The 57750-nt window shown below is 49.8% G+C and overlaps 2 protein-coding genes across 4 annotated transcripts; one reads left to right on the top strand and one right to left on the bottom strand.

The window, feature by feature from the left end:
* Positions 1-17451: 17451 nt before the first annotated feature.
* On the bottom strand, positions 17452-21225 carry TRAPPC5 (trafficking protein particle complex 5). Of its 2 annotated transcripts, none has more exons than XM_034792659.1 (2): positions 21074-21225; positions 17452-20329 (listed from the first exon to the last, which is right to left on the bottom strand). In XM_034792659.1, the coding sequence occupies exon 2, from the start codon at positions 20323-20325 to the stop codon at positions 19759-19761; it is 567 nt and encodes a 188-aa protein (XP_034648550.1). In that variant the 5' UTR covers positions 20326-20329; positions 21074-21225; the 3' UTR covers positions 17452-19758. The 2 variants fall into 2 exon arrangements, with proteins under 2 accessions (XP_034648550.1, XP_034648552.1); XM_034792661.1 differs by having other exon boundaries at positions 21032-21089.
* An 18458-nt stretch (positions 21226-39683) lies between these two features.
* Positions 39684-53339, top strand: LOC117889231 (C-type lectin domain family 4 member F-like). Of its 2 annotated transcripts, none has more exons than XM_034793153.1 (6): positions 39684-39788; positions 43184-43297; positions 46331-46456; positions 48043-48188; positions 49109-49215; positions 53109-53339. In XM_034793153.1, the coding sequence occupies exons 2-6, from the start codon at positions 43189-43191 to the stop codon at positions 53251-53253; spliced, it is 633 nt and encodes a 210-aa protein (XP_034649044.1). In that variant the 5' UTR covers positions 39684-39788; positions 43184-43188; the 3' UTR covers positions 53254-53339. The 2 variants fall into 2 exon arrangements, with proteins under 2 accessions (XP_034649044.1, XP_034649043.1); XM_034793152.1 differs by having other exon boundaries at positions 39701-39853.
* The last annotated feature ends 4411 nt before the right edge of the window (positions 53340-57750 follow it).

The raw sequence follows: 57750 nt of genomic DNA, 5'->3' as shown, positions 1-57750 counted from the left end.
CGGGTAGAGACCCGAGCCGCGCCGCGGGGGCCGAGCTGAGCCGGAGCCGGGCCGCGCCGCGGGGGCCGAGCTGAGCCGGAGCCGGGCCGCGCCGCGGGGGTTGAGCCGAGCCGGAGCCGGGCCGCGCCGCGGGGGCCGGGCTGGAGCCAAGCCAGGCCAGAGCCGCTGGGGCCTGCGGGAACGGGCCGCACCTCCCCGGAGCCCTTCTCGCGCCCCCACCACCCCAGCTTACCTTGTGCTGCCGGCCTGCCCCTGCTTCTTTTCAGACTTCCCGCGAATCTCTGATTCGCGGGAAGCAGGGGAGGGGGCAGAGAGTTCAGGGGAGGGCAGGAGGGGGAAGTGAGCTGGGGGCGGGGTGGACAGCTGCAGCGCGGGGCCCTCTTGGCGCAGGGCCCAATTCAGCCGAATCGGCTGAATCGGCCTAAAGCCGGCCCTGTCTGAGTCTTCAGTCTTCTTGGTGTCCTTGTTGCTTGCAGCATGGGGGGTCGGAGGGGAGGAGAAAAGGCCAAGCATGGGGCCCCTGTATTCTGTTTTATACCCTTAGTCCATGTACTTGGGGAACACAAGTCCAGGCATGTCTGGTGGGCATTGCTGAGTCACCAGGCAAGGTTGAGCAATTCCCCTGTTGTGGCCTTGTGCGAGTCACTGCATTGCAGCTCTCTTGCTGGACAATGACTGTTAATGGTTGTTTGACACCCACCCGGGAGTTGGTTAGTTCCCTTGTCTTTGTCTCTGGTGTGGAAGCAAAAAAAAGAACTGACAGAAAGGAACTGCAATGCATGACAGTTCGTTAGCCAGAGTCAGGCTTCGTTAGCAAGAGTCAGGCTAACTGTAACCCTGATAACCCTAATAACGTAAAATTTATAGAAGCAAAGAATGTGTAAGGCGGGTAAAAAAGAACTGTGTAATAAGTCATTATAACCTGGTATGTATAGATAAGGTGTAAGAGACCTTGTGTAAATAAAGTATAGAAAATATTGTATGTTGACAAAAGTCAAAACAATTTAGAAATAAAATATCAAGAAGACAAAAGGCAGCTGTCCCTCATTATTTTTGTGAATGAAAGGTATAAATGCTTGCTGTAATTAGTTACCAGATAGAGATCTGCTTAGCTCTCTCCTCTGCACAATTGTGAGAGTTAATAAAGCATCTGACTTGCTGTACCTAAACAAAAAAGTAAGAACTCAGTTTTTCTCCGACAATTTGGGGGCTCGTCCGGAATGGCAACGCCCACTGAGGCACCGGCAGCTGCTACGAATCGTTCCCCTTCGAACCCCATGGTGCCACAATAAAAGTAAAAAACCTTTTGAAATCTCTATTAGGGTGTCGAAGAAGGACTGTCCGTGGGGCCGTCTGCCCCTGTTGGGCTCACGCCATCTGAACTTATTGACTGTGTAGCAAAGTCAAATGCTGAGCGGCGTAGTAAAAAAATTGTTTGCCGCCCCCTGTATGCATATGCTAGGTGCATAAGTTTGCACCTGTGTTAAAAAGTTGTTACCGCCTCAAAAAAAGTTTTTACCGCCTCAAGTAATGCATCAAAGTACTTAAAAATAGTACCTAGAAGTACTTAAAAGTAGTACCTAGTATAAAGCCTTAGTGTGTGTGTGTGTGTGTGTGTGTGTGTGCACGCGCACCAGTGTAAATTAAGTGTTACCAAAAGACGCCCAAAGTACTCTGCGAAGTCTTTTGGCTCGTAACCAAAACTACTCTAACGCAAGCCTGGTAACTAGAGGATCTTTTAAAAGATCCGACCCATGGTAAGTTGACTCGGCCTGGCGTTGTCCAGCAAAAAAGCTACCTGAGTCTAAAAGTGTGTAAACCCATCTTCCCTCCCCTTTTCCTCTCCGTGTGAGCCACTAACAGTCTAATCATCTCACTAAATGCAACAAAGTAAGCAGCGCCGTCTCTCTAAAATTAGCCAACGCTCTTTGTTAAAAAAACGTGTAGAAAAGTCATAGCTATCCTTGTTAGTCTCTCCTGTGTAAATACTCTGTAAAAAAAAATCCTTAGTTTATAAGCCGCTAGTGTGGACAAGGCATCCTTCTCCCTTTAAGTGTGTAATTAAAAAATAAGTAAAAAACAATCTAAGCAATCCCTTTCACCCCCTAAAGGTACCCCAGCTTATTTCATGTACGTACATTATAGTCCGAAAACCTGCAAATATTTAAATAGTTAAAATCTTTACACACGTGCAAATCCATCTAAACAACGTCCACTAAAAAGTACCTTCAATTTAAATAAACTTAAATACCTCAAAAAAAAACCTGGCTTCGCCAAAAGCCTCTAATACACAGTGAGAGCAATTTGTCTATTAGTAAAAAAAAGCAACAAAGAGACTCCCGAGTCTCGAGTGCAAAGTCTAAAAAACTCCCCCAAAAAATTAAAAAGCCCAAGTACACCATTTACAGCTTAAATGTAAAGCATCCAGCTGTCTTCCCCCTAAAGTAATTCCTTCTGCTCCCCTGTATCCTCTTCCCCCTCGAGCAATTCCTTCTGCTCCCCTTTATCCCCAGTTAGTTAAGTCTAAAAGTAAAAAAAAAAAACTGCTAAAGACATTTTAGATTTCTTCAGTAACATTCAGCAGCAGCAGCATGTGTTGCCTCCTCCCCCTGCACTGCCTGGGTCTGCTAACGAATCTCACCCGGCAGTGCCAGCTTCACCACTGCATGTATCAGCTGCACACATTGTCCTCTCTTCCCCTGGGAGAGAAGCCTCCTCTTCACCACAAAAAAGTAATTCTAATCCCCCCAGTAGCTCTCCCAAGTCTAATCCTTCTAAGAAAAGTACCCGTTATCTTACTAAAAGTGTGACACATGCACTCCAAGTTCCTTTAAAAGAACTGCCTAAAACTACAAAACAGTTAGTTACAGTACATGCCCTGTAGTCACCAAAAAATTTAAAAAACTTAGTAAAAAAAATTTCCTAATGTCAAAAAAAAACCCCAAAAAATTTAAAAACAAACTCCAGACAGTAGTTCAGTGTTATAATCCATCTTGGGCAGACATTAATCAACTCTTACGAATAATTATGCCAGCCGAAGTTCGACAACGGCTTACCAAACAAGCAGCTTGGCCAAGTGCCAACCCTAGAATTGACCGTAATTTAAAAAAAGCTAAAGACCGTCTCTTAAATTCTATTACAAAAGTCTGCCCTAAAAAAACAAATTAAACAAAAATCACCTACTATAAACAAAATAAAAAAAGTCCCCTACTAATTATCTAAATAGACTGACTAAGGTTTTTGAACAACATTCAAAAATTACTCAGCCAACTAAAAATGCCAAAAAAGCCGTAAAAACTGCTTTTGTTCAAGAACTCTTACCAAAAATTCAGCAGCAGTTAAAAACTATCTGCATTGGCTAGCAAACTAAACCCCTTTCTAAATTAGTAACAGTCGCCAATCATTGTGCAGCTTGCATAAAGCAAAAAAATAGGGTTACCATATTTTGTGCCTCCAAAAGGAGGACACTCCATGGGGCCCCGGCCCCGCCCCCAGCCCCGCCCACGCCCACGCCCCAACTCCGCCGGCCCGGCCCCCGACCCGGCCCGGCACCGCTCCGCCGGCCCGGCCCCCGAGCCTCCGGCACCGCTCTGCTGGCCCGGCCCCCGAGCCCCCGGGCTGGCCCGGCACTGCTCCGCCGGCCCGGCCCAGCACCGCTCCACCGGCCCGGCCCCCAAGCCCCCGGTCCGGCACCGCACTGCCGGCCCATCCCGATTTTCCCGGACATGTCTGGCTTTTTGGGATTTCCCCCCGGACGGGGATTTGGAGCCCAAAAAGCCGGACATGTCCGGGAAAATCCGGACGTATGGTAACCCTAAAAAAAAAAAAAACTACTAAAACAAAACTGTTGACCCTGCACTTAAAAACTTATCAAAACCAAAACCGTAAAAAAATTAAAAAAAAACAAAAACAAAATCGTGAGCAAAAAAAAAAAAAAAGTCCCTCGTATCCTGCCCACCCCAAGTACACTGCATGCTACATTTGTAGCCAAAAAAAGACACTAAAAAAATGCATGCCCAACCCAATTATCTCAAAACCCTCCACCTCCTTTTCCAAATCCTAAAGCATTTACTTTTACCCCACCAACTACCTCTTACTAAAACAACCTAAAAAAACGTAACTGCATCATAAATCCTTTAATTCCCATTAATCAAAAAAGTCCCTATGTAAACTGTAAAATTGCAAGACAATCTGTTACTTGTCTTGTAAATACTAAAGCTAGTAAATCTGCTCTAAAATCCGCGAAGTTTCCCTCTGTTCCTTTGTCAACTTTGTCTGTAAATGCCGCTGGCATTTCAAATCAACCTGTTTCACATCCTGTCACAAAACCCCTTGCGGTTTCACTAGGGCCCCTTGCTAACAAGTATGCATTCTTGCTCAGCCCCTCCTCTCCTGTAAATCTGCTAAAAAAGAATCTTTTGTGTAAATTAAGTTGTACTATCTATTGCACACCAGATAGCGTATTCTTACAAGTTCCTGATAAGAATACCAATCTAGTGTTGGCTACACTCCACATAAAAAAGCCAGCTAAATTACCAACAACTCGGAGCCCTGACCTTGTGCATTTGTTATCACAAGTTCCTCCTCATCTCTAGTCTCGGCATGCCAATAAAGTAAAACAAATTCAAACTGCTAAACCAGTTAAAATTTTTGTTAATCCTTCTAAAGCTTTGCCAAAAGTTCCCCAGTATCCTCTGCGTCCTGAAGCAAAAAAAAGTATAGCCCCAGTAATAAAGTCTTTATTACAGCAGAGTATTATTGTTGCCACCACCAGTTCTTGTAAAACTCCTATCTTTCCTGTAAAAAAGCCAGGAAAGAACACCTATCGGTTTGTTCAAAATCTCCGCGCAATTAATGCTGTTGTTTTACCTTCTTTCCCTGTGGTTCCAAATCCAGCTACAATTCTTTCTTTTATTCCACCTTCAGCTACCCACTTTACTGTTGTAGACCTTTGTTCAGCTTTCTTTTCTATCCCCATTCACCCTAAAAGTCAGTATCTGTTTGCCTTTACCTATAAAGAATGCCAGTACACCTGAACTCGGTTACCCCAAGAGTATACTGAGTCCCCATCCTTGTTTTCCCAGATCCTAAAAAAGGATCTGAATAATGTAGTTTTTCCAAGTAAATCAGTGCTTATACAGTATGTGAATAATCTCTTGCTAGCATCCCATTTTTTTTAAATCTTGTAAAGCTAATACTTTAATTCTTTTAACTGCTTTAGCTGCTAAAAGTCATAAAACATCCCAAAAAAAAACTACAGCTGTGTCAACCCAGAGTTCATTACCTTAGTCATAATATTTCTCCTAGTACTCGTCATTTATCAAATTCTCGAATTTCAGCTATTCTAAATATGCCTAGGCCTAGTACTATTTCTCAAATGCGTACTTTTCTTAGCATAACTAAGTACCGTAAACAGTAAATTTTAAGCTATGCAACAATAATTAAACCCTTACAAGATCTGACTAAGTCAAGTACTCCTAAGCCTCTTCCTTAGTCTCCAAAAGCTAAACAAACTTTTGTTGCTATTAAGCAAAGTCTGTCCAGTGCACCAGCCCTGAAACTTCCTAATTATGCTAAACCATTCACTCTTTTCTGTCATAAGCGTAACGGGTTTGCTTTGGCTGTATTAACGCAAAAGCACAAAAATAAACACCGTCCCATTGCTTATTACAGTACTGCCCTAAACGCTGTGGCAGCTGGATTTCCCCCTTGCCTGCGTGCTGTGGCTGCAGCGGCCCTTGCTGTTCAAGTATCTAAATCTATTGTCTTAGGATCTCCTTTAATTGTTGCTGTTCCTCATGCTGTGGCCGCACTCTTGTTAAAATCTAAGACGCAGCATTTATCCACTTCTCGTCTCTCAAAATATGAGCTTGTCTTGTTGTCTTCATCTCATATTACTTTGGCTCGTTGCCCCGTTCTAAATCCTGCCTCCTTGTTGCCTGGGCCAGAGGACGGAAAACCACATGACTGTGTGTCTGTAACATCAGTTCTCTCCCGTCCAAAAAATAATTTGCTAAATGTGCCTTTGCAAAATCCTAATCTTATTTACATTGTGAATGGTTCGTGCTTGCAAAATTCTAAAAGTAAATTGGTTGCTGGTTATGCTGTGTGTTCTGCACATGCTATTATTAAAAGTGCTTTTCTTCCTTCTGTGTTTTCTGCTCAAGTAGCCGAACTTGTAGCTTTAACTCGAGCCTGCATTCTAGCTCAAAATCAAACAGTTACTATCTATACAGACTCTCGTTATGCTTTTAAAGTAGTACATAATTATAGTTTGCTCTAAAAGTATAAAAGTTTTCTTACATCCACTAGTTCTCCTATTAAGAACAGTCTGTATGTCTCTGCTCTTTTAAATGCCCTTTTATTGCCCAAAGCTATAGCTGTCGTAAAATGTACAGCTCACCAAACCCCTCATAATGAAGTTACCCGTAAAAATGCTTTGGCAGACTCTGCAGCCAAAGCAGCGGCCCTTTCTGCACCTCAGGCTAAATATACTTCTTGTGCTTTAATTGAGCAGCCTCCACTAGCCTCCCTTAAAGATCTGTCCAAAATCCAAAAAGCAGCACCAGCAGCTAAAAAACGTTTTTGGAGTGCTAATGGCTGTATTCTACACCCTGACCATCTTTGGCGTGCACCAGCTGGTCGCCTGGTTGCACCGAAGATGCTAATGCCCTATCTTGCTCGTGTATACCACGGAATGGCTCACGTGAGCAAAGGGGGGATGGTTGCTGCAGTTAACCGAGATTGGTGTGCGTTCGGGTTCCCAGTCATTGCACATCACTACTGTCAACAAGGTGTGATTTGTCAGCAGCATAACATTGGTAAAGCTGTTAAAGTTAGGCAGGCAGCTCACCCTCCCCCTTGGGGACCTTTTGTAAATATTCAGATTGATTTTATTCAACTGTCTAAATGTTGTAGTTATGAATATGTATTAGTTTTAGTGGATGTAGTTTTTCTCCGACACTGGAGAGCTAGTATCTGGGCGCTTCCCAAACCCACCGCATATTTTAGTGAAAACCATACAGCACAATTCTTATAGTTGTATATGCGTTAATGACACACATATTCAGATGGAACAGTGGGTTTCAGCAGATCATAACCTTTGCCCGATACCTCATATGGCCTGCTTTATATGAACTATCACAATTATATACAAATGATGAACATGGGGGTTACAGGGTGCTCCCCTGGGGTGTAGAGTGTCACAGTGTAAATAGGGGATTGTGGGGTGCAGGTGTGTAGATCAGAGAGTGAGTGTATACATGCATGTACGTGTGAGTGGATGTGCATGGTTATGAGTGTGCATGGGCCTATGTGTGAAGAGGGAGTTGTGTGTGTGTGTGTGTAAATGACTGTGTGGCTGTGTATGGTTGTGGTAGTGTAAGGGATAGTGGTTGCAGTTATGTTATCACTGAGCCCATGTGCGTGTGTGTGCACAGCTGTAGGAGGCTGTGCTCCAGCAGACGTGTGCCAGGGGATGGGTCCAGGGGCAGAGAGGAGACTCGTGCCAGATGAACCGGCGAGGGCCGGGGGAAAGCCTGAGCCCTCAAGGGCCAAGTCCAGCAACTAATGGGTAGCTAGAGGAGGAGCTGGGGGTGGGGACTCAGAAGGGGTGTGGCCTGTGAAACCTGGAGCGGATCTCAGGAGTGATAGGGTTTCTTTCTCCAATCAGAGCTTTACTACACCAATCCTCTTATGCCCATTGGTCAGATTTCCCATCACTCATTCATTGAGCAGGGTCAATGCCTAGAACCAAGGGGGCAGGGCAAACTTGTTCTGTGAGATCCTATTGGTTGCTGATACTTGATTGGCTGAGCATGGCTTGGGGCAGGGTTGCCCTGGTAACGGCGCCTGCACTGGGAGCTGGAGGCCAAAGGGGTCAGAGCTGGAAGGGGCCGGGGAACAGAGGGCATGGGGGGAATGAGGTGCCAAGTGCTATGGGGGGCACTGGGAGTAGAGTAGACAGAGGGGAGGGGGTGGGGGCACCAGGCACTATGGGGAAGCGTTGGGAGTGGAGGGGGAGGGGGCACCAGGCACTATGGGGATGTGCTGGGAGAGAAGGGGGGGGGATCACCAAGCACTATGGGGATATGGGGATGCGCTGGGCGCGGAGGGGGAGGGGGCACCAGGCACTATGGGGATGCACTGGGAGTGGAGGGGGTGGGGACACCAGGCGCTATGGGGATGCACTGGGAGTGGAGGGGGTGGGGGCGCCAGGCGCTATGGGGATGCACTGGGAGTGGAGGGGGTGGGAGCACCAGGCGCTATGGGGATGTGCTGGGAATGGAGGGGGTGGGAGCACCAGGCACTATGGGGATGTGCTGGGAGTGGAGGGGGTGGGGACACCAGGCACTATGGGGATGCGCTGGGAGTGGAGGGGGAGGGGGCACCAGGCACTATGGGGATGTGCTGGGAGTGAAGGGGGTGGGATCACCAAGCACTATGGGGATGCGCTGGGAGTGGAGGGGGAGGGGGCACCAGGCACTATGGGGATGTGCTGGGAGTGGAGGGGGTGGGATCACCAGGCACTATGGGGATGTGCTGGGAGTGGAGGGGGCACCAAGAGCTATAGGGATGCACTGGGAGGGGGCAGGGACACCAGGAGCTATGGGCTTCTGCAGAGAGCAAACAGCCCTTTTCCACCCCCTGGGACAGTGCTGCAAGGGGGAAACTGAGGCACACAATGCTCATAGAAAATATTTACAGAAAATTCCCACTCTGCCAGAATTGATAACTCATTTCACGCAGGGCAGCAACGCTCCAGTGAGTTACTATGGCTACTGGTCACTGCTGACTTCAGCCAGCTTCCAGCTGAGGAGCCCAGGGATTACTGCGTTGGCCTAGAGACCCATTGGGTCCATTGCCCGTCCTCTGACAGTGGCCGGTGCCAGATGCTGCAAAAACCCCCGTAGTGGGAAATTACTTAGAGGAAGAATCTCTGTGCCTCAGTCCCCAGCCCAGCCTGGGCTATTGCTTCAGTGGTTTCTTGAAGTTGACACAGATCAGAGCTGAGCCAGCAGCTCCTGTTCCCTGAACAGCAAGTTAGGAGCCTCTGGGGCACCTGTGCCAATCGGTCCCTCCCCTGCCTCCCTACGCTGCTTCTCAGAGGTGCTAAGGGAGGGTTGCTTTGTGTTTAGGAAAGTCGCCCCCCCCCACACCCCTTGCTCCTGTTCCTCCTGGGAAGTCTCCTCTTGCAGCAGGAAGCACGTCACACTGGACAACCCACCCCCACTGTCCCGGTGAGAAGAGACCATGGTAGCTCTGCCATTAGACCTCGTACCAGCCCCAGGAGCACCAGACTGTCCAGGGCAAAATGAGGTACCCCTCCTGCCCCAGCCAGGCTCTAACACAGATCACGCCGATGCCGCCCCCTCCCTCCCCATGTCCTGCTCCGAGGAGGACCACTCCTCCCCGCAGTCCTCGTCTTCCAGCCCTGCTGGGATGCCCGCTCTCAGGAGTGATCACTCCAGCCTCAGCCAAAGCGAGACAACAGATCAAGGCTCCCTGAGCGAGGACAGCATGAGTCTGGAAGCAGCAGAAAGCCCCAGGCCAGTGGGCTTGAGTCAGAGCCCCCCATCACAGGAGGCAGCCAGAGAGCCCTGGCATCTTCTGTCACAAGCCTCCAAGGGCAGAGATGGGAGCCGTGTCCTACCTCACGTCTCTGAGGCGGCTTCTCTCACCCCCGGGCTGGAGTGTGCCTGGTCCACTCCCAGTTTCTCTCTGACACCGGAGGTCGGGTGTCTCCGGTCAGCCTCACACCTCCAAGACGGGGAGCTAGGATGTGCCTCCCGGCATGTCCAGGCCTCTGGCTCTATCCACCTGAAGCAGGAGAAGCAGAAGAGAGAGGGCAGCAGCAGTGAGTGCATTGGGAGGCAGCTGTCTCGCATGGAGGACAGGCTGAGAGCCATGCAGCAGCTGCAGGGGCGTGTGCAGTGGGACCTGGTGCAGGCTGTACGGCTCGTGCATTCGGAACTGGCCACTGTCAACTGGCACCTGAGCAGGCTGGTGCAGCTCTATGAACATCAGGCTGCAGCTACTCAGGCACTGCAAGGGCAGGGGGCCACTGTGCCAGAGCGGAGACACCCTTGGAAAGCAGCCAAGCAGCCCCAGAGTCCCCCCTCTTCACAGGGCCCTTTCCAAAGCACCCCAGCTGGGAGAGGTGGGGTGTGAAGTGGGAGCGTGCATCCAGGCCCTGGGAGTGCTCTGGAGGCAGTGCTGGCACCTTTGGACAGGATTATTCAACAATAAAGGATTCAGTTCCAGCAACTGATACCCACAGGGCACTGTCTGCTGCTCACTCGTATAAGGAGATACATCAGCCACAAATGTCGGGGCAAAGCGACCGTTCTTGGAACACCGCTCACTCGGTCACATTGCCTAGGGAGAGTGGGGCTGGGACTCTGGGGAGCACCATCAGTACCTGGTTCTGTCACCGCCTGCCCTGTAACCTTGGGGGCCTGTGCTGCTGTGGCTCAGAGCCCTGACGCCCGTAACCAGCCCACAAGCAAAAAGGTCTCGCTCTGGCTTCCACCAGCCTGGTTGCTTCTTGCAGGCTGACCCCAGCAGCCCTCCAGCCGCACGTCTTCCCAAATCCATCCACTCCGAGTCTCACCTACCAGACACTCCGACTGTTCCCTCTGGCTCATCACCCCCGGCGGCGGGAAACCAGCCCCCCATACCGGCTCGCTTTGGCACACACACTCCACACAGTTTGCCCAACAGAGACCGACCTGGGGTAAAAATAAACAAAAAATGTATTTGATGGAAAAATCACAGACTCAAAGATGAGTTAGCAGGGGAAGCAACGTATACAAGTCACACTGAAAAGAAACAGAACAGTGCAACCGCAAGATTTCCCTTTTCAGGTTCGATAAACCCCTTTTCCGTTACAAGTTCCCTGTTGCCTTTGGACTGTTTCCCAGTATATGCCCTGTCCCAGAAGGGATCCAGTGTGTGACAGACAGCTCCCACCAAGTGACCATCCCTCAGTCTCTGGATAAAAATGTCAGTTTTAAACTTCCTTTTAAAAAGGCTTTCTCCTGGCATGGTGACCCTCAGTTATTAGGGGGGACAGGGGGAAGGTCTCTTGAGTTGGTGTCAAGTATCGGGGTAGCCGTGTTAGTCTGTATCTACAAAAATAACAAGGAGTCTGGTGGTTAGTCTTTAAGGTGCCACCAGACTCCTTGTTGTTCTTGAGTTGGTGTTACTGTGCCTCTGTACAACTGAGAATATCAGATTCAGAACAAAGTGCTGAGAAACGGGGCAAACACACCCCAAAATTGGTGATTATTCTTCCATAAGATATACCAAATCTGCAACAGAAGTAAACTGTCTCACCACACTGGCTAACAAGAAGTCAGAAATGCAGCCCCCTTAGATATTCCAGTCTTAGATTCAACACCCCGACACTAGACTTAATGATGAGTAATTATTTAAAACCGATTTCATCCTTCTGATCCCAAAGGAGCAGCCACATACCCAGGTCAATACATAACTCAGATCTTAGCCAGTAATCATGCAGTTGCCAATCCTTTAGTATCTAACATTTAAAAGTTTATAAGAGAAAAGAAAGAGGTGAGAGTTAAAGTTAGTTAAAGGAATCAAATACATATAATAATTGCAAAGTTCTTGAATGAGACTTGAAGCAGGGATGGCATAAACTGCTGGCTTGTTAAATCTCTGATTGCTTCCAAATCATTGGAAGGACCTCAGTCCCTTGGTTAGAATGCTCCCATTAGTATAATTCCATAGTCCAGAGATCAGAGCAGGAAAAAGGCAAAATGGAGATGTTTCCAGGGCCTTTTATAGCTTCTGCCATGTGGAGGGAAACTCAATGTTCCAAGCAAAGCCCTCAGCAGTTTGTGGAAAAGTACAGGCACAAGATGGAGTTCAGTACCACATGATCTAGTCACATGCCCTTGCATGCTTCCATGAGTCATGTGTGTAGGAGTCATAACTTGGAGCAGAAAGCTGTGTATATTCCTCTCCACACTGAGGGAGGGGGCGAATTTCAGGAGCTTATGCTGTACAGGTCTCTTTGCAGCACAAGACTGTATAATTTGGGGTTCATGCTCCAGAGGGAGGTGCATGCTTTAGGAACTGGGAAGTGCCTTAGCTGAGCCTTCCCATCAGGGCCGGCTCCAGGGTATTGGCCGCCCCAAGCAGCCAAAAAAAAAAAAAAAAAAAAAAAGCCGCGATCGCGATCTGCGGCAGAAGGTCCTTCGCTCCGAGCCAGAGTGAGGGACCATCCGCCGAATTGCCGCTGAATAGCTGGACGTGCCGCCCCTCTCCGGAGTGGCCGCCCCAAGCACCTGCTTGACAAGCTGGTGCCTGGAGCCGGCCCTGCTTCCGATGCAGATCTGATCTCAGCATCCGTGTGTAGCTGCAGCTGGGTGTGTCCTTACATGTGTGTGTGATGGAGGGGGCTTAAGAGCCTGTCACAGCAGTATAATGTAAAGGGAGCCCAGGTTGTTGGGTCAGGTGGGCTCAGTGGTACCCCAGTTCCAGGTGGCACCCCAAGGGGAACCCGTCACATACAGCACCACTGTTTTGTTGACTACACCTGACTTTTGTTGACAAAACTGTGTAGTGTAGGCAAGGCCTTAGATGGGCCTGAATGTTAATCCTGGAGCTACCACTAATTTGCTATATTGGAGTAAATCCTAGGAGCCCCAGTCATGGACCAGGCCCCCCATTGTGCTAGGTGCTGTACATTATTAATTAGGTGTATTACAGTAGTGCCCAGGAACCCAGTCATGGACCAGGCCCACATTGTGCTAGGTGCTGTACATTATTAATTACGTGTATTACGGTAGTGCCCAGGAAACCCAGTTATGGACCAGGCCCAATTGTGCTAGGTGCTGTACAGCCACAGACCAAAGATACAGTCCCTGCTCCAAAGAGCATCCAGGCTAACTGTAAAAACAGCTGCATGAGGCAGCAATGAGAACATGATGGCCAGTGGTGGGGACTCAGCACACAAGACCTCACACCAAAGGTATTTGAAGGAGGACAAGGCGTTGGCTGTGCTGAGATTTTACAGCACAAAGGTGTAAATTTGAAACTCTCGCAGTGGCCAAGGAAAGTTGGCAGCATTAAGAAAATGGGTTGTGGGGAGGGTAGGTGGAGTGTAAAGATCTGTGTGAATAATTTTTTCACCCAAGTGCCAACCTCAGCTTCCTTTGTGGTTGGTGCCCTTGCAGAGCTTCGGTCGGCACTTCAGCCCAACTCCACAAAGGGACTCAGGCCCTGTGCCACTGAGCAGCATGGTGCTTAGCAAATCACAGGAAATCCCCTGCGATCCACAAGGCCTGAGTTAGGCAATGAGGGGCAGGACTTGGGGGTGGGGGGTGTTGCCTTAGCATGCAATCCACAAAGCCAGGCCAGAAGGCGGGGAGCCACCTACGCTAGCCAATAAGAGAGGGAGATCTTGACGACAGGATGGGTCCTACGCTCGACCTCTCTCAGAGATAGGCACTCAAGTCCAGGCTGCAGGACTCTGCTTCATGAGCCACAACCAGGAACCCGCTGTCTGCAATCAGCCGACTTGGTACCTAAGTCAGTTCTTGTGGGAACGAGTTTGGCACCTACCTCGCTACACCCAAAACCGGCCAGAGGAGATGGTGCTGCTGCTCACCATACAACTTTTATCCCAGTGGTTAGAGCACTCCCCTGGGATGAGGGAACCCCCAGTTCAATTTACTCCTCCTTCTGGTGCAGGGGAGAAAGGATGTGGACACCCCACAGGTACATGCTCCTCACAGATACATGCTTCACCCTTCTGAGGGACAATGAAGCCATCAATTCTAGCTGGAAAGAACATTTTGAAGATCTCCTTAACCGTAATTCTATGGTTGCAGATGAAGTCCTCGAGCAAATCCCTCAACAACCATTTAGGGATGAGCTCAGAGACACTCTCAATTTGTATGAAGTACACAATGCCACCAAGCAGATGAAGAAGAACAAGGCAGCACATCTAGAGGAGATCCCCGCTGAAGTCTTTAAAGATGGTGGACCAGAGCTAATTTGGCAGCTTTACCTGCTTATCCTTAAAATCTGGATAAAGAAGGAGATACCCAGTGAAATGAGGGATGCCCTGATTGTCACTCTCTTCAAGAAAGGGGATAAAGTGGATTGTGGAAATTATCATGGGATCTCCCTCTTAGCCATTGCAGGCAAAGTTCTGGTACAGATCCTTGCAACCTGCCTTCTGCGCCTGTCAGAAGAAATCTTACCAGAGTCACAGTGGTTTCCGACCATGTCGTGGAACTGCGGATAAGATCTTCATAGCAGGGCAGCTGCAAGAAAAGTGTCGGGAGCAAAACCGACCACTGTACATGGCTTTTATTGATCTAATTAAAGCCTTTGATTCAGTGAATCGCTGTGCCCTCTGGACTGTACTTTCTAAGATTGGATGTCCTGATAAATACATCAATTTCCCAAAATTGCTTCATGATACCATGAAAGTGACTGTTCTGAGCAGCACTGGCTCCCAGAGTGAACCTTTCAAAGTACAAACAGGAGTCAAACAGGGCTGTATCATCGCTCCAACTATGTTTGAGGTTTTTATTGCCATCATTCTTTAATTAATTGCTGGGCAGTTTACAGCTGGCGTTGAAATCATTTACAGAATGGACAGAAAGCTGTTCCGGCGTAGCAGGCTGAAAGCCAAGAGTAAGATTTCCACAACATCTATTGTGGAACTTCAATCTGCTGATGACAACGCAATCTTCGCCCACTCTGAGAAAGATCTTGACTGTGTTTGCTGATGCTTATGCATGTCTTGGTTTCACTCTTAATATCAAGAAGACTAAAATGCGCTATCAGCCCTCTCCAAATGAGGTATTACATGCCCCATCTGTCAAAATTAATGGAGTGGCACTGGAGAATGTCAATAATTTCCTCTACCTTGGAAGTCATTTTTCATCGAAGGCAGATATTGATGCAGAAATTCAACATTGCCTGAGCTGTGCCTGTGTAGCTTTTTCTCATTTACAGCACAGGGTTTTTGAAGATCACAACATTCGACAGACACCAAGCTTCTTGTTTACCAAGCCGTTATTCTCCCAACACTGTTGTATGGGTCCGAAACTTGGACAACCTATAGACACCACTTGAAAGTCCGTGAGAGGTACCATAAACGCTGCCTTTGTAAGATTCTGAAGATCAAATGGGAAGACAGGCGCACAAATATTAGTGTTCTGGAAGAGGCAAAGACCACCAGTATGGAGGCAATGATCATCCATTAGCAATTCCGCTGGACTGGTCACGTTGTCCGGATGCTAGACCATCGCCTCCCAAAACAGGTCCTGTTCTCTCAGCTGAAAGAAGGGCACCGTAACGTGAGTGGACAACGGAAGCGGTATAAGGACTTGCTGGAAGACAATCTAAAAAAGTGTAATATTGACATTGACACTTGCCCAGGATCACTAAAATGGAATGAAGTCCTACGTGATGGTCCCCTGCATTTTGAACTTGTTCGCCGACAAGCCGAAGAGGACAAGAGGCACAGGAGGAAGGAGAGACTGGCTCCCAGTCATGGTTGTCAGCCTCCTGCTGAGCCTGAAAATATCTGCCCTTATTGTAATAGAACTTGTGGTTCAAGGACTGGCCTCATTAGCCACCTGAGGACCCATAACTCCCATGGAAGTTGATCATACCCAGTAACGACTGATCGCCCATCATCATCACATGCTCTAACCACTGAGCTGCTCTGATGTGGGTGTCTCTCAGTCTCTCCTGTTGAAGCTGTTCCACTCTGGCTAACTAACCAAAGAGCTTCAACAGGAGACCGAGGAAGCCCCACATTATATTATCCCGTTGCTCAGTGGTCAGAGCACACTCCTGAGAGGTAGGAGACCCTTGTTCAAATCTCCCCCTGGAACAGGAAGGAATTGAAACGGGGTCTCCCATAGCCCAGGTGAGTGCTCTAACCCCTGGGCTAAAAATGGTTAGGTGGACAGCACTACCTCTTCCAGCAGCTGGATTTTGTGTGGGACTTGATCCAGCAGGCAGCCTCTGAGCACCTTACCAGATCAGGCCCCACCTGCAACTTAGCTGGAATCCCATCTTCCCCAGGTTTGTGAATGGGGACTAGGGGGGAAGAGAGGCAGCCAGAAGGCTAGACGCTGCCATGCACATGCCCAGAGATAGAAACACAGCTGTTGAGGGAACCTTTACGTTTAAAAATTAGATGCCAAATGAATTTAGGTGCCTACAGGGATTGGAAGATTTGTGGATCACAGCAAAGCCTAAAACTAGAACTTAGGTATGTAAACATGAGCCATAAGCGCCTAAGCACCTTTATGGATCTGGGCCTTTGTCCTCTTTAGCTTAAAGAAAGCTGCCCAATTGGCCACGCTCTGAGCAGGTGGAACCTATAGTAATCAAGCTGCCTTGATTTGCACCTGTACCTTATGGACCTGTGGGGGTGTGGAAGGGGATGTGATGGTTTCGACCACCCCTTCCCTCTCCTTGGTTGAAAGGAACACCTTGGGGAAGGTGATAACTGGAGCATGCAGATGGTGCATTGGGGCTAGGAGTCACGAGACCAGTATCCTCCCCCAGGCCCTGCCACCAACCTGCTGTGTGACCTTGGACAAGTCAATTCCCCTCATCTTTTGCCTATCTGTTTCCACAGTGATCTCTTTGGTGCAGGGGCTGTGCCTCCCTGTGGCTTTGTCTACACTACCGTTTAAGTTGACATAAGTTAAGTTGCTCAGGGGTGTAAAAAGACCACTCCCCTGAGCGACGTAACTTACATCAACTTAATGCAATGTCTAGAAGGAGACGCTCTCCCATCAACATAGCTTCCACCTCTCGTTGAGGCAGATTAATTACATCAACTGGAGAGTGCTCTCCCGTAGACTTAGCACATCTTCACCAGACCCGCTAAATCGCCACCGCTGCATTGATCATAGTGGTACCAATTTAGCACGATAGTGAAGACAAGCCGTGTGTGTCTGTGCATCACCCAACCCAATGCAGCCCCAATCTGGGTTGGGGCCTCTCAGCGCTACAGTCATACCAATGGCAACAGGCAACGGACTCTGGGGTGTCCCTTGGGCTGCCTACACACCAGCAGTACATCCACTCCACGCAGACTCTGCACATCAATAACTGGCACTGTGTAACAGAACCTCCCATTGTACTAAAGACAGCTAAAATACCCTAACATTAATTTTCCATGTAAACAATTTACGGGGTGGCATGTATGCTTAAAGAGAAGGAAGATGACAGTGCCTTAACTGTCAGAATGCAAGCAATCATGAACAAAAGGGTGCTCACATAAGAACTAGAATAGAGGGGAAATGTCTATGTGACACTTTCACTTTCAAGAGATGACCCACACAATCCGCAACTGTGAGAACCTGTTGCTTATTGTTCTTTAATGGTGCCTGGAACAAAACCTTGCTTTGAGACTCAAGCGTTGAGGACACACGCACATGCAGGCTGGGTATAAACTGATTTTATTTGTAGAGTTAGACAGGTCCTGCTAGGCTTTCCCAAGATTATCTACAGCACTCATTCCCCAAAGAGCAAGTACAATAGAAAAGTGATCAATAAAACCAGCACCACACAGAATGCAAAACAATCCGTTTTTTTGTGAACCAGGGAATGAGCGATGAACTTGAAATGGGGATGGGGAAGGGTTACAACCTGACAGAGAGAAATGAAAAAAGGCCATTTCACTAAACTGAATTTTAGTTTGTTAGCTAGGAAAAAATTATCAGCTTGGTAAAGATCCAAAGGATCCGAGTCTCTGGTTGAAAGGGGCTCACTGTCAACATGAGGATTTGAAAATTCCAGTTTGACAGAACCTCCCTTTATATAACAACATGCTGAATATTTCCATTTTAACGCGAGCTCCTTTTAAAAAAAAGCTGTGTGAGGGGGAGGGGAAGCTTGCGCCTCTTTTGATGCTTTTAATGCTCTTTTCAGCCAGGAAGAAACTGACAACAGAGGAATAGTGAAACTGACGGCATGGAATTGCTGCACAAAGGAAAGGAGCAGAAAAGAGCACTCTCTTTTCTTTGCTAACTGCTTCCCGTCAAAGTGATATTAGGAGTTACTCGCAACTGGCACAGATGCAGAGTTTTCAGTGAGATTTGTTTTCAAGCCAGTCGTGTCCCTTTCATTAAGCTTTCACTGTGGGGGTGGAATAAGGTAATCACAACTCATTGCCTACTGAATGTTTAGGGGCAGCAACTCCTCTAGCAAGAGCAGAGGCTGCCAGACATCACATCTCAGCTGTTTCAAAGGTTAAACGAAACATGAAGTTTTTGAAGAAAACCCCCACTGCTCCCACATTCAGATCTCCTTCGTACACTATAAAGCAACAGCAACAGAGACCATGTTCCCTGTGGCAGGTCACCTTTCAGGCAGGAAGCATGTTAAATCTTGTCTGGGGACAGCTTGGCTGTTGGCATGGTAAAGAGCCCTTGTGCCGTCTAGTTTTGTGTTTCCATCCTCACCAGGCACTGAGCGTACATGCCATGGTTTGAAAGCGCGAGCGTGCTATGCTTTGAAAGGAAAAGCTGGATTTGGGCCCCACAAAAAGCTTCATTTTAACCCTCAGACTAACTGACCCATTCAGAACCTGCTTCATGGGCAGCAGAAGAGGAAGCTTCTGACACAAACTCTGTCCCTATCCCTCCCCACCAATGTGTCTCAAACCTGCCTTGGAGGGATCCGCTCTAGAAGGCAGGAGTGTTCAGTGCTGGGCTTTGCTAGGACTGCCAGTCAGGGCAGCTAGTTGGAGCTGGCTGAGCGAGTGGTTCCGGGGCGTGGCTGTCTGTCCCACTAAGAACCACGCTGAGTCCCACGCACTCAAGCAGTCAGAAAGCAGAAGTCAGAACTGCTGAAATAGGCCAGAGCAGAAGCAGCAGCCTAGGTGTAAAGACGCTGCAGCCCAGGAACCAGCACTTCTTGACTCTATTTTATTAAATGGGGGGAAATTTCAGTTTTCTCCAATCTTGAAGTCACACACCCACCTCCTGTGGGGTAACTTGCTCTCCGCTCAGCTCTGGAGGTGGGGGGTTAGGCACATGGGAAAAAAACCTCCTGATGCTGCCCCACCAACATATCTCAGCTCTGCATGCGGGAGAGACCATCTCTTGGGCAAGAGCAGAGTTCAGAATCTGAATACGTTTACACACAACAGGGAGGTGTAATTCCCACTCAGGTGGCGATGCACACGCTAGCTCTGTTCAAGCTGGCACAATAAAAACAGCAGCAGCAAGGGCTAGCCACCAGAGTACGTACCTAGGATCTCAGACTGGATCATGTTCTGGCAGGGGCTGCGGCTCAAGCTAGCTGCCTGAGCACAATCCTGTCTGAGACCCTAGGTACGTACAGGGTGGTCAGCCCCAGCCACGCGCCTGTGCCACCACTGCTACACTGGTATTTTTAGCATGTTAGCTCAGTCAGAACCAGCCTGCATATCCCTACCCGAGCTAGGAATGACATCTGCCAGCTTCAGCGTAGATGCATCTTTGATTGCCAGTTGGCATCCTTGGCAGAAGCCAAGAATTGAACAGAGGGGTCGGGGAGGGGAAGAGGAGCAATTGATATGATGGAGAGATGTGTTCCACTGGAACTGAGCTGAGGCCCCCTCTGCTTCATGCAGGTCCATTCTGATCTACACACATCCTGCCCCAGACAAGCCAGGGCACCTCTTTGAGGACATCCTAGCACAGTCCTTTTAGTTACACAGTGCATATGTACAAGAGCAGCACGTCAGCTCCCCCCGCAGTGCGCTCAGCGGCCGTCCAGGGCTTTGTCTCGCGCGATGACGGACTCATCGAATTTGATCATGAGGGTGGTGCCCTTGTGCCAGTGGGCTGTCACCTTGGCGGGGAAGCCGCTGTAGGTGAGGATGGCTTCCACAATGCCAGCTGTGAAGGAGGCACAGTTGAGCGTGCTGTTCTCCTTGGGCACTGAGATGTACGTGTTGATAAGTGGCTCTTTCTCGATGATGTAGTAGGTCTTGTCATCGTCGTTGGCCTGCTCCAGCTTGTCTGCCTCCTTTCCGAACAAGGCTTTCCACACCGTCACCTTGATGAAGAGGAGAATGTTGATGACCTTGGTCTCCCGCTTGCCGTTTTTCTCCCGCATGACCAGCACATCCAGGATGCGAGCTCCCACCTGCTGGCCCAGCTCAGAGAGCTTGTTCTGCAGCTCTGAGACAGAGTAAACCCGGTTCTGACAGTACTGGACTATCTCGGAGAAGAGCAGAGAGAACGCGCTCAGGCTGACCTCCGTCTTTGGCCGGGTCAGAGACCGCTCCAGGATGGCAGATTTCCCACGAGTGAAGCGTGAATCCATTGTCCTAAAGGAGAAGAAAATATTCAGTTCTGTGGGACAGGGACCATATCTTATGAGGTCTCTTTGTACCACCTGGCACTATGGGGTCCTGACCGCAGCTGAGGTTGCAAAGTGTTACTGCGATACACATAATAAAAATAAAAGAAATCTGATGAACAAATCTCTATAGCTCCTTTCATTCCCAACCACTTTACAAACAATACCTCTGCAGGGATCCTTTACCCCATGCTGAGAGGCAGCCACCTTTGGGTGAGGTGGTTGCTTATACGGGGCTCCCTGGCCCAGCGTGGAGATGCAGCCAGGCTTAGGGTGGGGCACAGAAGCAGTTGGGCAGCACAAGAAGCGAAGAAGGAGCCATCCAACTGAAACCTCCCGGGGAGGGGTGGGGGGGGACTTGAATTTGGGGAGCTAAAAATTGACACCAGATTGGGATTCGGCTGAGATGCTGGGGTAACTCCCCAGGATTTATACAACTGCCCGGGTCCTTGGAGGGACCCCGGGGACCCCACATTACACATGGTGATTAGACACATACGTCCCTGTGACCCCGCCCCATCACCCTGTCCCTACCCACCCCGGGGTCTGCCTCCAACCCCACTGACGCCAGCGCCACGAACGGGCCCCTACCCCACCGCCCCCGTGACCGCCCCCCGCCGGGCCCAGGGATGCCGCCCCGCCCCCACCGTGACCCCTAACCCGCCCCCACCTCTCCCAGCCCTGCGGGCGGGGGGCCCGGCCGGGCACTCACGCGCGGCGGGGGCGGGGCGCTTCTCTCCAGGAGGGGGAAGAGGGACCTAAAGCCAAAGAGCCGCCGCCGCTCCCAGCCCCCTCTGCGCTTTACGGCCGCCGCTGCTGCAAAAGGGCCGTACTGCAAATGCGGGCAGCCGGAAGAGGCAGCGGGGAGGCCGGGTTTGGTCACCATAGCAACCGGGATTCGGTGTGGGAGGGGCAGGGGACATGTGGTAACGGGCTCAGCCGGCAGAAGGGATGGGTGGTGCCGGGGGCGTGGTCTAGAGGGTGGGTGTGGCTCGTTATCAGCCGCCAGGCTGTAGGAAGCGGGCGAGATTTCCCTCGGGAGGTGTGGCCTAAGGGAAGGGGGTGTGGCTTGTTGCGAAGGGGCGTGGAGTCTCAGCCCCGCTGGGCGCAGGGTGGGACGCTCTGCCCCTCCTTGCAGGGAAGCCGTCACCTCACCAGGCTTTGCCAAGTCACTTACATTGTGTGTCAGCTACACTATGTCAGTTACACCCTGTGTGTCCCCTACACTGTGTGTCAGCTACATTATGTCAGTTACACCCTGTGTGTCAGTTATATCCTGTGTGTCAGCTACACTGTGTTAGCTACACTATGTCAGTTACACCCTGTGTGTCACCTACACTGTGTGTCAGCTACACTATGTCAGTTACACCCTGTGTGTCAGTTATACCCTGTGTGTCAGCTACACTGTGTCAGCTACACTATGTCAGTTACACCCTGTGTGTCAGTTATACCCTGTGTGTCACCTACACTGTGTCAGCTACACTATGTCAGTTACACCCTGTGCGTCAGTTATATCGTGTGCCCCCTACACTGACCCTACACTGTGTGTCAGCTACACTGTGTCAGTTACACCCAGTGTGTCAGTTATATCATGTGTCCCCTACACTGTGTATCAGCAACATTATGTCAGTTACACCCCGTGTGTCAGTTATACCCTGTGTCACCTACACTATGTGTCAGCTACACTATGTCAGTTACACCCTGTGTGTCAGTTATACCTTGTGTCACCTACACTGTGTCAGCTACACTATGTCAGTTACACCCTGTGTGTTAGTAATACCTCGTCACCTACACTGTATGTCAGCTACAATATGTGAGGGTATGTCTACACTGGAAATTTCAAAGCGCTGCCAAGAGGATTAGCTCCAAGTGCTGGGAGAGTGGCTCCCAGCACTCGGAGCCTGTCTACACTAGTGCTTTAAAGTGCTCAGACTTGCTGCGCTCAGGGGGGTGAAAAATCACCCCCCTGAGCCAGCAAGTTAGAGCGCTATAAAATGTAAGTGTAGAAAAGCCCTGAGTTACACAGTGTGTCAGTTATACTGTGTGTCACCTACATTGTGTCAGCTACATTATGTCAGTTACACCCTGTGTGTCAGTTATATCGTGTGTCACCTCCANTGTCAGCTACATTATGTCAGTTACACCCTGTGTGTCAGTTATATCGTGTGTCACCTCCACTGTGTTTCAGCTACACTATGTCAGTTACACCCTGTGTGTCAGTTATATCGTGTGTCACCTCCACTGTGTTTCAGCTACCCTATGTCAGTTATACTGTGTGTCAATTATACTGTGTGTCACCTACGCTGTGCGTCAGCTACACTATGTCAGTACTTCCAGTTCTATGAGATAGGTATATCTCCATATTTTGGGACAGGGATAGCTCAGTGGTTTGAGCATTGGCCTGCTAAATCCAGCGTTGTGAGTTTCATCCTTGAGGGGGGCCACTTAGGGATCTGGGGCAAAATCAGTACTTGGTCCTGCTAGTGAAGGCAGGGGACTGGATTTGACTCAATTACCTTTCAGGGTCCCTTCCAGTTCTATGAGATAGGTATATCTCCATATATTATACACCCTTTGTGTTTGTTATACCATGTATCACCTACACTGTGTGTCAGCTATACTATTTCAGTTACACCATGTGTCAGTTATATCTAGGGTGATCAGATGTCCCGATTTTATAGGGACAGTCCTGATATTTGGGGCTTTGTCTTATATAGGCGCCTATAGCCCCCTCACTCTCTGTCCCAATTTTTCACACGTGCTACTGTGGTCACCCCAGTTATACCATGTGTCACCTACACTGTGTGTCAGCTATACTATGTCAGTTACACCCTGTGTGTCAGTTATACCTTGTGTCACCTACACCGTGTGTCAGCTACATTATGTCAGTTTGTTACACCATGTGTCACCTATGCCATCATCTATACTATATGTCATCTACACTGTGTGTCAGTTACACCATGTTTCACCTACACCATGTGTCTGTTACACATTGTGTGCCAGCTACATGGTGTGTCAGCTACGCTGTGTCTTGTTAAAAACCAAAATTGTTATAAGAACAAAAATCTTGGAACATTGATTTCTCTCCCCCTCCACCAGTCAGGGGTGTTGCAGCAAGTGTAGTGGTTAACACGTGGGAGTGGAGTGTTCAGTGTCCAGCTCGGAGGGGAGAGGGCTCTAGTTGTTAACATGGAGTTGGGCAGGACTTCGAGGATCAGTCCCAGCTCTGGGAGGGGAGTGGTGTCTAGAGGTTAGAGCACACAAATTTGAAAACAGGACTCCTGGGTTCTCAGCCCTGGGAGGAGATGGGGTCAGTAGTTAGGTCTAGAGGCTGGGGAATGTTCTCCCATTTGAAGTAAACTGGAGAAGGCACTTTCATGTGAATGGTGAGGAACTGTTAGCAAGGAAATGATTATGCGGAAGCCTTTCTCAGCTGTAGCTTCTCTGATTCTGCAACACCCGTGACTGTCACCAAGCGCAAAGGCAGAACTTGTGGATTATGGAGGCCATTGTGAAACTTTTGCTGTCTAGTAAATGTTCCCATGGGTTTTTTACCATCTGCTTTGGAGTGTTAGTGTTTGGAAATCAGACAGACAGGACAGAGTGCAGAAAAGAAAGGGATCAACTTTCCCTACCTCAGAGGACTTTTATCTAGTGGGTTAGGGAGCTGGGAGTCAGGACTCCTCAGTGCTATCCCCACGTCTGGGAGGGGAGTAGGGTCTAGTGGCTAGAATGGGGGTGGGGGTAAAAATCTGGACTCCTGGGTTCTGTTTCCCGGCTCTGGAAGGTGGGGCAGCTAGTTGTCAAAACAGCTAATTTGGAACTAGGATTCTGGAGTTCAATCCCTAGTTTTGTTGGTGACTCCTATTGTGTGAACTCAGGCAAATCATTTCCCTGCCCTGTGCCTCAGTTTCCCCATCTGTAAAAGGAGGCTACTCACCTACATTATAATGGGAGTGACTGAATGGTTGTAAAGCACTTTGGACTATGAGAGAAAGGTTTTATTATCTAAATGTAAAGCATCACCATCTGAATGGGCCTGTTCTTCTAGTTGTACAGGCAGGACTGGCTTTAGCAGGTGCGGGGCCGCATGCCGGGACGTGAATTGTCTTGTTCCCCCCCCCGCCACAACACTGCCCCGACTCCGCCCCCTCCCTGCCCCATTGGATCCCTCCCCAAATCCCCGCCCTGGCCCCGCATCTTCCCCAAGCGCGCCACATTCCTCCTCCTCACCCCTCCCTCCCAGGCTTGCACTGATCAGCTGTATGGCGGCGCAAGCGCTGGAGGGAGGGGGGAGAAGCAGGACGTGGCTTTCCCCCCCCCCCCCGCTCCGCCGGCAGCTCCGGACGTTGCGGGGCCCTCTTAGGCACAAGGCCCCATTCCGGGGAATTGGCCGAATCAGCTTAAAGCTGGCCCTGCATACAGGGCAGTTGCTGTGATTTGGGCCATTACAACTGAAAACCTATGGGTGTGTCTACACTGCCACTTTCAGTGCTAAAACTTCAGTCGTTCAGGGATGTGAAAAAACACACCCCGAGCGACAAAAGTTTTAGTGCTTAAAAGTGCCAATATAGACATTGTTTTATCGCCGGGAGCTGCGCTGTAACATAGGCAGTTAGACATACCCTATGATTCAGGCTACGTTTTAATCATGGGTATTTTTAGTAAAAGTCATGAACAGGTCACATGAAGTAAACAAAAATTCACGGCCCGTAACCTGTCCATGACTTTTACTATATACCCCTGACTAAAACTTGGGTGGGGGCCCGTGGGTGTTCTGGGAGGGCAGTCAGGGGTGCTGCAGGTGCTGGGGGAGATGGTCCGGGACCCTGCTGGTGCTGTGGGGGGTGCGCAGGCAGCAGCGCATGGCCTGGGATCCCCGCTGATGCTGGGGTGGGGAGGGTTGTCGAGGCTGGCAGGGGCTCCCTACCCAGCTCCGCGTGTCGCTGCAGCTCCTAGACGACGGAAGGGCCAGGGGGCTCCGCGTGCTGCTTCCACCACAAGCGCCGGCTGAGCAGCTCTCATTGGTTGGGAACCACAGCCAATGAGAGCGGTGGGAGCGGGGCCTGAGGGCACGGGCAGTGCACGGCATGGAGTCCCCTGGCCCCTCCGCCACCTAGGAGATGCCAGTGGGAGCTGGGGAGCCACCCACCCCAAGGTAAGCCCCTCCCCACCCCCTCCAATCTCCTGTCCCTAGCCCTGAGCCTCTTCACATACATCCGAACTGCTGCTGCTGGCCCAGGGGCTGCTTGGCTTGGGCAGCCCCTGCGCCAGCACCAGCCACTGCAGAAGTCACAGAGGTCAGGGAAAGTCACGGAATCCGTGACTTCCATGACCGCATTGACAGACTCGCAGCCTAATCTCCAGACAGTGTCAGGAAAGAACGACTCCTCATGGAGCCATAAGAGTCAGTTGGAGGCAGTGGAGGGGAGTTTCCAGCAGCTGGCACTGGTGCTGGGTGATTCATGGGCTCTGGGACGTTCTGCTGACAGCAAAAATATTCTCATCCTTTTGCTATCTTAGAAAGCGGAAGGTGATTCCAAGTATCTCACCCTTAGTTAGTTCCACCCCACAGTTACTCTCCCACCCCCACCCTGCTACAGCACCATGGTTGACCTAGCCCAGCTGATACTTTCAGAACAGCCCCCTCCCATTCCATCCCCTCCACTGTGGTGTGACTGTGGGCAGGGGTTCCCCTGTGCTGCTGGAGGGTCCCATTGGCCCATTGGAAAAGGAAAGGGTCTGAGGGGGAAGGGCAGGCTCAGAGTCAGTCTGCCCTGGCAGTGGAGATGGTGGGCACTAGGACTCTACGGCAGCAGTTGCTGCTGGGATGCAGCACAGGGAAGAGACAGGGACACTGCTCCGGGGCCTGAAAGGCAAGCGGGGCGGGGGCACCAGCAAGTCAGGGCCAGGAAACACTTGGGGAAGGCATGGGGGGACTTCAGGTGGGGCTGAGGGTGAGAGGGACACCCGGCCCCAAGTATTGCTGAAGCTGGGCCCCTGGCTCTGAATATTGCTGGTGCCCGAGCACCACGTGGATATGGAACTTGCCGCCTATGTCCACTGGTGCCCATAGGGTCTTTCTCAGCAAAAGCCAAACATAAGGGATGTGATTAGGATGCGTGTCCCAGTAATGGGGTCCTCTCCCCCCACTGACTGACCCAGGAGGGGGCAAAGAGAGGGGGAAAGGAGCAAAGAAAAACCACAGAAGAGAAAGAGGGAAGAAGAAGAAGATTAAAACAAAGCCTTGACCATCCCAATCACAGGGATACCTTGGAAGTTCCTTCCACTGATAGATAGAAGGGCATGTAGAGGAAGAGATGGGGGACCCCTGTGGAAGAAGGGAGACTCCTCACTATGACTTTGCTGAGCACACCAGCAGCTTGACCCGTCTCCTGCTCAGAGTCTGAAAGAGACAGAACCCTGCTTGCTCCTGGATACCAGAGACTTTTCTCACACTGCCTCCAGCCGCTGCCTTGCTAGGGAGGGTGTATAAGGGGCACAGAGCTCTGAAATGCCTCTGCAGGGTGCTAGCAGCATCAGCAACTGACCTTGCTCTGCCTTTCCCTCTCTAGGGCTGTGACCAGGGTCCTAGTGGGGAGCCAGCTGTGGTCACTCAATTAAGGTGAACTGCAAAGAATAGGGCAGACAATCTCCATAAAGTGGTGGATATTCCAATATTTAGATTCACCAAACCAGCTTCTTTATTACCTTACTGGTTACTCAGAAGTCTAAACAACACAGTTCCCTTAAAGTGATCCAGCCTCAGGCCCCCATCTACGTCCCCATGTCAAATATGATGAAAAATTCTGTAAATCTTATTTCATCATATAAAAGAAAAGGTTCGACCCATCCAAAGGATCGGACACATTACCTCCCAGGTTATTGAATATTCCAGATCTTACCCAAATACACACTTACGGCCAATTCTTATCAACTAAACTAAAATGTATTAAAAAACAAAAGAGAGAGAGTATGGCTAAAAGATCAATATACCTACAGACATGAGTTCAATCCATTCAGGTGCAGATTCATAGCAGAGATAGTGAGCTTTGTAGTTGCAAAGAGTTCTTTCAGAAATAGTTCATAAGTCATAGTCCAACGTCCAACTCTCATATTCATGACGTACCAGCATAACTGGGACCTTAGTCTCGTGACTCAAATTTCCCCTGATGAAGCCTAAGCAGATCTGAGATGACAGAATCAGGACCTAATGATTTTTTATACAATTTCATGTCTTTTGACAAGTCCTCAGGGAACAAACGGTCATTAGGATGACTTTGAAGGAGGTCCCTCACCGGTACTTAGCTATACCAATTAACATAAGGCCATTTGCTTGTTCCTCCACCATTGACAGGACATTTCAAAGAGAGATGAATACCGAGATATCCCATGTTTACAATTCATTTAAATGCTAGGATGTTCTTTTGATCTCTGAACTATCAGAATACAGCATAGACAGGGCTTGATGATTACATCCTTGACCCTTCTCATACGTATGTAAATACACAAAAACACAAACATTATCTCCCCACATGGCTTTTGAGGATTATTTATTTTGCAGGATGTTTAACCCTTTCTAGCCACGTGTCACACCCCCAAAGTGAGACTGGTGTGGAAGGGCAAAATTAGAGCTCCTGGATACACCTTAAGGACCTTCCAACATTGATGTGAGCTGGGTTTACATTAAATTCTTTGTAAAGCCAAATTATTGATGCCTGCTTTGGCCCCAGCCAAAATCTTAGTCCATACTTTGTGAAACACGTTAGTGATTCCAGAGTTTGGTCTATGTGTTGACTTAACATAGCCATTAATGTTCTTTAGAGAGCACTTACTCTGGCATTCAGCCAGGCAGGCTGTGAGGTTTTGCACTTCATTTTGCTCTTTTGCACAGCAGTTCAAGCTTGTAGTGTTTTTTTCTGCTGTGTACAGTTTCAAGATTAGATACAGGCACTAACTGTGGAATATCAGTATCACCAGGCCTTTTAACATAGTGTGTATTGTCACGTAATGAAACAATATAACCATGAAGGCTTTTACAACATAATGAGTTGTTATGTATCACCCCCAACATGTTCAAGGGTTTCCCCCAAAAACATGCATATTGTACATTTTTACAGTTCTTGGTATCAGGACCACAATCACAAAAATTAACATTAGCATTAACATTAACATCAAATTCATTGCAGGTGTACATTCACAATCATTTTTGTTATGCCATGTCTTTGGCTCAATACCATTGGGGTTTTTGATTTTAGGATTAACCTGTGGCTTTCATTAGCATGATAATTTTTTCCCCTTTCTCCCTGTTCCAGAGGGTCAAAATCTGAGCTCTTTTGCTTAACAGAATCCATTGACCGGCTGGGTGTGTCCTTTTTGCTAACAGCTACAGGCAAGTCTTTCTCCCTCCAGTCAATCAGGTAATTTGCATCTACACAGACACTAGCCTGTTTACCAGTTTACCAATTCCAAGGCTGGACTCTGTCTTAAAGAGATTCCATCCATTTTCACTAGCGTGTTAGACTCAAGGTTCTTTTGTCCTTCCATTACCAACCTCTGCTTCAACATGGAATCAGATGTCAAGTCCACTAAGAGTCTACAAGTCGTATCCAAAATATCTAGTGATGAGAGTTTGCCTGCTGTCCCCTGCATCCTTGTGGGTTCAGTTATAAGGCTGTTCTGCTCTGAAAAACTAGTAACCTGATCTTTCCTCAGTACCTGAGTCACAGACTGCTTACTTAAAATATCAACATGGAGACATTCATGTTACAACAGCATTGTCTCCCCAACAAGCTGGTTAAGTTTAAACGCCCTAACAATTTTTATTCCACCTGAAATCTTCTCAAAGCTATCCACACTGGATTTTTTTTCTAAAGCAAATTCAGTGGATTCATTTTCATTTGAAAGACTTTGTCCATTAGGCACCAGCACACTTTCATCAGAAGAGAGATGTTGCTGTTTACTATCAACACTGGCCCATTAAGAGTCAGTGGAAATAATTCCTTTTCACAGACTTTAAAGACTTCACCAAGAAATTCCTTTCCTTCTGCAATATCCTGCAGTGCAACAGATTCTTTCTGAGCTTTATTTATGTCCAGAACTGACTTTGGCACAACAGACAAATCACCAAACTCCTTCTGCATGTCACATACATCCAGAATCACCTCTGGCCCATCAGGAGGATTTTCCTACAACTAGGGTGACCAGATGTCCCAATTTTGGGGTCGTTTTCTTATATAGGCTCCTATTATCCCCCACCCCCATCCTGATTTTTCACATTTGCTGTCTGGTCACCCTACATACAACCCCCTTTCAGGTAAACTGCTAGACTTCATAGTCAGAAGATTAGAAGCATTCTCTTCCTTGTTACAAGTTTCCACACTGTCAGTGGGTAACAGTCAAATCACCTTCATGCTTTCCTTGTGTCCTGGCTAGGATAGCACCCTGATCAGACAAGGTTGTCATATCATAGAATATCAGGCTTGGAAAGGACCTCAGGAGGTCATCTAGTCCAACCCCCTGCTCAAAGCGGGACTAATCCCCAATCAGATTTTTGCCGCAGATCGCTAAATGGCCCCCTCAAGGATTGAACTCACAACCCTAGGTTTAGCAGGCCAATGCTCAAACCACTGAGCTATCCCTTCCCTTCAAGTCTTTACCCAGCAACACACTAGCAACAGGCAAAATAGAAGCACCAGAATCCGTCTCTGGGAGCTATTTATAACATTAACTGGATGCAACATAGTTGCAATGTCATCATCCCTAGCAGACACAAATTTATGACCACTTCCTTCCTGGGCTTTAGTTGTATCCAAAACCAATCTTGGGTCAACTGATAACTTTTCAACCATCATAAGCTGACAGGCTTCTTCTGTCTGCTTTACAAACAGAAAAGAGCTGGAGAAACATTCCCCTTTAACAGAAAAACAGCTTGGGATCTCCTTTCTTTTGTCCCAGCACACATGGTTATTCACAGACAACTGCTGGAGATTGGGGTAGCTCCCTTCATAGGCAAGTCATTACCCCCAACAGACACAGGCACATTTCCTTCACTGTCACAATTCTCCACACTGGTAACAGGTAAGGTGTAGGGATACTCATGTTCCACTAACCTGGCCTTCCCAAACTGCTGATTAGACAAAGCCATCGGCTCAGAAGGCTGCCTCTGCTCATCTAAACTCTCTTTGCCTTCCCCTCCCTTAACAGATAAACTTCTGTTTTCCCACAAATAGTGTCTTATTACACTGCGCTACTTTAAACACATCACTTTTACCTAGGCCAGGCTGACTTCCCCAAGCTTTACTAGCCAACAATGTATCACTCCCCAAGACTGTCCCCCTTCCTTCCTCAGTTATAGCTTTAACCTGATCACCAACTTTAGAGAAACATTTCCCTGAGCCCTATCTAATGTCAGATTCACTTTCGAGGTACCAGACAGACACATAGAAATTTCCTCCACATATGCACTGCTTCTTTGCACAGCTAAACAGCCATCTTCCTCAGACAAACATTTGGAGAAACCCTCCACAGGCAAATCCTTGCCCCTAGTAGACACAGGTTCAGGACTATTGCTCTCCTGTGACTGATTTATGCAATCAACTTGATTTAACAAAGTTTTAATATCATCCTCAATCAAAAGATCTTTAGGCAATAACTTTCTTACACCAGCTATAACTTCATGTTTAACACCATTCCATTCAAAATGGATTCTGGCTAAAGGCACCACTTACGGTAAACTCATAGAGGATTACAATATTCACACTCTTGTCTGGTAAATTTGCCTTAAACAGCCTTTACCATTGACTTTTACATTCTCTGCACAAGTTATGGGGTTGTCTTCACCCGAGCTCACAGTAAAAGCGTTTACATAAAAGGTGGCAGTGTTGAGGTAAATGTGGTTACCCACAGACAACTGCTTAGCGTCAAACAACATAGCAACATTGTTACAAACTGGATAGATTCTACCCACATCTCTGTTGTTGAGAGGAGCTGGCTTTCCAGGATGATACAGTTCCTGTTGTTCCTTTATTCTTTTGAGTTGAAGCTTAAGTCTGTCCACTTTTGCCTTAGCTTCTAGTTCCTGCAGTCGAATATCTGCCATTCTTTGTTCATGTTCAAACGCAGGCGTTCTCTTTCAGCACCTTCTCCTTCCATATCAGCTATGTTTTGTTCATGTTCAAGCTGCTGCTGGTTTCTCACCCCCAGTATTTTTGCTGGGTCTGCTTTCTTATCACTGTCAATTAACGGATTTTTCAGTTCCCATTCTGGGGCTTTTTTCTTAAAAGACAACCCCCTCTGTGAGCACAGTTCTTCCAGGCATTTTCTGTCAGGATCTTGATCAAGGGTCACTCACTGTCACTGATTTTTAATCCTTAAACTCTCCAATATAAAAATTAAATTTTGACAAGCATGTGGTTCTGATCCAAAAACCCAATTAACCTGTGGTAATGTGTACCCAAGCATGACTACGCCACTGTGACCGGGGTCCTAGTGGGGAGCCAGCTGTGGTCACTCAATTAGGGTGAACTGCAAAGAATGGGCAGACAATCCCCCAAAAGCTGGTGGATATTCAAATACTTAGATTCACCAAACTAGCACAAAACAGCTTCTTTATTGTCTTACTGGTTACTCAAATGTCCAAACCACACAGTTCCCAGCCTCAGGCCCCCATCCACATACCCACGTCAAATATGATGAAAAATTCTGTAAATCTTATTTCATCGTATACAAGAAAAGGTTCTACCAATCCCAAAGGATCGGACACATTACCTCCCAGGTTAATGAATATTCCAGATCTTACCCAAATACACACAGCAAATTCTTATTAACTAAACTAAAATGGAGTGGGTGTGGGTTACATGTACAAGGTGGGATCGGTCCCTGCACCCTCCCTAGCTCTTCCTCTGCATTCCCCTTACTCCCAAGGACCTGGGTTTAGGGTAAGTGGCCCCATGGGATACCTGTTTGTCCCAGGGTTGGTTTCCTTCCCAGAAGCACCCAGAGGGAGAATGCTGCATGTTGGGGAATCACTTTCTTCCGTGAGCTGGGATCGATTCATCCCCCTCTGTAGCACTCAGCCTTCTGCACATGAACATAGTTATCCATGTAATGGGAGATCCAGGTTGGCCAGACCTGAGAGGCCGGATAAATCTAAGATGAGTCTATAGGAATGTAAAAGACTCAAGGGCCAGGTCCTGAATTTGGTAGGACTTTCCCTGAGTAAAGAGTTGCCATGCTATGGGAGATCAGAGGCCTTAATCATGAGGTGTTTATGATAATCACAAACCAACAGGCTTCCACCCAGCTTGAGCTCAAGCTTGGTCTTCCTTGTTTACCAGGGATAGTACCTGGCCTGAACTGTATGCAGCACAGGGACCACTAGTGGATGAATAATACACTGTAAGAAAACATATAATTACAGGTGAGAGTAAAATCTCAGCACGGGCTCTAGGAGTTTGACCCCAGCAGGGGTGTGGAGCTCATTTGGAAGCAGTTCTAAGGAAAACAGCAACATCTTTGAATGTGAGAAGAGGTTGAAAGGGGCTATTATTCTGTCTCAATGCAGTCTGACCAGACCACAGCTGCCTCAGATCCTCAGACATTTCTGATGCTAAACAAGAAAGAGAAACAATCTAATTGCCCTTCCCCAGCATCTTCCATGCAAGCAGAGCAACGCTTAACAAATTGAGTCACCTGTGAGTTATATCAGTATCATTTCACTGATACTGACATAACTCATTTCCCAGTTGGAGAAATGACATAACCCATTTCACAGACGGAGAAACTAAGGCACAGAGAAGTGAAGTGACTTGATCAAGGTCGTTGAGAAAGTCTGTTGCAGAGTCCAGCTTAAAATTCAGGAGTCCTAACTCCCAGCCTGCCTCCTCTAACCACTTGCGCCACACCTCTTCCAGAGTTGGGAAAAGCACCTAGCATTCCTGGCTCCTGTCATAAATATAAAGGGAAGGGTAACAACCTTTATGTATGCAGTAACATAAATCCCTCCTGGCCAGAGGTACAGAATCACTTACCTGTAAGGGGTTAATCAGTTCAATTAACCTAATTGGCACCTGACCAGAAGGACCAATGGGGGAAGAAGATACTTTCAAATCTGGGGGTGGGAAGGTTTTGTTTGTGCTCTTTTTGTTGGCTCCCTCTCAGAACAAAGAGAGAGACCAAGCAGGTAACCCAGCTCCTAAAAGATCCTGAACTGATAAATCTAAAAATTACAGAAATTGTAAGTAATAGCAAAGAAATGAGTTAGATTATCTTTTGTTTTAGCTTGTGAATTTTTCCTATGCTAAGAGGGAGTTTATTCCTGTTTTTGTAACTTTGAAGTTGAGCCTAGAGGGGAATCCTCTGTGTTTTAAATCTTTTTATTTACCCTGTAAAGTTATCTTCCATCCTGATTTTGCAGGTGTGATTCTTTTACTTTTTTTTAAATAAAATTCTTCTTTTAAGAACCTGATTGATTTTCAGTGTCCTAAAAACCAGGGATTTGGTCTGTGCTCACTTTGTTAACCTACTTGTTGGTATATTATTCTCAAGCCCCCCAGGAAAGGGGGTGAAGGGATTTGGGGGGATATTTTGGGGGAGATAGGGCTCCAAGTGACCCCTCCCTGAATGTTTGTTTAAATCACTTGGTGGTGGCAGCGATGCCATCCAAGGACAAGGAAAGGAATTTGTGCCTTGGGGAAGTTTTTAACCTAAGATGGTGGAATATAAGCTTAGGGGGTCTTTCATGCGGGTCCCCACATCTGTACTCCAGAGTTCAGAGTGGGGAGGGAACCCTGACAGCTCCCCATCCCCTGCTCCAACCATTGTCCTGTAAATGAAAGCAGAGGAAATGTGCTCACTACACATGTGCTTCCCCTTCTGACAAGTGCTCCACTCTGGTTTGAAGCCTGCTAGGTGCAGAGAGGAACTTGCGGCACTGGAGCAGGGCCGCCCTGGAAATGGGGTGAGTCAACCCAGGCTGGAATGACAGAATGGAAAACCACCTCAGCCCCTGGGATAGCAGCCAGCTGCACACAGAGGGATGGCTTCAGCACAGACCTCAGATGTCTTCTTGCCAGTGAGATGCTGCCTGGAACGTGGCCAGAATCTGGCACCCACTCCTAGCCCTTGAGTGAGACTCTGAGTAATGTTCTTCCTGAGAAGGGGATATGAAGGGCTTGTTTATCTCACTACATCAATGATGGAGCTGGAGACAAGACACAGAAGCAACTAAACTTGAAGGTTTGTCTGAAAAATACAGTATGGGGCAGTAGGAGCCAGTGGTTAGAGCAGGGACTTGTAGCCAGAACTCTTGGGTTCTATTTTTAGTTGATGGGGGGAGTCTTTAAGTTGGGGGGAATGTAGACACTGGACTCATCCCCTCTTTTTCTTCTTTCATATGTACACAGGAGGCCGGGAGTATTTTCGGGGGTTGTTTTCCACACAGGGAAGAGGTGAAAATTACTGCAACGTTCAACACGTCCCAAGAAGAAAACAAGCCCAAGTTTGCCCTCTGCAGCTCGCCTTTAAACACACTTTCCCCCCAAACACTTCCCTCAGGATCTCCACTCGACACTTCTGAGGCCTGGAGGTCCCACCATTGCAGTGTGTTTGGCAGGTCTCAGCTAGATTGGCTGTGACCTGCTCTGTACCCAGGATTTACGATGGCACAGCTGTGTCACTGAGGGGGATGCTCTGTTTGCTGAAATCGTTATACTGCTAATACACCACATTCCAGCTGTGTCCATTGAAGGCAGGACAAGAAGTAAACTGCTGCATCTGCACAGGGAGATTAGAAAATTTTTTAACACTAAGGCTAGTTAAGCACTGGAAAGGTTTCCAAGGGAGGCTGTGGAATCCCCCTCACTGGAGGTGGTTAGACAAACAACTGCCAAGGATGATCTACCAGTTGAGGCTATGCACATTCAAACTGGAATTAAGGCAGCAGGAATGTTTGACAGTGAGGGGAACTAACCACTGGAACAAAATCCCTGGCCATTGTAAAATCAAAGTTGGCTGTTTTGCTGTAGTTCAAACAGGAAATAATTCAGGGAAGTCCTATGCCCTAGGCTGTTCAGACTGGCTGATCACAGTGGTCCCTTGTGCCCTTAGAGTCTCTGGCCATAGGACTTCCCTGAAATAAGTTTTCTTCCTCCTTGTAACAACTTTTTATGTACTTGAAAACTGTTATCGTGCCCCCTCTCTGTTTGCTCTTCTCCAGACTAAACAAACCCAATGTTTTCAATCTTCCCTCCTAGGTCATGTGGTCTAGACCATTAAAGATTTGTGTTGCTCTTCTCTGGACTTTCTCCAATTTGTCCACATGTTTCCTGAAATGTGGGGCCCAGAACTGGAGCCATTATCAGAGCTGAGGCCATTATCAGTGCAGAACAGAGTGGAAGAATTGCTTCTGTTGCTGTCTCATTATTAATAATCGTGTTTATTACCAGAGTGCCTGGGGACCAACCAAGATCCCCGTTGTGCTAGGTACAAACAGAGGAGTAGCCAGTTCCTGCCCCAAGGAGCTGACACTCTCAATCAAGTTGGTGCTGTTGGAAATAAACAAACAGCAAGAGAATTTCAGAAGAGCTGGTGGAGCTGAGCAGTGGCAGTAATCGTCTGCTGGAGGATCCAGGAGCCCTGATAGTCCTGGAGAAAGCTGGCCTGGCTCAAAGGGCACAAAATGAGCCCAAAGCAGCATTGGCACATCTGCATTAGGCCAGGTACTGCTTCCTTTGACACACTCCTCACACCCTCCTCTCCTCCTGTCTCCACTTCTCTGTCTGCATAGGATGCTGCTGGTTTCTTCCAAGAGAAAATGGACAAAATATGTGGCCTTCTCCCTCCTTTCCCCGCTACCCCCTGTAGCTCTCTCCTCCTTCTCTTCCGTCACAGAGACAGAAGTTTCTTACTGTTCTCCTCCTCTCACCCCTCCACCTGCCCCAGTGACCCCATCTAAAACCTGATCTCCCTTGCACCCGTTCTCATCCCCTCCCCCGTGGCTATGGCTCTTCATTTGGTTCTGCAAATGCTGGAGGATTGTGTGTCCCACAACTGCAGCGTTCATGAGCTCAGCGCAGTGCTGGGTGGGCTCCACGCTTCCGTCAGAGATAGCAGACACTGAAAAGTGCTGCACGGGTTTGTGGGTTTTTTTTTTTAAACTGCAAGAATTAGGGGATACGGATCGCATTATAAGATAGAGAAAGTTGCATGCTGGGAACTTGACCCCTGGCTCCCAGAGATCCCTGGGTGACACATTTCTACCCCACAACATTGCAAACATTTCTCAAAAGGCATTACATAGGGCGGTGGCCCACTGGGATACCTAGCCATGGTGCACCTCACTTTGCATCAGCACAAGCACTGCTAGTGAGTATGCGAAGCACCAATGCAAGCAGCCAAGCATGCACCCACCCGAGTGATAACTTTGGCGGCTCTACACCAAGTTAACTTGAGTTGACCAAAGTCCATAGTGTAGATATTAGATTGGATGCTCTTTGGGTCAGGAATTGTCTTTGTTCTGTGTTTGTACAGCATCTAACACAATGGGGTCTTGGTCCATGTCTGGAGCTCCCAGGCACTACCACAGTACACAAAATAAACAAGGCTATGATTCTGGCATGGACATTTTTAGTAAATTTCACAGCAGAGATGAGAGGGGAAAATGAAAAGTCAAGGAAAGGTCCCCGACATTCCTTCCTGGCCACAGGTTAGCCATGGGCTTTTCTCTTCAAGGCATTGCACAGGAAAAGGCATTTCCTGTGCTTGGTTTTCAGTGATCCAAATAAAGTCTGTGAAATCTTGAAAGGGGCTGCGGAGGGTTGGAGAGTGAGCCCAGTTCCTGTCCCATGCAGCTGTGCCTGGTTCTGAGGGTTGCAACCTGGCACTCAGGTATGGTGTGCCTGCCAATCTTAGATGGAGATGGAGGGGCAGCTGGGGCAAACCTCAGTGGTGCTGTGACCTTGTGCAGTGGGACAGGAACTGCAGCTGAGGTGGGCTTACTTTCCAACACACACACACACACCCTGCCCCCCTCCATTTCCAAAAGTTCACCGTCTTTATTTAAATTCACAATTTCTGTGACCACTGTGATGCTGGCAGGCCGGATACCAGCTCTTGCCCCGGCTGCAGGCATTAGCTAAGAACTGACAAATTCATAGCAGAAGACCAGACCAGGTCACCTGCATGTTAGTTTTGCTTAAAATAGGAATTAGTCTAATAGGAATGTGTTCAGAGTTTAGACTCTATGAAATGCTTGTAAGTTGCGTCGTGCATTAATCTCACTGGTAATGTCTATGTCCCATGTTATAAGGTAAGATTTCAGTGTTTGTGCTGTAACTGGAAACCCCCACAGTGAGGAGAGAAGTGTGAAATACTAGTTTGCTACACAAGGTGTCATTTCCTGGCCAGTACAAGAAGGCTCAAAGACACCAGACAAACAGTTGTGGAACATCAGAGGACAAAAGACTTTATTGATTGCTTCTCCCTCCCTCCCCGCCCAGTGCACATGAACTTGTCCCATCATCTTGAACTGTGGGGGAAGGGAATAAAAATCCCTCACAAGAAGAAACGGCACCTTTGTGGCTGTTTGAACTCTGAAGGGCCAGAGACTTGAAACTGAAGCCAGAGATAGACATTTATCAGGGATGGTCTAGACAGTATTTGGTCCTGCCATGCAGGCAGGGGACTGGACTCGATGACCTCTCGAGGTCCCTTCCAGTCCTAGAATCTATGAAATCCCCAGGGGCTGCCTCCTGGGGTGCCCTGAAAGACACTTCGAATTGACAGATCTCGACAATTCTGTCACTCTCAGGAGTTAGATGGTAACTCATTGGCTGTACATGTTCACTTGCTTTGACCTGTAAATGATGCATTTATTGCTTTCCCCTAGTTAATAAACTTTTAGCTAGTTTGTTCCAGGATTGGCTACAGGCGCCGTCTTTGGTATAAGATTTAGGGTACCAAGTGATCTGGGGTAGGTGACAGGTCTCTTGGGACTGGAAGCAACCTGAATGTGGTGTGATTTTTGGTGTAAGTGACCATTTATCCCTATGTCCAGTATGTCTGGGTGGCAGGATAGACTGGAGAGTCTAAGGGGACTGCCTGACTCCATGGTATGACTGGTACAGTGATCCAGGAGTTCACAGTTGTTACTGACTTGGTGAAAGCTAATTAGAGAACACACCAGCACTTTGGGGGGTCTGCCCTATTGGTGACAGTCTGAAGTGGGCGCTCCTGGCCGTGAGCTGCTCCAGACAGCGTGACAACCACCATCACCTCTGTGCCAAAATCGTAGCCTTAATAATAAACATTAGCGAGGAGTGTTTGAAGGCAAGGAAGAGGAAATCCTGCATTTCATTTGATCTCAGCCCCTCTCCTCAGCTCCAGGCACTTCCCCAATGGCTGAAAGTCACAGCAACTCACCCCAAACAATGGAAATGAAAGAGGTGCCCTGTCCAGCCCGGCACTTGCCATCTGCACACCCCACTCACAACTGTATCGACCTCACCTCACCAGCCCCCACCTGCCCAAATACCTGGGGAAATACTGCAGTGGAGGACACGCCGTGCTCTGCAGGGTGCACTCTGCTCCTGGGATCAGGCTGCCCCTTCACAGAGAGGCAGGCTGCTCTGGTGCGTATGGCAGGGGCCGAAAGAGTAAGCAATATGAGTTCAATTCCCAGCTCTGCTGCATTGTGACTAGGGACCAGTCACTTTATCTGTCTGGTCTCCAGCTCCCACCTGAAGGAGGGATAATAATCTACCCTGTCTGCGGCTCTGGCACAACGGGGCCCTGATCTTGGGGGCGCTGTGTGACGTGGCTGATACAATGCAGGCTCTGAGCTTGGTGGGGGTCTGGGCAGCACTGGCACAATTCTGATCCCAGTATGGTCCCTAGATGCTATTGTAACAATACAATGTAGGGAAAAACATGGGGAGGCAAACTTGGAAAGCTGCCTATAAGACTCCCCCCATAAAATGTATGTGATATTGTATCCCCCTAGTTTGAGAAGCATTGTTTTCCTTCTCTGCCCTGCCCTCAATGGTGGGGTCCCTTTGGGGGAATGTTGGATTGCCCTGGACCAGCCCCCTCCAAGCACTGGTAATCTCGGAGCCTCCCTTGCCTGGTCACCTGGCTCAGAACAATTCCCCTGCCTCCTACAAGAAGGGCGTGTCTCCTCTACAGGACCCCAGTGTTAGTCAATGGCTCCCCCCCGTCAACCGGCTGACATTTTAAAGGGCTAGAGCTGTGTCCATGGCAGGGAAGGGGTTAACGGTGGGTGTATTCAGCACTCGCGGTTTGTGAAAGGGAAGGAGAGGCTGTGGCGTGTGTTGCAAACTCTGGTGCTGCACTCAGTCTGTGGTGGAGACGCTGCCGCCCGGGAGGAAGCTGCTTGACAGTGTGATGCAAACAGAGGCCAGTTACTGCAGGTACTAGAACAACTCCATGCAGCTGTCGCAGATCAAAAGAGCCAAGATGCCACGCGGGAGGCCAGGTAAACATGGGGGGACATGGGGACTGAACTTCTAGCTCATCCCTCTAAGGCAGCGGGTCTCAAACTGTGGGTCAGGACCCCATTTTTATGGGGTCACCGGGACCAGCATTAGACTTGCTGGGACCTGGGGCTGAAACCGAAACTTGAGTGCGTTAGCTCGGGGCAGCGGGACTCAGGCTCTGCCCCTGCCCAGGGTCACATAGGAATTTTTGTTATCAGAAGAGGTCGCAGTGCAGTGAAGTTTGAGAACCGCTGCTCTAAGGCGGGACAGAGAATCCTCTGCTTAGATGCCTGGCTGGTGGGTCTGGCTCACAGTCACACTGATTGCCAGGAATGTTCCCCCAGGTCAGATTGCAGGGACCTTGGAATTTCTGGGAATTTCCCCCCTTCCTCTGTAGCATGGGGTGTGGATCACCGGCTGGGATCATCTGGGCATGTCTCCCTACTCCGCGAATCAGAGAAATGTGAGGCTGGACGGGACCTCAAGACATCAGCCCCCTGCGCTGAGGCAGGACCAAGTAAACCCCTAGACCATTCCTGACAGGCATTTGTCCAACCTGTTCTTAGAACCCTTTAGACGGGGATTGCACAGCCTCCCTCAGTGACCTAGTCCAGTGCTGAGCTGCCCTTACCGCTAGAAAGCTTTTTCAAATATCTAATCTAAATCTCCCTGGCCACAGATTAAGCTGGTTGTTTCTTGTCCTACCTCAAGTGGATGTGGAGAACAACGGATCATTGTCCTCCTTAGCAGGTCCCCCTTCAGCCTTCTTTTTTCAAGACTAAGCCTGCCCAGTTTTTCTATTTTTCCACACAGGGCAGGTTTTCTAACCCTTTGATCATTTGTTTTGCTCTTCACTTGACTCTCTCCAATTTGTCCACATCTTTCTTAAAGCGCAGTGACCAGAACTGGACACCATTCGCCAGCTGAGGCTTCATCAGTGCTGATCATAGCAGGACAATTACCACCAGTGTCTTATATATGGGTAGAGGGGGAATATGGGGATAGATAGATAGATAGATAGATAGATAGATAGATAGATATGTAACCCTTCTGCCAGGTGGCATCAGCAGCAACTAGGGCCAGGTTCAATATCTAGGGGGTTCCTCTTAACAATACAGAGCAGAACCAGCCCCCACTCAGTAATCTGGGAAAACCAAACACGAACCCTGAGCACCATTAAGAGGCAATACTTCCCCCACTCACAAGCACTGAGTCTGTGTATAACGAAACAGAACTTTTATTAAAAGAGAAAGGGAACCAAGCATTAGTTTGGGGAAACACTACAACCCCATTCAAAAGCATGTAATGATAAGCAAAGACGACCCCACAGCGCGATGGGCTGTGTCCTTTGCCTCAGTTTCCCACCTTGGGATGGGAAAGTCCAACGAATTAATGTCCCTTTACCACATTATTCCCTCCACTGCGCCCTACTCACAGATGGCTGTCCTCGGTTAGCAAAGACCAAGAGTTCAGAGGTGGGTCATAGGGGGTCACTTCCCACCCCAGAAAGGGTGGTGGTGGTGGGGGAGAATCAAGCAATGTCTCTGTGGTTGCTATGAGCCTCTGCAACTAGATGTTGACTACTGCTTCCGCTGCTTGTCTCCGCTGCTGCTGGTCGGCACTGCCACTTATGTCATTCCATGGGCTGAGGTCACATGGCTTAACCCAGGGTGTTAGTGATTTCAGCTCTTACTGGTCTCTCCGGCTGTACAGCCTCTGCCTTGACTTTCATGTCACCACAGTCCTTACCCCACATTGAATGGCTTGTGTGTAAAAACCACCCCCCTGAGTGACGTAAGTTACACCCACAGATTTGCCGGTGAACAGCGCTGTCAGCGGGAGACGCTCTCCCACCATCCTGGCTAGCGCCGTTTGTGGAAGGGGTTTTATGATGTCGACGGAGGAGCTCTCTCCCACCGGCATAGAGCAGCTACACAAGCGATCTTACAGCGGTACAGCCGCATCAGCACAGCCGCAAGCTCGCTAGTGTAGACATGACTTAAGGCACAGCCCCCAGAGCTCCTAACATTCAGTTCCTGTTACCCCTGAACAGAGAAACAAGGTCTCTCACTTGAAGCTAATTAGTTCAGTCTCTAAACCCTACCGAGCGCACCACCAGTGAGCATCTAGGACCCTCCTTTAGCCACACCTCCCATCCCAAACGCCGCTCCCACCCTTACTCTCCTTCACAGGGCTTTGGCAGCCCTACCCCATGTTTAGCAAATGAGGTTCAGATTAGGGTGGTGCCTCACAGGCCAGACCAAGTACAGTTCTGCTGCCCTTTCTTCATACAATAAGGAGAAAAATATTTCATTACCCCTGCTCTCGACAGTAAAGTGAATTGTAACCCAACACCAGCCAAATGTGATCATTTTGGTCAAGCACTCCATCATGCTGCGCACCTGCACAGAGTAGACGCAAACACAGGCTGTTCCTGAAGTCTTTTCCCCCAGCTCATCACTAGATGTCAGTGGAGGGCTCATTCAGACCCTGCTTACAGATAGATAGATAGATACGGTGTATGGGGGTGGATAGATATAGGGAGGTGTATGGGGATAGATAGATAGATACGGTGTATGGGGGTGGATAGATATAGGGAGGTGTATGGGGATAGATAGATAGATTGATTAGATAGATACGGTGTATGGGGGTGGATAGATATAGGAAGGTGTATGGGGATAGATAGATAGATAGATAGATAGATAGATAGATAGATAGATTAGATAGAGTGTATGGGGGTGGATAGATATAGGGAGGTGTCTGGGGATAGATAGATAGATAGATAGATAGATAGATACGGTGTATGGGGGTGGATAGATATAGGGAGGTGTATGGGGATAGATAGATGAATACCTGGTTTAGCCAACTAAAATTACACTCTCCAGAGAGCACAGGTGAAGGGTTTGGGCAGAGGGAGGGTAAGTGAATCCTTAGAGGGCAAATTTTCAGCCCTGAGAACAAGGATTTTGCCCAGGGATTCCCATAAACATCCCTGCAGCTGTAGACACTTTCGCAGCCCAGGTCAGTGGTTGACTCTGTGGATTCTGAACAGCTTTGATTGCCTTAGATTGGAAGCTCTTTGGGGCAGGGACCTGGGTCTATACAGCGCCTGGTGCAGTGGGGTCCCGGGCCACGGCTGGGGCTCCGGCGCATCTGCAATACAGATAAATAATAATAACAATGACAGCGAAAGCCAAAGCTGGGCTGGGAAGTGACTGAACCCAGCATCCAGGCCTGGGGAGGAGTCTGGGCTTTAAATGCTTTGTGATCCAGAATAGACAATAAAACAGGTCCACGGCTGTTCTAGAAAACCCTCTTTCTGCCTCTAGATTCGATGGGCAGTTTTGAGGATGACTGCGAGAGGGATTATGAGAACGTCGATCCCAATCAGCTACCATCCCAGCCTCAGATGCAGCCCCAGTGGCAAGCAAAGGCAGAGCCAGGTGGGTGACTCACTTGAGCTGCATCTCACAGAGCACGGGAGGTGTGTGGGTCACAGAATTGATGGGTCAGCACAACCGGGCTTGATGTCTGGGTTTGGCAAAGGGAAAAGCATTAAAGTGAGGCTACAGATGGAAATGAAGAGCAATTGGCTCAGGCTCTCTGCAGACTCAGGCAGCCTCTCTGCATCAGTCACACCTGGGTCCTGTGTCCAGTGTTATCTCCGCTGCCAAAGAGGATTTGTTCAAAGGCAGTACGAGCAGTTGGATGCCCAACTCCCACTGCTCCCCCCAGTGGGAATTAGGTGCCCAGTTCCCACTTGTGCCTTTGAAAATCTCCCCGATGGTTTTATTTTTAAAAGAAAGTTGAGGTTTCTGGAGCATGACGCAGCTGGGCCAAATCCTGCAGCCACTTCCACTGAGGAGATGCTCAGGCTTGCAAAGGCGAGTTTAGCGGGTCCCCTGACTGGGCTGGACACAAATAATCCTTGTTCCAGGGAAACGATCCCATTAGAACTGAAACCCAGCCCCCTATAGCACTGCTGCCCTGCGTGGTGCTGGCATGCGTTCTCGGGCTCTGCCTGGCTCAGTGTCTCATGCTTGGGTGAGCAAATGGGTCATTTGCAGGAATTCAACTGATGACACCCCCCAAACCCCCTCCTTGGGCAAACAACCCAATGCACTCAGTGCTGTGGCGGTGGGTTCAGTGTATGGATTGCAGAGGCAGTGAGAGAGATCTCCCCGGAGGCTCTCAGCACTTTGCCGGGTTAACTCTCAGCTCGACTCTAGTGTTTTTCATCAGTGGATCTCCAAGAGCTTTACCAATGAGAACAATAACATCATTGGCTTTAGTTGTGGCTTTTCTGGTGATGCCTGTGGCGGAGCGAACACCCCAGGGTCTGTCCCGGTCAGGAATCCACTAGGTGGTGTCATTTTCAGTTGCAGCTACAAGGGTAATAACTAGCAATGCTGGAGCCCTAAACGGCAGCTGTCAGCAATGACAGAGAGCCGGGGACATGGGAGTGCAGAGACCAAAGGCAGGAGAAAGGGAACCACTGCCCTGGCATGGCAGGGGGAAAATGGGAAGCACAGAGAGCCCCTGGCATGGAGTGGAATGGGGGACTTTGGCATGGGGGGAGAGGGAATGGGGGGCACACAGAGGCCCTGGCAGGTGGAGAAATGGGGGACCCTGGTATGGGGTGGTGGGGGGCGGCACACAGAGCCGCTGGCATGGGGAAAAATGGGGGACCCTGGTTGGGGGAGGGGGGATGGTGGGCATCCAGAGCACCTGGCTTGGGGGAAGGGGTGAGCAGTTGCTGGGGGATGGGAGGCTGGCACACAGGGATCCCTGGTGGGTGCCATGTGCTCTGTACAGAAGCTACCACGTCCAGGCCCCCTGGTTCCAGGAAACCCGCCCAGCTTGGTGGATGAGCCGATGCTGGCATCAGGCGCCTGCCATTGGCCTGGCACCGTCGGCGTGGGAGAGCTGTCCTGACTTGACTCAGAACTGGCACAGCCCCCCGAGGCAGCGTCTCCACTAGGAAAACTCCCGCTAACTAAGAGAGGGGGGCGTCCCTGTGGAGACAGGGCAGCTTGGAGCTTCCATCAATTAGCAGGTTGAGGTGAACCCCTGGATCCCGTGGTTGCTACTTCAACCCACTGACCCATGGGAAAGCTCCAGGCTGCCTTCTCTCCGCTGGGGGCTTGTCTACGCTTCAGAGCCTGCGGCGATATAGCTGTGTCAGCCAAGTGCCCTAGGTCGGCCAGCTGGAGGTGTTCCTGGGCTGGCAGACACCACCTCCCCAAACGACATTAGCCACGCCCACAGGAGCATTCTTCTTTTCACGTGGTTGTGTCTACACTGGGGGTTTTGCTGGCATTGCTGTGTCGGCATGAGCACGTGTGTGGTTTTTGCACACTCCTAGCCAACATAGCTAAGCCGGTGAAGCTTTGTAGGGTAGATCAGGCCTCGGGCGTTACCCTGTTCTAGCTGTCACAAGGTAAGAACACTCCCTTTTTTTTCCTAGCGAAGACAAAGGTGGATGTTCTGATTTTTGGTTTATTTGGGGTTTTCAACCCTGCTCCTAATCAATTGAAACTAACTGAAGAAAGCAGCTGTTAAGCTGAAATAAGTGTCTACACTGGTTTAATTAAAGCAGTTTAAATTCACATCTCTGCCGAAACCGATGTGCCTTTTTCATGCAGCTGAGCCCTTTGTAATCTGCTTAAGATACAGCTCTGTAAGATCCTCTTGAATTGACTCAAACATGTCTACACTAGGGACTTGTCTGCACCTAAGTTGCACCAGTTTCATTTTACTAGATTTACAAACCGATTTAGTGCAAATCAGTGATTTAGTGAACACTGAAATCGGTGCTGATAGCTGGTGTTAAGCCGACTTAAGAGTGTTCACACACAAAGCAGCCCCAGTTTAAATAAAGGGGAGTGAAATTGCACCTTCAGTTAAACCAGAGAAAGTTTTTGCATAGACCAGGCCCGGGTGAGTCACACCAGTTTAACACACTCACTTATGTGGACAAGGCCTCGAAGAGCAGGATTCTCAAAGGTGCTGAGTCCCCGCAGCGCCCATGGACCCCAGCAGGAGCGGAGAGTCATCAGTGCTTTCAAGGATTGGGACCGTAGCGTGGCAAACAAGCCCAAACACCATGGTGATGGGCTCGGGGTCCGATGGGGACAAAGAAGGCTCTGTTCTCTCCTCTTTACAGTTCACACCCCAGAGTGCACTCTCTGGTGCTGTGGGGGGCACCCACTGGACCTTGCCCCTCTCCTAGAGGGGGGAATAGAACCCAGGAGCCCTGGCTCCCAGCCCCATCTACCCCTCCCCTCGCTGGGGATAGAACCCAGGGGTCCTAACTCCCAGCCTCTTCCCCCACGTTCTAACCACTAGATCCCTCTCCCACTATCTTGCACATGTAGGTCATTCTCCTGCCCATGGCTAGTGGCATGGGTAGATATTACACCAGCTATTCTTCCGCTGACTCGTGCTCTAGCCGCTGATGTCGCTGTTCTTTGCAGCTGTCTCCACCCCGAAGGCAGCAGAGCAGAGAGGCTGTGGGAGAAAGTCCTTGGGCATCCTCTACGCCCTGGTGGGGGTGTCTCTGCTGGTGTCGACAGCCGCCTTCTTGCTCATGCTCCTGAAATGTAAGTGCTGGTCCCGGGCCTGCTGCCTGATGTGTCTGGATGGAGGCTCCAGGCAGCCATCTCTGCACCACGGAGGGGCAGGGAGGTGACAGAAGAACCTCCCGTATGCCAGTGCTGCATCCATGCACCCTGCAGGGGGAGGATCAGTGGCCTTGAGATGGACCCAAAGTGGGATTTAGATCCAGATCCGGATCAGAACTTTCACATAGTCCGGGTCACGGTCAGACCTGAAGAGGGTTTAGACAGGGGCTGATTTGCTTTGTCTCAGCACCTACACTGCATAGAGGATAACAGCCTATTACTGCCACCAGCTGAGGGAGCCACTCCTTGACCTCACATGGCTGGAGCTGGGTGCTCACGGTACCAGGTTCAATCTCAACTGTAGAAGTGACTGTCCCACAAACCTGGGATGTTCCTTTCTCCCTCAAATCCTTCTTGTGACTGAGCTGAGCTGTAGGTGCTAGATCCTGGGTGTGAGTCAGGGTGACTAAGGCTTCCTGTAGCGGTGGTTTTGCTCTGGCCAAGCTGGTTTCTCACAGTGACAATTTCTTGTTTATTTCTTTACTTGGGATCCTGATTTCTCAAGATCCGACGGATGCAAAACAGGAACAAACGCGTCCAGGCAACAATCTGAGGTGTGGGGGGGGGGAGGTCTGTGTGTCTCAGACCAGGACTCTGGGATCACAGCCCATGGCACACACGCTCCTCCCCTGAGCAGGATGACAGGCTCCTTAGGGGCCGGGGAAGGGGGGATGGCTGTGGGAGGTGGGAGTGTGGGGGCTGGTGGAGAGGACTCAGAGCTCGGCTCTCACCCAGGAAAATGGCGATTCGTCTTTTCAAAGAAACGGGTCAGTTTTGACTAAATGCTCCATGGGAAGGTCTGCCAGGGCCGTGGTGGAAGCTCTGGTCAGAAGCAGTGATAGGAAGTCCCACCCCATTCTGGGCATGGCCTGGGGCATGCAGTTGGGATGTGGGAGACCAAACCAGGCACAGCAGGGACGCAGACCTGGGTCTTTTATCACCCTGGCGAGTGGCCAAGCCAGGGGGCTCTAGGGTCAGTCACTCATGTGCATGTGCACACTCTCTCCTCCACCCCCGCCCCCCGAGAATGACTCTAGAGCTGGGCGTTCAGGGCACGTGCCAGGGTGGTGGGGGACCGAGGTTCAAGTCCCTGCATTATCTGAGTCAGAGGCTTGGCCCTGGCTTTCCCATGCCCCTGGTTGGTGCCCTCTCCCCTGGGCCATGGGTTCTTCTGGGCCAGTCTTGGCTTCATTTTGCATTGGAATGAAAACAAATGTCAAAACCTTCCGTTCAGTTCAGCCCGTTTCCTGCCAGCCCCGGCACGGAGGCAGCACAATCAGCTGTGTCCAGACAGGAGTTCGGGAGGCCCCAGCTGGTGAGAGTGTGTAGTGCAGGCTGGGAGCAGGAGAACCACAGGGTCTGTTCCTGTTCTGCAGCCTCCTTGGCTGGGAGCGAGCAGCCGGCCGGGATACTCGTCGGGGCTGGCCTGGGCTGGGCTGCAGGATTAGCGGGATGCTACCAGCACGGATTCTGTGCCCTTGGGTGAGCTGCAGCCTGTGTTGCAGGGATCCCGTGCTGCCCGCATGGCTGGGAGGAGTTCCAGAAGAAATGCTACTTTTTCTCCCTTGAAAAGAATCCCTGGGAAATGGCCAGGAACTCGTGCAGCAGCCACAGTGCAGACCTAGCTGTCATCAGCAGCCCGTGGCAGCAGGTAGGTCCCCATCCTCCTGCCCCTGGGGAGAGGCAGAACTGGGTGCAGTGCTGGGCCACCTGCCTGGGATCTCTCCTCCCAGGCCAAAACTGCTGCTGTAATCCCAGTGCTCCCCCAACCTGCTGGGCCCATGCTTTGCAGGCTCTGGATCCAGCCCAGCCTCCCCAGCGGGAGGAGGGCAGCTGCATTGCTTGACCCTGGGCCCTGTGCTGTGAGGACATTGCAGCGACTTACTTCCCTGCCCCAAGTCTCCTGGGCACAGCAGATGCTGCAGACGAGCGCCAGAGAAATCAGCAGAGGCTCGCTCTAGGGATTTCTGCCACAAAGCCCCAGCAGCGCCCTCCCACCCCTGCAAGCCCCACCAGCCCCTGCCTCCTGCAAGCCCCTCACCCTCCCACAGCCACTGCAATCCCCTCTCAGCCCCTCAGCTCCTGCAATCCCAGAAGAGACATGACCCCACTTGCAGGCCCCTCACCCAACCACCCCCACCCATGCGGCCCCCAGTGGGGGTTATCCTCCAGTCCCCAGCCTTTGTGATCAGCTCTGCAGGATGTGTGTGGCCAGAACCGTTCGGCATAGGTGCACATTGTTACCCGGAGACACTGCCAGGATCCAGACAGAGCCCCGTGACCAGATCCTATCTCGTTTACATCAGTGTAAATCCATAACCCCATAACCCCATTTCACCTCACAGCCCATTCCCAGTTGCAATGGCTGCTCGCTTCCACCCCTGCTCCCGCCTGGCTGTCTGGTCTGTGTGCCTGCAGGTGGGGTGGGGGGTTTCAGCACAACAGCTGGGCAAGGCAGGTGACAGAGGGCTGGGCAGGCCCCGTGGGACACAGGCCCCTGGTGGTTTGCAGAACCCCAGGTAGGAAACAAAAAGTTGCTGCTTTGTGCTTCTCTCCCCCCAACCCCCTTAGGCATTCCTGACAGTGGGGATCAAATCCATTCACCACTGGATTGGCCTGAGCCACAAAGGCGCAGAAGGAAACTGGACGTGGGTGGATGGCTCACCGGTATCATACACGTGAGTAAGGCCATGTCTACACTACAAAGTTAAGTTGACTTATGTTAGTCTATGTACTGCCACCAGCAATTACTGTGTTTATCATGTCCACACTGCCCTCCTGTAGGTGGTGTGTGGCCTCACCAGGAGCACTTGCACCGACTTAAGACGAGCAGTTTGGGGGGGCTGAGAGCCTGGGAGGCACCCGGGCTCCAGCTGTGGGGACTCCAGCTGGGACCTCTGCAGAGAGCTCTCAGCCTGGGCTCTCAGCACCAGGCAGTGAGGCTCCAGCTGTCAGCACTGCTGGGGCTCACAGCCAGAGCACCCCCGCCCCCACTCAATTTCAAAACAGGGACCCTACCAGCAGTGAAATTGACATTTCTTGTCAATTTCACGGCTCCTGACAGCCAACAGGCAATGCAAGTAAAGCAGTGTCTATACAGACACTGCGTCGCCTGGACTATGTTGACCTAAGCCTTATGCCTCTCGTTGAGGTGGATTTACTAGGTCGGCGTAGCAGGTGAGTTACAGTGGTGAGAGGAACACTGTAGTGTGACACTTACATAGTTAGGTCAACATAAGCTGCCTTACCTTTTACTCCTGGGGGAGCTCTGCACAAAAAAATTAAAAATTCTGTGCCAAAAATTTTAAAATTCTGTGCCAAAAATGTACAATTCTACAGACAGTAATTAAAATTCTGCAAAATTCTGCACATTTTATTTGTCAAAATAACAGTATAATCACACCAGTTACAATTATTTTGGCAATTTATTTCAAAATACCTGTGAGCAAGTATGTCTGTAACAATACATGCAAAAAAAAAAAAAAAAAAAAAAGAGATTCAGGAAATGGTTAGTTTTTTTTTTTGACAACTAGATTCCTTACTAAGCATATTAATACAGAACTTTGAGTAATTCATTTAAACCACAATACAGAACTGTATTTCCACACCTCTCAGAAACAGTGCAAAGGCTTGGGGAAGTCAGGGGTAATGGAGGAGCTGAGGGAGAGGGAAGGAGCCCAGGAGTGCACCTGGAGGGTTGTTGTGTGTGGGTGGGAGAAGTAGAAGAAGAACTGAAACAGTTTCTTTTGGGAGTGGAGAAATTGATAGGGAGTTGGGGAGCCTCCCCCATGCAGATGAGTCTCTCCCATTCAGTCAGGCACATCTGGCCCTGTCCCCATGTGTCACTGCACCCCCTGTCCCCGTGTGGCCCTAGAGCCCTCCTACCCCAAGTCCCCATGTGGCCTGGAGCCCCCCTCTCATTCAGCCTCTGGATCAATGTTGTCACTTCATTAGCTCCTGAGCCTGTACCCCAGTCTGTCCCTTCACTAGTCCTTCTGAACCCCAGTCTATGACCCCCTGGCAGCACCGTGTGCCCTACTGTGCCTCCTAACTTGGCTCCACCGGCAGGGCTGCTGTAACAAACGCAACCGGCTGCTAGCCGTTACTGCTGGCTAGACAGTTGTTCTGGTGGGCAAAAGGCGGAACTGCAGCACTTCTTGGGCAGAACGTATTTTCTGTGGGGGAAAAAAATTCTGCACCAGACATGAATTCTGTGTGTGTGCAGTGATGCAGAATTCCCCCAGGAGTAAACTTGGTAGCGTAGACATGCCCAAGCATTCATTATCCTCTGCCTGCTTTCATCTGTCTCCTCGCCCTGCTTCCAAACCCAGCAGGGCCCTATACACTGCACCTCACTTACCCCCTCCCCTGGAGCAGGGGAGGTGGCTGGCCTCCTCCCACAAAGCAGTCTGGTCCCTCAGGCTGGTGAGAAGGGACTAGCCAACTGACTTCAGGCTGGCATGGCTGGGAACAAGCATTGTTACATGGCCCAGAGCCAGCAGGGGAGTCAATGGAGCGGGTTGAAAATTTTCCACTGAACAGTTCTTTTTATGGGAAATCGGGATTTTGACTCAACATTTTTTGCATCGTCTTGCAAAACATCTCGATTTTTTGTTGAAAAACATGCCACAAAAGCAAAATATTTTGGGTGCAAGCTCAAATATTTTCCTTCAGAAATAATGCCCTGGTGCCTCATGAGAGTTGTAGTTCAGTTACTGCATGTTCTCCCTTTCCATTATGGGCCAGCCTCCCCAGCCTGACTACAGCTCCCATGATGCTCTGCCTCTTTTCTTCAGCGGGAAGACCATAGTTCAATTGCTGTATGTCATCATTCTCCCCATGAGCTCCCAGCAGGATTACATCTCCCATGACGCATCATGGCCAGGGAGTCCCAGGATGCTCCACCTCTCCCCTCCAGAGGGAATACCATAGTGCACTGTGGGAGATGTAGTCCAGCCAGGGAGCCTGCCTTATGGAGGAGAATAGGACATGAGGCACCCAAACACGAGCTGGTCTCAGCTGTTCTCAGTGGAAGTGCCAGGTGCTCAGCACCAGGAAGTCTGGCTCTAACACACTGCGGTCCTGCAATAAACATTGGGTAGGATTACAGTGGGGAGGACAGGATTAGCACGGGGAGTGGGGACGAACGTGAGCTTTATTCATAGACACTGATCCGTGTGCAGTGCAGGGCAGCTCTGCTTTGAGCTGGGACCCTGAGGTAGCTGCACTCTGGGGCAGACCATCCCTCCAAGACCCCAGACCAAGTAGGCTCAGGGGGAAGCACTGCAGGTTTACTCTGGATCAGAGTCAAAAGGGAGCTCATCACTCCACCTTGATCTTCCCCGCTGACCCCGGTGCCTCCACCCCCTTCACCCTGTCCCCCCCCATAAAAAATAATTGGCCAAATCTAATCAACAAATTTGTGTCAGATTCTCAAATGGAAAAAATTTCACCCAGCTCTAATGGGAATGGTTGTATGGGAGTGTCCCGGGAGAGACAGGTATAAGTTTATGGAGCTAGATAGACAGCAGGTATCAAAGGCCAGGGGAGGCTAAACTTCCCCTAACCCAGGCCATGCTCTGTCCTAAGGCCCTCCCTTAGAGTGACCAGACAGCAAATGTGAAAAATCGGGACAAGGGGTGGGGGGTAATAGGAGCCTATATAAGAAAAAGACCCAAAAATTCGGGACTGTCCCTATAAAATTGGGACATCTGGTCACCCTACCCTCCCTGAAGCCAGCAGGGGCTCACAGAATCACAGGGTTGGAAGGGACCTCAGGAGATCATCTAGTCCAACCCCCTGCTCAAAGCAGGACCAATCCCCAGACAGCTTTTTACCCCAGTTCCCTAAATGGCCCCCTCAAGGATTGAACTCATGATCCTGGGTTTAGCAGGCCAATTGTCAAACCACTGAGCTATTCCTTCCCCTGGCACCTGCCAGTGGCCTGGAGCTCGGGGCTCCGGCTGACAGCCAGGGGCTGGGGTGGCCAGGGCGGCTCAGGCTGGTCTGGGAGTCAGGCCAGCCAGCGCAGCTGGGGCAGGTCAGCCAGGGCTCCTCCAGCCATGGGGGTGGCTCGGGGCTCCGTTGGGCGGGGCCTTGGGTGGAAGGGGCGGGGACGTGAGGCTAGCCTTCCCGAAGTGGGGGTTCACCTGCCACCCATGGATAGATAGAGAGTGTGGGTATAGATGGGTATGTATGAGGATAGATAGGTAGATTGCTAGATGGAAGCGTATGGGTGTATGCGATTGGTAGGAGGGTATGGGGATGGCTAGGTAGGGGAGTGGATGGGCACAGATAAGTAGATGTGAATGGGGACAGATAGGCAGATGGGAGTACATGGGGATGTATAATTCGGGAGGTGTGTGCTGGGATCGCTAGGCGGAGTGCCTGGGATGGATGGATAGATGTGTGATATGGGGGTAGATAGACAGGTATTGCAGTCTTCCCTTTCAGCAGTTGTGGGAAGTTGCTCTGTTGGATCATATGGATCCATGATGGAGATGTTCCTCACTAGCGCGGATTCCCCAGGAGCTGCTCTGGCCACTGGAAATATTCCCCTCGTCTCTTTCAGATCTCGGTCTTCAGGGATCCCCAGTGTTAAAACTCAGAAACGCTGCGTCCATCTCACAGGGGATGACAGAGGCAACTGGAGCGACGCAGATTGTGGGAATCACTATAACTTCATTTGTGAAAGAGCTGGGCCCTTTTGTGTGTAATTTTCACCTTTGAAAACATTTTGCCGTTTTGAGGTTTATTTTCTTTAAGCAGCCAATAAAAGCCAACAAATCCCTGGCTGCCTTCATGGGCTAGCTCTCCTCGCTGAACGCGACTGGGCTGAGTCAGAGCTACTGAATACGGTGAGATCTAGAGGACTTGCAACTGTCAACCTCCCTCCTAGCTGAGCAAAACCCAATGTCTAGCTGAGAGGCTGCCAGACCCGGGTCCTGCTCAGAGCTCTGCACTTGCTGTGCCACCTGGCACAGGTCATGTAAGATCCAGGCCAGGTGCTGAGTACCATTGACTGCCACTAAAGTCAGAAGTGGTCAGCCCCTGGCATGATGAGACCCACAATCCCTCTGTTTCTCCCATTGCTCTCCAGAGTCCCTCGTTCCCACTAGGTTTAGTTCCCAGGGTACCGCACTAATTGGCTGTGCTGGCATTTAATGCTGAAGCCCAAAGGACTCTGCTTGTGAGGTTACAGGGACTTCTGTGCACTGAGGGCAGGGATCCCCCAGCAGTTCCAGTTTCCTGCAGGAGTATCAGGTGCATCTCCCTAGCCAGTGGAGAGAACATCTGTGTGCATCTGGGTTCAGCTCACTGGGCGCTCCCAACTCTGCAGAAATCCCTCTTCTACTGCAGTGAACAGTGCTCTAAGGGCCTGATCCTGGACACCCCCTGCTCGCCCCTGCCAGGCCCTGAGTACCTCCTGCCAGGGGCTGCCCAGAGCCAGCGGCACTAGACAGGATGAGGCTTTTATCCATCAGTGAGTCACCCACCTGAAGTCACACAGCAAGTCAGTGGAAGGATTGGGGAGAGAACCCAGGAATCCAGACACCCAGACACCCTCTCCTCCTCCCCCACCCACTCTAAGTACTAGGCCTTGTCTACACTACAAAGTTTTGTCAGCAAAAGTTATGCTGCTTTAATTAAAATCGCTGTTGCATGTCCACACTAGCTCCTAGTGTCAGCAGAGTGCGTCCACTCTATCAGCTCTTGCATCGACAAAGAGAGCAGAGCACCATGGGTAGCTATCCCACTGTGCAACTGGCCGCAGGGTGCTTTGGGAAGGATTTGCAGTGCGTCATGGGGCAAGTACAACGTCACATGATGCAGGTTTCCCAATCCCATCCTTCTGGGATCATCCTGGTAGATTGTCAACTGCTTTTTCCACTGAAGTGTGGGGGGCAGGAGGGGGAGGAGTGGTGTGTCGGGGATAGAGGAGACAGCAGGCCTATCCTGCAGCAGGGGGAGAGGGACACCTCCCCACACATCAGCCCCCGGCTCTGCTCAGCACAGCAGTCACTCCTGACGCAGCCCGCTCTGCCTGCCTGCCTATGGCTCTGTGATTCCTTCCTGAGCAGCTCTGTGAGCTCTCCGTGCTGAGGAGTGTCAAAGCAACGCAGCAGTTCCCCGCTCCCAGCAGCAGCAGTCTGCCCGTGTTCCTAGTGCAGGGCAGAACAGGAGCATGCCACATGAATGATTTGCTCTTTGTTCCCCAAATGGGGCAGCAGGCTCAACTGTCAGTAGGGCGACCAGACAGCAACTGTGAAAAATCGGGACACGGGTGGGGGGTAATAGGAGCCTATATAAGAAAAAGCCCCAAATATCGGGACTGTCCCTATAAAATCGGGACATATGGTCACCCTAGCTGTCAGATACTTCCCGGTGCTTTGAAAGGGCACCTTTTGCCGACAAAACTCTGTAGTGTAGACAAGGCCTTAGACCCCACTCCCCTCCCAGCATTGGGGAGAGAACCCAGGAGGCCTGACTCCACTCGAGCACTCTACATCATGCTGAGCATGGCCCTGCCACAACCTGTCTGTCTCTGGCCATTTGCCTGCACGTGGAGGCCACCCCACCCGGGCATCAGAGAAGGACAATGTGTGAGAGAGCCAATACCTGGGGGAAGAATTGAACAGCGGCACTGTTAGAGGGAATGGCCAGACGGTGGCGCTGTTACTCTAGGACTGGGACCAAGCAGGGGGGCAGAGGCAGCTATAAAAAAGAAAATAATAATGGAGATATCCCATCTCCTAGAACTGGAAGGAACCTTGAAAAGTCATCAAGTCCAGCCCCCTGCCTTCACTAGCAGGACCACATACTGATTTTGCCCCAGATCCCCCCTCAAGGATTGAACTCACAACCCTGGATTTAGGAGGCTAATGCTCAAACCACTGAGCTATCCCTCCTGCCCCCAAATATAGTTCCAGCTCCACTCCACACGGCTACACCTGACATGGGTCTGAATATCCAGGGGCTCCCTGGCCCCCAGCATCTTCAGAATGACCATTCTCCCAGTCCGTTGCTTTGCCCCATCTTTGCATCCCTCCACTGTGTCCCCCTTCCTCACACCAAACACCAGCTGCTCTTCTTCACCCTCAGCTAGAGCAAGGGGAAATTCTCTAGCTGAATCCTTTTTTCTGGGAAAACCGAAGATCCGGCAACTGGGCGAATTTGAGTCGTTTCGCTGAATTGTTGGGTTTGGGGGCGTGGAATTGGCAAAAGTTGAAATATTGGTCATTGCAGTTGGAAATGACTTTTTGGTCACCCAGTTCCTTGGACTGTATTATAAAAAATTCAACACCAATAAAAAACCATTGAAATCTCAATGAAACGGTCCTCTGGATGGAGGCCGGAGGGAGGGGAGCCTATGAAGGTTGTATTGAGGAATTCTGGGCACTTCACATTCATCACCCACCTGAGAGGGGTGGAGACCAGGTGACAGGCTGTGAAAATCATCAAGCAGCAGTTTGCGACCCGCAGTCCCACGCACTGGACTGTTTGCTGGGGTGGAGAACCCTGTGCAGAATGGCAACAGATTGCGCGTTGCCACAGAGAAAGCAATTCATTACTCAGAGAGCTGTAGATGGTAAAACTAGGAGGGACCATTAGGCCATCCTGCCTGACGTCCTGCATAGGGCAGGCCAGAGATGGCAGCCAGGGGTCCTGGCATCCAGCCCAGAACTTCTGGTTAGTGGGACCATATCTTTTAGAAAGAGACACCCATGCCTTATTTAAAGACTCCAACTCAGAACATAAGAACGGCCAGACTGGATCAGCCCAATGGTCCATCTAGCCCAGTGTCCTGTCTGCTGACAGTGGCTGGATACTTCAGAGGGAATGAACAGAATGGGGCAACCATCGAGTGATACATCCCCTGTCGTCCAGTCCTAGCTTCTAGCAGAGAGAAGCTTAGGGACACCCAGAGCACAGGGTTTCCTCCCTGATAATCTTGGCTAATAGTCATTCCTGGACTTATCCTCCAGGAATGTATCTATTTCTTTTTTGAACCCAGTTATTCTTTTGTCCTTTACAAATAGCCCCTGGCAATGAGTTCCACAGACTGACTGTGCGTTGTGTGAAGAAGTACTGCCTTAGGTTTGTTTTAAACCGGCTGACTATTAATTTCATCGGGTGACCCCTGGTTCTTGTGTTATGTGACGGGAACAATAACACTTCCTTAGTCACTTTCTCCACACCAGTCATGATTTTATAGACCTCGGTCACATTAATCATCTCTTTTCTAAGCCAAACAGTCCCAGTCTTTTTAAACTTCCCTCATATGGAAGCTGGTCCAGCCCCCTGATCATTTTTATCGCCCTTCTCTGTAGCTTTTCCATTTCTAAAATATCTTTTTTTCAGATGGGGCAAGCAGATCTGCACACTGTATTCAAGGTGTCGGCATACTATGGATTTATACAGGGGCATTATGATATTTTCTGTCTTATTTATCGATCTCTTTCCTAATGGCTCTTTTCCAGCACATCATGTTCATCTATGTGTCTGATAATTCTGTTCTTTATTATAGTTTCAACCAATTTGCCTGGTACTGAAGTCAGGCTTACTGGCCTGTAATTGCCGGGCTGACATCTGGAGCCTTTTTAAAAGTTGGCGTCATATTAGCTATCCTCCAGTCATCTGGTACAGAGCCTGCTTTAAGCGCTAGGGTACACACCACAGTTAGTAATTCTACAATTTCCCTTTTGAGTTCCTTCAGAGTTCTTGGGTGAATGGCAGCTGGGCCTGGGGACTTATTACTGCTAAATTTATCATTTTTTTCCAAAACCTGCTCTACGGACACCTCAGTCTGGGACAGCTCCTCAGATCTGTCACCAGAAAAGAATGGCTCAGGTGTGGTGCTCTCCCTCACAGCCTCTGTGGTGAAGACCCATGTGTGACAATGCGGTTCTGGCGGAACCCAACTGAGAGTAGGGTTACCATATTTCAGCAAGAAAAAAAGAGGACGGGAGGAGCCCCGCCCTAGCCCCGCCCCTGCCCCTCCCACTTCCCGCCCCCCCAGAACCCCCAACCCTCCCCCCGTTCCTTGTCCCCTGACTGCCCCCTCCTGGGACCCCTGCCCCTAACTGCCCCCCAGGACTCCACTCCCTATCTAAGCCTCCCTGCCTCTTGTCCCCTGACTGCCCCAACCCTTATCCACCCCCCCCCCCCCAGACAGACCCCTGGGACTCCCACGCCCCATCCAACCACTCCCC

The sequence above is a fragment of the Trachemys scripta genome, chromosome 16 (assembly GCF_013100865.1).
Source record: "Trachemys scripta elegans isolate TJP31775 chromosome 16, CAS_Tse_1.0, whole genome shotgun sequence".
Taxonomy (NCBI): Eukaryota; Metazoa; Chordata; order Testudines; family Emydidae; genus Trachemys; species Trachemys scripta.
This window is presented reverse-complemented; position numbering and strand designations above follow the sequence as displayed.

What these genes read in the sequence shown, in the direction of transcription:
- TRAPPC5 (XM_034792659.1), bottom strand. Translation starts at nt 20,325, where the DNA reads ATGGATTCACGCTTCACTCGTGGGAAATCTGCCATCCTGGAGCGGTCT.
- LOC117889231 (XM_034793152.1), top strand. Translation starts at nt 39,805, where the DNA reads ATGCAGCTGTCGCAGATCAAAAGAGCCAAGATGCCACGCGGGAGGCCA. An exon ending in GATGCCACGCGGGAGGCCAG is followed by an intron (nt 39,854 to 43,183) that starts GTAAACATGGGG and finishes TTCTGCCTCTAG; the next exon opens with ATTCGATGGGCAGTTTTGAG. An exon ending in CTTGCTCATGCTCCTGAAAT is followed by an intron (nt 46,457 to 48,042) that starts GTAAGTGCTGGT and finishes CCTGTGTTGCAG; the next exon opens with GGATCCCGTGCTGCCCGCAT.